Raw genomic sequence first — 51766 nt, 5'->3', positions numbered from 1 at the left:
CTGGCCATCAGACTATACCAAAAATTTTGAAAAAAAATGAATTGTCGAATTTTTCACGACTTCTAAATGCGAGCGCCCGAATCACTTTTTAAGAGCTACAAGTCAAAAGGAATTTGTTTCATTGCTCTCAAATTTTGACAGTCGCTAGTTTTACATATAAACAACAAAACGTGTCTCTGAATATTTTATTTCTAAATGCTTTTTTCTTCAAGAGCGATTTTTGTACGATCACTCCACATTTTTTAAATCCTATTTCAAAAATTTTCTGTAACTTTTCACTGAAATTGAATGTGGCAAACTACAGACACGTTTTTTTAGCGCTTGGGCCCCGGAAACGGAAGAACACATAAAATAAGCGAAAAACATCCGCCGGAAGTACAAAGTAGCGCTTTTGGGGCCCCGACAGGGAATACAATTTTTCACATTTTTCACACTAAGCCTGTTATGGACATGGTTTTATTTTACATTTACTTCTCTTTCGTTAATGATACGAATAAACGACGCTCTGAGCAACCTGCAACCTGTAAACTGGGCAGTAATTAAACGCAAAATCATCAAAAATATTGTAGCAAGTTACTCCTTTTTTTCGAGATATGAAACTTTGCTGCAATTAAAATTGACTTCATCATGAATATCATTTATGAGATTACCCTTACATGGAATCATAGACAATTTCACTCAAAAACAAAATTAGACCCAAAATAGTCGCAAGACAAATCGTAAGGTTGCCATACGCATAAACAACAGCTGAGCTCCCCTTAAAGTAAATATCTAACTTGAAACTTACTCTCGACAACATGACTGATGTTAATCCTCTTCAACTGACCATGTTCGTTCACCTCGCAACTGTAGTTTGTATTCTTTTTTGTTCAGTAACTTTGATTCGGAGTCGCACACTAGTGCTGTTTTGTACAACAGTACCATTCATTCTCCAGACAATACGAGGAGCCGGTCCACCTTCCGCTGGCCAACATAAAGATGAACAATGGTTGAGCAGGACAAACTGAGTCTTTGCGACTTCTTTTAGGCTTGTAGGAACTAAGCACAAACACAAAACTAATGAGACATCGAAATCTGTACGCCGAAAATTATATATCTTCATCTTCCTACACCGAAAATCGAGTATAAGACTCGGTGTCTAAAGTTAAGTACATCTACGCAAAATAGTTACTAGGATAACATATCTTATTCTGTACGAAGGAGAATAAGCACCCAAACATCATTTTTTATCCAGAAGCTGGATTAAAGTTTTCAAATCTGCGGAGTTAAAGACCTGCGCATAAAAAATCCTCGCAGAATTTAATCGCGCGAAATTTATTACCGCATAGAAAATCTAAAACACAGAAAAAAGTGATTTATATATAATAACAACAACATTTATACAGGATATGTATCAACAAATATACAAATTATAAACTACTCTTCCTGTAATTAATTATACAAATAAGAAAACGAATAAATTTAAACTTGAAAGTTCTTACCTGTTTCATTCCTTACTTTTCCCTCATATCTTAAGTCCCATTTAAACCAGTGTCTATACTGAGGTGAAAATCTTAACCACATGTTATGTCCACTGGATCACCGAGTAAAATAAGGAGTGTTCCTTCCACAAAATACACCCAGTAGATTGGCAGACTGATTATAACCATCACGGATCTCAAGATACTCCTCATCAGCACAAGGTGCTCCAGGCGAAAAAAAGGACTTATAGATGCTAATTCCTATTTTCACATATTGTCCGTACTCTCCTTGAAGGAGCTGAGTTCTATCAAAGTCTCGAATCGTATCTTGCCTGGTGCAAACCTCCGTGATTATTGCAACTATTTAAAAGAACATAGTTTCATTGAGTAAAAGTGATCACACTTTGTACATTGAATTAACTGATAACTGTCTTTCTCGTTTTCAAGCCTTTGTCATCGTGTACGTAAACGATAATGTAAACTCTTCATAAAAAGAGAAATTTTCCCTGTACTTTTCTAGTGCACCTGTAATATGAGAGGAATTTATTCTTCATAAATCAATGAGCAAGTGAAACTCTTACGTCAGTAACTAACAACTGTGTCTTCTGCAAGAAGCAAAGATCTGGAACGTTTAGGAACTTGGTTTGAATCAGTTTTACAGACAATTCTCCCTTCAATGGACATATAGAGGCATGTTACCCTCACACGAGCCGTCTCAGCTGTTTTTAAGGTATCCACAACAGCTTGCATCCATTCTACGAGCATTGAGTCCAAATGTAGGGGATAAGAAAGATACACTGTAAGATACAGTGTTTTCGGTTTCAAATGAAATAAACTGCGTAATCAGGTTATCGTAAATAATTGTAGCACTGCATTACACTAGCTTGCCGCGAATAATTTTCACTCGCGAGTAGCGAGTGTACTATGATTTGCAAAGTGGTGGTTCGCCTTTAAAGTCATGTTCCATAATTTCTTGTTAACGAACACGAGCAATAACTTGAAAAAAGAACACGAGCGCTTTTTTGGACAAAAAGCAATAAAAAAAGCGCTTTTTTTGACAAAAAAAAACCAACAAACAAACAAACAAAACAAACAAAACAAAACAAAAAGGCAAGTTAAATAAATAATATAGCCTTACCAGTATGAAAACAAACCATCGCCCAAAAATCGATAAATAATTAAGTTCACATGACCTCGATGCGAAATTAAAAGAAACCAAACAAACTGTTGTCACTTACAGAAACATAAACTTTACAAGTGACCCCAGGGCTCTGGAAGAATCTGAAGTGATTATTCAAGAAGCTCAAAGTTAGTAGAGGGGACTGGTTAGGAGACCCAGCGAACTTCAAAGGGGCATGTCTTTGTTAGAGTTTATTCGAGTCACGCGCTCTGATGAACGTGCATAGAATCGAAACATCTACAGAGCGTTCACTGAAAAATTCAAAGCATTGCAGAATACTTTCCAAGTTTCCATAGTTTTTAAGGCGTAAAAGTCATTTTTGAGGACAGCTTACTTCATGTGATGCCAGGGGATAACTGTGCGGTGTTTGGATGCGGTTTATCCAGACGATCGAGAGGAATCAGCATATGGAAGTTGCCTACAGCAAAGGACGAAGAGTCCAGAAAATGGCGGGATGCCTGGCCTCACGAGATAACCAAAGCGAGAGAAATGGATCAGAGCTTCAGAGCACAATCAAAGTACGACAGGGTTTATACATGCGAGAAGCATTTCAAACCCGAGGATGTGCAAATATGTAAGTATAAGCGTTATCTACCTTAATAACAGCTGAAGTAATGTTTGTTTAAAATCGAAAAGTTCAGCTCGATCGCGTCCTGCGTCTTATTCATTCATGTTCGAGTCTTTGATAATAATCTTTGCTTGTTTTACAGTTCGATCGGCGAAAGTGACAAGAAAGAAGCCTAGACTTGGTGCATTACCTGTTCTTAATATACCTCAAAGAAGTCACGAATTGTTGACACCGACACCGCGACCAGCAAGAACGATCATGAAAGACCTTGATGCACACATCAACACAAATTGCTATGAAAAATTTTCCGAATTTTGTAAGCGGGCTACATGTCTGAAATCTTTTAATGAGTGGACCTCTAAGATGTTTCCCGATAAAGCGATATTCAAGTGGAAAGTTGAGCCCTATCTTCTGCCTGAGTTCGAAGTAATTGTGGACGATAGCCTTGCTTTTACCGTGAAAGTGTTGGGATGTTACCTGGTTGAAGACCATCCACTGTACTTCAGATTTTGTCGCACCGTATCTGAAACGTAACTTTGTCAGCCCTTGTCAAAAAATTAAACGACTACACTTTCTGTAAAGGCGTTGATGCTTCTGAAATTACGATCAAACTGTACCACCATGTTATTCCTATAGATTCTACAAGGAAGACGAGGGAGGACAGCAGTTTGCACACAATTTCTCTCTGAACATCAGTTTGGATTTCGCCGCAATCGCTCGGCGGAATTAGCAGTAACTCTCTTTACAGACCTCATCCGGAAGGAAGCGGACGGAGGTAAAGCTACAGGAGCGATCTTCATTTACTTATCTAAAGCGTTTGACACCATCAGCCAATCCGTTTTGTTAGAAAAAGTGTCTCGCTATGGAATACAGGATAATGAACTGAACTGGTTTACAAACTATTTATTCCTCCGAAATCAGATCGCTCAATTTAGGGTAGTATTGTCAGAACCTAACCCTGTTTTCACAGGTGTTCCCCAAGGAAGTATTCTCGGGCCGTTATTGTTTTTAGTTCATTTTAATCATATCCACAAGCCGCTCCGTTATTGTAAGATTATCGCCTGCGCAGATGACTCAGTAATTTTCGCATCCTCGAAAGACTTGGATATTATTCAACACAACCTCAGCGAAGACATCAATAGCCTCGCCTCCTGGTTTCGAGATAACGAACTTATCATAAATCTCAGAAAAGGAAATACTTAAGTAATGCTATTCGGAACAGCAAAAAGATTAAGTGGTTTTGATGACAAAGAAGTAAACCTCTTCGTAAATGGATCTCGCATCGACACGACTACAAATTGAAAGTACCTAGGTGTCTATCTGGACCCTACATTGAATCTTGACAGGCACTTTTACAAAACATACAATAAATCTGCAGGAAGAGTGAATTTATTACGACGAATCCGTTCTAACACTGACACCTTAAGCGCTGAACGAATCTACAGAGAAATGATAATGCCCATATTCACTTATTGCGGTCAAATTACGCTTGGTTGGTCAGAGACACGAAGGTGCCAAATAAGAAACCTGGAGCAACGTAGTCACAGGATTATTCTGCAAAACTCAAAATGTCTTAACTGTGAACTCCGTCTACCCACAATTGCAAATTTTTTAAAGAAAAAGGCTTGTTTATTTGTTTTTGATTGCCTAAAAGGCAATGTTTGTAGTCCTTTCAAAGAATATTTTAAATTGTTAAACCACGATTTTAATACGAGGAACAGAGGGACCACCGTTGCTCTGCCGAAAGTGAGACTTGACTTTGCTCGGAAAAGTTTTTATTTTTTAGGAGCTTCAGCTTAAATTTTTTACCTTTAAAAATCAAGCAAATTAGCAGTAGGGTACCATTTAGGGAGTCTTAAATTCAATTTTTTGTTAGGGCATTTAGTTAGTTGCGTAGTCATTCTTATCTTATTCTTATATTTTTATCCTTATATTATGTTATGTAGACAGGACCCCATTGATAACAGTGCTTCTGCACTGAAGGGCTATCCTGTATAAATATTCGTTATTATTACTATTATTATTATTATTACAAGGGAAGTTGGAGATCCCATGGATGTTCGTTTTTAATATGTGACAAAGATGACTCTGTTTGTACTGCTTGCTCTAAATACCACACTTCAGCAAATAATTCCATGAAGGCCAAACAGAATAGACACCTGCGCATGTCAAAGCACCTGTATCCAAAACAGACCCTGAAAGAGTAAAATTGACATTGCAAAACCACAGATTAAAATGTGCACAGATGGAAAATGAGCTTAAAGAAATGAGGGAAGAACTGCTGAAATCAAACATTGAGGTTGATGACAAATTAAATGATGACTTGATTAAACTGATCATGGATTCTTCAAGAGCCAAAATTACACCTTTTATGAACTTATCGCATTCCTGAAACTTTCACCTCTCATCTTTGTAAAAACTAAAATATTTTTTAATCGTTTCCGGGATTTTCCGAGGTTAAAATATCTTTAAAACCGACGTTTCGACCAGTTTTACCAGTCTTCTTCAGGTTGTTTAAAATGTTGTCACTATGGCGGATTGTTTAGTCTTTTAGCTTGGTGACCGCACTTGATTTCTTGATCATTATACGACGTTTAAACGATGTCAAATTGCGCGGGAAATGTAGTCTGAGGTCTCTCAAGTACTTCTACTTTTGCGATAATTCACTACCTATTACAGTCTTTTCTCTTGATCAAAGAATGAGTTTAGTGGGGAGGAGCGTTGCGTGACGAGACTAAAAAGGGCTGCGAGAGAGACTACCAGTCCCCTGGCACTTTGTTAAATCGAGGTTCCACTTAAGGTGTAACTAGGCTCAAATGAAAAATTGTAGAGGAAGCATGATCATTTTTTGGTCAGGTTGACCAAGGACAAGAATAAACAGAACAATATTGTGAGAGAAAAACACAGATGATGTTGTCATTAGTAAACTTGGAAAGAAATTAGTAGAGGAACCAATTTTTTTAATTAATTCAGTGAGCTGTTGCAGCTGAAACATACATGCGAGTCAGTAGATTAGTTGTTTAACACATGTCATGGTCTTTTTAATTGTTTTCCACTGCTACATTTGAAAATCATTTCTTTCAGCTGACTTTACATGTATACGTCATCACCATTTTAGAAAGAGTTTTTCGAGGCTTGATGCTCATGACTATGTTAAGGATTTCTACAGTTTTGAAAAGAAATTAACTAAGGAAATGATCATTGTGGAAGACACAGAAGGTGTCGTAAACATAACGCCTATAAAGTAGAATGCGAGTCGAATGGTTAAAATTATTAAGCCATGTTTCCTCGTGGAAACCAAGAAAAAGATTAACTTTAGTATTGTGGATTCTGCTAACAGCTCAATTGATTTAAAACTCAAAGAAGCTTTTTATATAAATAAGATCGAACCTGAACTTAACAAACAATTACAGCATTATAAGACTTTCCTAGCGTTTTAGTTCACACCTTTGATGTTTGGTGTCACGTTGTAATTAGTACCCGCTTTTGTATTACATCATAATGTAAATATTTTATTCATCTACTTGTCTGTTATATAATTACTCGCGTTCTGTTACTCATTGATTGAAGATGGCATAAGCATGCCGAAACATGTCTTTCAAAAAAGCTGTATTTGTAAAATGTATTCGGTCGTTCCGCGTCCCAACATATTCCGCAACTCCGCTGATCCACCGTTCCCTCCTTTCTCAGTTCCTCCCTTTCATCGTTCTTTTGAAGAACTTAGCGTATCGTATTTCGCAGCTTACTCGCTTCGCAAATTTAGCAGCTCCGTTTCGGCTTAAGGTTAACGTGCACCTTCAGGGGTGTCTCGCGTGCCAGCGAAGTAGCGCGTCCGGTTCAAACTGTAGATATCTAAACCCCTATATCAAATTAAAGCTTATAGGACTGGCTATCAGACTATACCACAAAATTTGAAAAAAAATTAATTATCGAGTTTTTCACGACTTCTAAATACGAGCGTCCGAATCACCTTTTGAACGTTAAAAAAAAGCGAATTTTGTTTTTCGCTTATTTAATGTGTTCCTCTGTTACCGGAGCCAAAGCGCTAAAAAGCGTGTCTGCGATTTGCCATATTCAATTTCAGTGACAAGTTACAGAACATTTTTGAAATAGGATTAAAAAAAGTGTGGAGTGATCGTACAAAAATCGCTCTTGAAAAAAAAGTATCTAGAATTGAAAAAATTCGGAGACTCTTTTTATTGCTTATATGTAAAACTAGCTACTGTCCAAGTTTGAGAGCAATCGAACAAATTCCCTTTGACTTGTAGCTCTTAAAAGGTGGATTTAGAGGGCAGGAAGGAACGGAATGGTATACCATTGTCCATGAACAAAGTTGCCTCAATTTCGTTGTTAACCATTTAGTTAGGACCCTAGGTAATGGGTAAAATGGGCATTTTAGAAGACGAGAGAGAGCAAGTAACCAAGACCCCCTTCCCAACATAGTCACACTTATCTGAATGAGAATAATTCGTTACTGAGTACGTAAAACATGCCTAATATCTCGAAATGTGTATACATGCAATGTTACAACTGTAATCTACTTGGGAGGGAACGTTTCATCGAAAGGAAGCCCTAATTTAGTTTTCCTAAAAGTTCTCGGTGGCCAGATCTAATTGGTTTTAGGATTATACTGAAAACTTGTGCGTGATAACGGTATAAACGATGCATACAAAGCCCACCCTTAGTTTTACCACTATGGTTTTACACTCGTAAAGGTATCTATGGGCAACGCGAATAATGCAATTCTCAACTTGCATGATTAGGCTGACTGAATTATTTGTCTGTAAAGATGGGGGAAGGGACGCTAATCTGAGAGTTATGGGCATTGTCTCCTTTGAATTTGGAATTCACTCACGGTGAAGCTTAATCACACGTAAGCCTTGAATAATAGTAGTTTGTTCATACTCACAGGAATCGAATAATTAGCGCAATTTCTTTAAATTGCTCGTTGCTCACTGTGCGGATTTTTTTGAAATAAAAGCTCCTGTAAACGACGATAGAATGAAAGGGTAACTCGTTAATGACAAACATTAGAACATAAAGTTATATTGAAAAAAAGAAACAATATAAGTGATTTTGAAAGAGCACGAGTAACACCGAATGAGCACGAGTGACCACTAATGACCACGAGTGAACCCCGAATGATCATGATTGACCAGTAGTTACTATGAGTAACCACAAGTGACCGTGGTGACCACGAGTGACCACGAGTGACCACGAGTGACCACGAGTAACCACGAGTAACTCCGAGTTACTATGAGCGACCACGAATGACCACTACTTTCTATTAGTGACTCGTGTGATCAAGAGTAACTAGTAAGCAGTAACTAGAGGAAGGAAGGAGTGGTGTCATCTTCCTGCTTCCCACCACACGAACCTTTTATCCGGTTTCAATCACTCGTCACCGTGACGAAGAGAAGAGTCTTCTCTGTCAACTTTGCATCTTTGCTTTTTTTTTTCGTTTGTTTTGTTTTTATCTTTTATTTTATATTTTAACGTATTTTTTGGTATTTATCGCTCGTTTTCTTCCCATTCATTTCCCTAACTTAATTTCTTCTGTCTGCCGGGATTCTGGACGGAAACGGACTAATTGGGTAACAATTTATGACAGCGAAGTAGCTTTGGGAACTACGCTTTCAATGAAGGAAGTGATACATTGTTTGCAAATGTCAGTCTCCATGAATGGTTTATCTTCGTTGAAATCACAAGTTTTTGGATGAAGTCACCTGATGATAATAAGATTATGATGTCAGCCAAATATATAACTTCTTGCTCACCCTTGGTTGTTAGTGTTCACTCGTGGTCATTTGCTGTCAATCGTGGTCACTCGTGTGTAACTTTTGACACAACCTACTCAAATGACGGAGATGCAGAACATGCCGACGACTGCACTCTCACAAGACCCCAGTTTTGCAGTGCTTCATTAGCGTCGATTAAAAATGCTAATGAGAAACAGAGACTTGCATAAGCTGCATGTTTGTTAAGCCTTTAAAAAGTCCACGCTGTAGGTACTGAATATTGTTCTCATAAACAGCCCTTGAACGACAAAGAAGACAGATCATTATTACTTAAAGTACATAAAACTTTAGAAGCAAACTTCCATTGCAAAAAAAACTTCTAATAGCTTTATCAACTCTTCCGCGTCTTATTGTAAAAAAAATATCTTTATAAATTATGTGACACCAAAAAGGATATTGAAAATACCTCGCTGCTTGGGACTACTTAAAAAAATTAGGTAATGGCAGTTAGCGGTTGCCTCGCTGTATCCGAGTATGAGTACGCGCTGATTCATATATGGGAAAGAATTGCTACATCCTTTTAATAATTGTCTTTTTTTTTTCTGTCATGTGACATCATGCCAATGAGATCAGAGTTAGCAATTGCTATCTTGGATGTAATAGCAACTTCAAACTCGAGCAACGTCATACGTGACTCTGGTAACCTCCAAGCTTAAGGTGTCTGAATCTAAGCCAGCCAAGGCACACTAGTTTGAGTAGTTCAACGAAACCTTAAGCAGAACAAAGGTGAAGGAATAAGTCACTTTTTGTGTCACGCCACACATGTGATTCAATTTAACTTATAATTTAGAATTACTTATTCCTCAAGTATGTGTTCTTTTTTTTTTCGCAATCCCACATCCCCTAACAGAAAATTTAAATTAACCAAATAATACGACAGCCGCTAAGGAACATTGATTACAGATGATCAGATATCTCGCGTAAGGTCAAGAATTTTTACTAGTGCAGTTAGGTATAATTTCCTTCCGCCATCTCGTTCATATTTGGACAAGCCTTGGAACTGATCCGGTGGCAGGGTTACGAGGCTGTTTTTCTCCTTGTATCTGCGCCATAAATGAAATGCACGAGACGCACTGTATCACTATTTAACAGTAAAGATAATTTTAAATAATTCCTTGAGCTTAGAAACGTTCATTGTCGGGTCTGGCTAAGATCATTCATATCAATTTATTCCCCTCATATCAACGTTCTTCTTGAAATTATTCGTGCCCTGTTCTTCAGCAAACTGTTTCGCTGCTCATCAAAGCTGTCCAAAACTTCGTTAAAAGCATCCCTAGTCTGCTTTCGCCGGGACGAGAACATTTTGATCACACCACACTTGCACTGATTGTTCTGACCGCCGGTTACAATGGCTTAACGACGGTATATACTCACGGTGTACATCATTATAATTATTATTAAAAAATATTTTAAGAGGGAGCCCAGTTCGCCATAGTGGATTTCAGTGAGGCCCTCAAAATTAGCAATGTATGAGATAAGTAAATCACATAATTGATAAGTAAAAGCTCACAGTGGAAATTATGAAATATTTAAAATATGACATCAACAGAAAATAATAAAATCGATGAGCAAGAGATGACACACTAACGCCGATGTAAACTAGCTGTGCCTAGTTAAATTTAGAACAAAGCTAGCAGAGCCGCGCAATCAAATTCAATATACGTAAGCGTGCTCAAAATCCCGAGTGTGCACGCTGATACCGTCAACAAATCGCTTCGCAATAATTTTTTTTTCCGCGCGAGCGGTCATTGTTAGCGCGGGGAAAAATAATATATTTCGCGACAATAATGGATACAAACAGCTGTAACTCTTTCGAGGTTATTCCGATGTGTTTCACTTGGAAAATGCTGGCGAACTATTCAGGGACTATATCACTACGAACGGCGCGTTAAAGTAAGGAGAAAGAAAGAAAAAGTAACCGTCACGCGCTCACGTTCTCGAGAAAACCTAAAGTTTGGTTATTTCAGGTTGTTGTTTTGCCGAGAACGGCAATGAAATGTACCAAAATGTTAAACGGACATGCAGGGCGATTGTTTTTGCTCATTAAGCCTATTGTTTTCTGCCGTTCTCGTTGCCGTTGCCGTCGTCGTTGCTAAAGCTTCCTAATGATTAAAGGCTGACACCGTGGTGGCAAAAATCTCAAAATGCGAGTGAAGACAGAGCCTAACTTAACTTAATCATATGATGCACGATCCTCGCAGTAGATAGCGCTATTTAAGCAATAGCGAAAATCAGACCTGAAAAAGATCAGGCCTGTACGGGATTCGAACCACTGACCTCTGCGATACTAGTGCAGCGCTATACCAATTGAGCTAACAAGCCAACTGGGAGCAGGCCGTTAAGTTGATTCGTAATAAACCCGTGAAAGTGATAAATGAGATACAATGAAATATATGAAGTTCATATATTTTGAAATGCGGTATTGGATACATATGATGCACGATCCTCGCAGTAGATAGCGCTATTTAAGCAATAGCGAAAATAAGACCTGAAAAAGGTCAGGCCTGTACGGGACTCGAACCACTGACCTCTGCGATACTAGTGCAGCGCTCTACCAATTGAGCTAACAAGCCAACTAGGAGCAGGCCGTTAAGTTGATTCGTAATAAACCCGTGAAAGTGAAAGGTCTGCTTTTCGCTATTGCTAAATAGCGCTATCTACTGCGAGGATCGTGCATCGTATGTATCTATTACCGCAGTTCAAAATATATGAGCTTCATATATTTCATTGTATCTGATTTATCACTTTCACGGGTTTATTACGAATCAACTTAATGGCCTGCTCCCAGTTGGCTTGTTAGCTCAATTGGTAGAGCGCTGCACTAGTATCGCAAAGGTCAGTGGTTCGAATCCCGTACAGGCCTGATCTTTTTCAGGTCTGATTTTCGCTATTGCTTAAATAGCGCTATCTACTGCGAGGATCGTGCATCATATGTATCTAATACCGCATTTCAAAATACATGAACTTCAAATATTTCATTGTAACTGATTTAACTTAATCAGTTAATTTCCAGGAAGCTATTCATAATCAGAGTAAGGAAAAAATCGAGGAGCCTACAAGTATTCTACACAGAGAAAAACGTTTCCAGCCGTTACTAATATTCACCTGAATGATTCACTTAGTGAAGCACTGATCAAAGAAAAATCGATTTACGTTGGCAGTGCATACAAAATGTCCCAAAACGTTTCTTCCTATAGAAAGTTCACCCTCACCGATTGAAGACATAAGGCCACTTCTTGCCTTCTTGGTATCTATACTCAGCTTAACAAAGTAAATTTAGATAACAGCCATAATTGGTACAGAGACGGAAACGCTCAGTCAGGCCCTTGGGATATGTGAATTTCACGAAAGTTATTTAGACCCTTGCATTTATCGGAAGTTGGTTTTCCGAGCAGTCCGCAAACTTTAATCGGTGATGTCAAGAGTCATCCAAGAAAAGATGTGAGAAAAAAATGGCGTCGCGCGTGGAGGTGAGATTTATCGATGAGAGCGATTTTCTTATCCACGGGAAAGGTTTTATCTTAAAAGACGATGCCGATAATCTATATTGAGAGGTTGATTTCACGATTTCCTTGGAGTAGAATGATTCGCTCGATGAAATAGCAGACTTTGAGGAGGAACTGAGGTCTGGCGCGGAGAGCGATGCTGCTAGCGAACTTTCAACTTCAACAAGCGCCACGCACGATAACAGCGACGACAGTGATATCGGTGCAGGACCTTTGGCACCAAATAAAGGTGGAAGAAAGAAACCTAAAGCGAAAAGCCAACAGAGAGCGGGGAATATTAATCGTCGCGCAAAAAAGTCGAGGGAGCCGAAAGTCGTTCCCGGTACTACTGAAGCAAGACCAGTAATTCCAACAAAAACAAAAACACTAAAAAGTATCAAGCAAATCGCGGCGGGAATTAAAAAAAAGAAAGCAACAAAGATGCTGACAAAAAAGGAACTAGACGAAGTTATAATGAAACTAGAGGGTAAACGTCCCATGTGCTGGAATTTCTTATTGGAACAGCTTTGTAAACAACCAGTCATGAAACATTTGGAAACCCATCGAAAGCTTATCGAGGAAATACTCGAGGCTCGCTACAACGAGCTGCGAAATCTGGTGAATCACATGTTTTCGGTTTACATGGAACATGTATCTGCAGTTGCAGAGGAAGAAAAGAAAGACCGCAAACTTCATTTGACATTGCGCTGGATGAACACTCTAACAAGCTATTTGGAAGGTTCATCAAAAAATTCAGAGGTATGTGCTCCAGTGTTTACTGACTTGTCCATTAACCATTCATCCGCTACAATTCGGGCCGTGATAGGAATTGTGCACTCTCTTGTTTACGACTTCGCCCAGTCCGAATCGTACAATCTTGCTAAGCCTGTAGATCAGGTTCAGTAGAGCATTTTACCTGAGGATGATGTTACTTTGTACAGAATGTCAGGGGCAGCTCTCTGTCAAATGATTAAACTAAGAAAAGATACCCTGTCAGAAAAGAAAGGCAAGAGAAAGGTCACTTCGCAAAGCAGGATTAACAAGAAGCTTGAACTGGATATTTTGGAGAAACTTAGAGAATCTGACAAAAACAGTCTTTCTCAGGCTCTAAAACTGCTTGATGAGGGTAATTTGACTTTTGTGAAGAAGGATTTTCTTAACTTTGTTAGGGATGCTGATTTGACAATCACAGAATACGTGAATGAGAGGAAACTAAACAAGCACAAAACAATTTTTTGGAAGTAGTTCACTTTGATGCGTATAATGATGAACAATTGTTAAAATCTTTCAAATGGTCAATAGGAAAATGCGGAGCATTAACTACAACTTATCCTTTTTCTGTAATTAATAAGATATATCGTGATATACTTCACAAACTATGTAACACAAGAACAAAAGAGTTCTTCAGAGGAAAATTTGAGAAGGAGTTGGCCAAATCTGGTAAAGTTGTGGGAGCTGGTCAGTCACTGAGAGACAACCTAAAGACATTTAGTATTACTAAAAAAAGGTAGACTCTATTAATTTTCATGTAAGAAGTATGGAACTCGGAGACATTATGTGATCACACAGGTCAGGACAAAACATACTTTAAGGTTAGAGAAATTTTGAGGGCTAACGAAAACAAACTTATAATGGAAGCCTGGCCCTAATTTCTAACCCCAAAAACATTTACGCTCTTTACTTCAGTTTTTAAGGTAAGTATCTCTAGTAAAACTTAATTTTCTTTCAGTCAGTTCAGTTATGTGATGCTCCTGATCTGCATGTGTGATCTAAATTGAAAAATTCCCTTCTTTAACACCTGTCACATTCTAGCCAGCCACCAGGGGCTACAATTTGCCTGTATGAGCTGTAGCATACCTGTGAAAAAATTCTCTTTTTGCAAGCCAAGTCATACAGCAAAAATGTAATTGCTTGCAGGGCAAGCAATATGTGACCCTTAAAAACTCTTATATGTTAAGTTTAATGTACTGTTATCCCCATTCACTAAATTCAAAGAACTTGGATTAACTTTTATGGCAAAAGGCCTACATGCAATCATAAGAAACAAATGTAAGAGTGCACAAGCCTAGATTTTCATTGAAGAATTTTTGCATAACCCCTGAGTACCAATTTACAATTTCATGACAGCTACCCTGTCCATGGGGTACATAGCCTACCATGGCTCCATGCTGGCCTTGGGAATGGGAATCTACAATTGCAATGGCTTCTGACTCCCAAATTAGAACTGCCACAGTGCGGAGGCTAGAGATCATAACAGCCACTTGCTTCTGTTGCCGGCATGCCCTTCCTTGCAAAGTGGTTATCAGAGGTGAAAAATCTCCTGATTGCAAATCAAACCTAATGGCTTGATCCTAACTTGAAATATGAAAATCATCTCCACAGCTCTCCACAGCATCCTCTATGTCAAGATTTCTAGCCTCTCCATCAAACAGCAGATCATGCAGAGCATTTCCTTCAAACATTGCCTGAGGCAGTACTTCAAACCACTGACTTGGTAGGGTGCTTGCAGTTAACTCTGGCAGACCATGTTTGCCAAACTGAAAGCCAAACAGCAAGGCAATAAGGGTACATGCATTACTTCCTTGACGGCCACCAACAGTTGACTGGCTAAGGTTACCAGAAAGGGAAAACTGCTTTTAAACCAGTGATGCCAAAAGGATCGTACACCAGACGAACTGAGTAAGATGAAATAAGCTGAAATAAGGACCAATAACATGAAACTTTGACGTTTAATCTCTCCACAAAAATTGAAGGATATATAAGATTTTCTGTAGATCATAATCCCCTCCAACACTCATATACACATCATGTAGCCAAGGCAATTCCTCTGGACTCATAGCATAGCCCCTAATGGTCCCATTCATTGAATTCCAAACAATCTTTGACTGCACCTGTGTTTCAAGTAAAGTAAATGCTTCCAGGTAAAATCAACTAAATTAATTATTGCAAAATTGTTGAAGTAACTGTTAAATTGCTTGCACTAAAGATGATTGCACTAAAGCAATGACTTAATTTTTAGTTCTTTCCTGTGTTTAACTTTTGCCAATTTGGACATCCAGAAATTCATAGTTTTAATTTTTCACACTTACTTAGCTGACCTTTACAAGTGTAAAGATTTTCTACTGTATAAAATTTTTCTTTAAATAAAGCCTGATATAATAATAAGAAAGAACAAAAGAAAAAGACCCAGAAATACATGAACCAGCAGCTATATTTGTTAATATATTTATTTTTATATTAAGACTTTATTATGGTTGCTTTTACTAGCCTTTCTCTCATCAAAAACCAGGACACCAATGCCCAATGGTCTTTTCTTTCCTGTATCAACCTGTATTTTGGTGAAGTTTTCATATTCTTGCCTTTGATGAGCAATGTAGTCTTCATGGATCCAAGGCCCATCAGCATTTTTGCTAATGATACGTTGAAGATATTTGGTGCACAGTACTTGCAGGATGCCTAGGTCTCACACAGCACGAAATGCTGCTGGACTTCTGACATAGATAGCAAGAGCTATTAAATAAAAGAAGTGAAATTACACAAAATCATTTATGTACAGTACATTAAATTGTATAAAACACAAATTATATAGTCTCCTTTTCCCTTTTACATGTAAATCAAGAAATAGACCAAGAGTTTTTTTCTGTGTTTATGACACATTGTTAAGCAATTTTTTTTGGTTGTTTTTGTTCTGATATTTGGACTATTGTATACAGGGCAACCCTATATTAGTAAATTCATGCCTTTGATGCATGTTTCTGGCAAAAATTTCTCTGGAAAAGCATATGAAAATTAATTAAATAATAAACTTATCAACTCTTATCGTTGCAGACGACCAGTTATTACTTTGTCTTCCAGTTTCTAGAAGAAAGAGAAAGAAATGACTCGATGGGGACTGACATAAACAGAAAAAAAATTATTTATGCACATGGCCGACATGTAAATAACGGGATAGCGAACGAATATTATTTTCTTAAAATCGAAAAAGAACACTCTGCTTTAGACATACATTTATTTATTGCTAATCTTCATTCATCGTACATAGTCTATATAGATTTATAACATAACCAAAGTAAAGCGCGCGCTCTGATGGGTCAATTTAGCGTTCCCCATTTGCCCATGGGTGTACGCTGCTGACGTGAGCAAATGCAAAGGCTATTTTTCCGCGCGCGCTTGTTTTTTCTGGTCGCGTAAGATTTGTTAAATAAAAGGGAACTCTTTAGCTACAATGTATCAATGTTATGTTATAAAACAAATGGTAAACACCACAGCGTACACTATTGAGTTATGGATGCACTTGGGAGGTTTGCTAAGCACTCAAGAAGCTAGAGTCGCTCTCGGCTATCGCCTCGAGCGACTCTTACGCTTCTTTCGTGCTTAGCAACCTCCCGCGTGCATCCATAACTCAATAGTGTACGCTGTGGTGTTTACCATTTGTTAAATAGTTAAGGCAAAAGGTAACGCAGCGAGCTCTGATGAGCGTTTTTTAAGGTTCTGACCAATGATTTCAATTTAAAAGGGTGGCATAATGAGTATCACTTTACTTGTTAATCAACTGGTATCAAAGAGTATTTTTCACTGATTGTACATTTGTACATGTGCGTTAATTTGTCTTACAAACTACCTGCTTTACTACCACACTTTGTTTTTAAAATAGTATGAAAGAAATACGACTCTTTGAGTATCATACCGTAACTCTGGTGAAATATGGTAATGAATGATGTTTACTTTGTGTTTTTGAAAAAAGGAAACTTAAACTTCTTGACTTACCATTCTTGGCCTGGTCCTTGAAAAATGATTCCTTCTCCATCTGCCACATTTCACGGATAACTGCTCCAGTACCGGGCTGGTGATTGTCAGCCTCTTCCATTACTTTTGCTAAACCTTCTTGTCCTTCATTGCACTATTCAATAGACTGAACTAGTTTCACCAGCTCGCTTCAACAAATGGTAAACACCACAGCGTACACTATTGAGTTATGGATGCACGCGGGAGGTTGCTAAGCACGAAAGAAGCGTAAGAGTCGCTCGAGGCGATAGCCGAGAGCGACTCTAGCTTCTTGAGTGCTTAGCAAACCTCCCAAGTGCATCCATAACTCAATAGTGTACGCTGTGGTGTTTACCATTTGTTTTATAACATAACATTAACACATTGTAGCTAAAGAGTTCCCTTTTATGTAACAAATCTTACGTGACCAGAAAAAAACAAGCGCGCGTGGAAAAATAATCTTTGCATTTGCTCGCGTCAGCAGCGTACACCCATGGGCAAATGGAGGACGCTAAACTGACCAATCAGAGCGCGCGCTTTACTTTGGTTATGTTATAAATTCAGTTGTTGGTTGACTGTCACAGATGTTCTACTGATCATTCGCTCCGCAATTCTTATCAAATTCTTTCGCTCTTTTCGAACGTTCTCATGCCTCAATTTTTGGCTTCCGGGCTCAAGCAGGACAATCTAACTTTGGACGACGCCTGCTGTCTTTCAATGCGCTCTTAGCAAGCTCGTTCTTCTGTCACAAACAACAAGCATTTGTCTCCTCGCAAGTCTACACTCGCTGCATATGACACACATTTCGTCGGCCAAATCCAGCTTCCTCGGTTTGTGCAGCAACTTGCACTTTCTAGCAATTATGTGTCTCCAAGGCCAAAGCTCTTCTTTCACGTTTGATGGTTGAATGCGAATATCCGCGAAGATAGCATCGTAGTCTGAAATTCCAGGGCACATAACAAAACCAGAATGTGGTCGAAGAACCTCAATCACTCGTTCCACAGACAATCCATCGTTCAAGTCAACTTGACCCTCGTCGACAGTTTTATGGATGAATACCTGTAATTTATAATGCCCTGGTGGACAGAAAAGTAATCTTACTGGATGGTACGTGCCAAGTTTTTCACTAAAGGTCCTCTCCTTGCGAGGATAGACGCTGAGAGCTGCACTTTGGTGATGGCCGGATATCGCTTCCATTTCACAGTGCAGCGAAGCGTCAAATTGATAGACTTCTTCCTCCAGCTTTTTTAATATCTGCACTTCTTTGGAGGTCCTGAGTTCCCGAAGATACTGCTCTTGGGATAGTTCCTTGGCTTTCTTCTGTTTCTTTTCAAGAAGACCTTTCAAAGCCTTAACCGCGAGATGCGGATTTCTTCTCACAGCTTTCCCGCCGAAGGAAACAGAATTGGCGTCTTCTTCGGAAGACAAGACCTCGCTTATCTTGCGCCTACGAGTAGGACCGCTTTCTGCAACTTCTTTTTGTGGAACGCACTCACCAGGCCCTTCAATAGACTCATCCGGTATATTTCTGCCGAGATCCAGACGCCTGTAAATCGCGGTCGAATACAAGGTCATGTTGAATATTCAACAGTCGCCATTACAATGCATATTGTAAATGCAAGGGCTGACGCGCTTCAATTAAGATGTGCGGACGTCCCAGGAATTAGACTTCCGTTTCATTGTAACTCTAAAAATAACCTAAGTGAAATTCACATATCCAGGCCACGCCCTCAGATTCGCTCTCTGTTCCAATTATTGGCTCGTGATTTAGAGAAAGATAACCCTGGAGTCAAAGTAATGTTTTCGAAAACAAAACTCGGGTGATGACTGCTCCTGCATGAGGTCAATACACGCTGGGGAGGGTCAAGTTCAAAGCTGGATATGAAAGCAAGAAATATTAACACAACGAAATTAGTTGACACTTAAGTCAGGCTGAACATATAAATTCGTGCATTTGAAGACAATATTCTCGTCAAAATGAAATAATCCGGGCGATATTTGGATTAATTAAATTTTCTTTCCAATATATTTTACTAATGTCCAACCAGGAGAAGAAGTTTAGTCGTTTTCGGGCCGGGATACCTTGAGACCAGGCTTCTGTTGTAAATTGATTACAATTGTGAAGCCTTTGAGATATAAATGACTTTCAATTCTCATGCAGATAAATCCCAAAATTAGAAAGTGTGAAGTTTGAGAACTCGGAAAGAGTCTGATTATAATGCAGCTGACTGCAACAGCAACTCGCGGAGCGAGCTTACTGTGCGCCGGCAATACGTACATGGGTGTTATTTGATGCTGTCCCGACCTGAAGGGACTCACTAAACCTGCACTCGGTTTGCTAGGCCAATAAGGCTATTTGGTCTTAACTGGATTCTCGACTTCGCTGCTGAATCGATTGGAACATTATACCCGTCATCTCACTTCACCAAGAAGCAAACTGAAATCTCTGGAACGCCGATTGAATGGTGGAGAAATACAATGAACTGACTAGAAAAAGTGGGCCTTTAGTGTTTGACATGGACTATTCAAATTTTTCTGCGAAAGACTGTTGATGTAATTACGGTGGTTCTTCATGTTGCTTTGGGGACCAGCTCCTGTGAAACCACAAAGGGAACTGTTAATGTTTCGTAAGGTGGTACTGAATTGAATATTAATGTTTTTCTTTTCTTTTGGAGGAAATTGAAAGACAAATATTTTGGAAATATCAAAATACGAGAAAGTGGTAGCCTGCTTTCTCTTCTCTTTTTCGCAAAACTTTTATTGCCGGGTTGGGAAAAAAATAGGCACAAAATAAGGAGGATTTTAATCGGATGGTTAGTCTGTGGTAATGAAACGCAGGTTCAGTTACACCAAACTTTATCGCCACACTGTTTGTGTATTTTTCCCTCAATAACCCAAAAGGGAAGCTTAAATTTAATAATCTCTTATTACAGCCAAGCGATAAGTAAGGATATCTAATAAAAACTAAGGATATGTTCAAAGATATTACCTTTCTGAAGTTGTCAGAGTTCGTGAAAGATTTGTCCGGATTTGAAGCGTAAGTTTTGTTTTCAAAGCCTTGAAAACCATAAGAAGGAAAATATTCATACCGCTTAGTAATGCGTTTGAATGACTTATTGAACATTGTCTATGGTTCTGAAAAGATTAAGACTCCGGTAAGACCGGGCAATCTTTCTGTTGTCGATTAACAGTCAGAAGCGATGAAACCAAGAAAGGAAATCAACATAAACTTAAGGTCTTAAATGCTCGGAAAATATCTTTATCCTTCAATGCTCAAATGAAAGCGTAAGGAGCAATATAATTCTTATAAATTTGAACCGCAGTACAGACAAGCATCAGTGAACTGAGGCGACAAACTGCTAGCTAACTAAAGGTTATTCAACTACACACGGAAAGATAATAGGGAGATTTTTTATATCCGGGTTGATGGTTTGGTCAATTAAGTGACAGCTCGAGGATAATCTTCATCACAACACTGAATGGTATTATAAATCGAATTGTTTTGTAACACAACTCGGTGTCGTTCCAATAACTGAACTTTACACTTTCTCTTGAGACTTTAATTTTATGCCAAACGCTGATACATTAAATTAAGAGAGAAAAGTTTACATCCTTAAGCTGAATTTAATTTCATAGCGTCATTAGAGACAATATTTTCTATGGAGTCAATCATTAGCATTGTTGAGATAACGTGATTTCAACTGTGCGTTTCCGTTTGATAACCTAATTCAAGAAATCATTGTTTTAAAACTAAGGACAGGTTTCAATTACTGGGTAAAAGAATAGCACATAGAATCGTATTTTTCATAAACGCATGTGAGAAGCTGGCGAATACGATGACCTATAGTCAGTACTGTTTAGATTTCTTAAACCGGCGTTGTAGGTATTCATTCGATGTTTGCCTACTGGGCAGAATTAAGTTTTCTCTGTTGGATCGTACTCATTTACGAGCTCAAAGGAGGCTTATATTGTTGAAAAGACGTGACTGGTCCTCAGAGATATGAAAGAAACCAAAACGCTGCAAAAGAAAATTGGCAAGAGACTAGGAATGGTGTTGCAGAGGAAGAAATCATTTCGCCATGAGTCAGAGTTGGTATCTCATAATGAAAAACACCTTCTGTCCCATTCTGAACTACCAGACTCGCCTTGCGGAAATTAATTTTCATCCAGTTTCCACAGACCACCTGTGCCATGTTTTACTGCATGCTTTAAGAGTATCTATAAACTTCACAGTGAAACGGGTAATATTTGGACTCATTTGATTGGTTTTATCGTGTTTGTGTGTAATACATCGTACATGCTTGTGCGATCCGTCACTGTCGCTAATCCAATCCCTGGAGACTAGCACGAGATACTTGTCTTTAGCTGCTTCTTTGTCGGCGCAATCTTGTGTTTGGGAGTCTCCTGGATTTTTCACACTGTTTACTGCCATTCCGGCAAAGACGGTCCCCAAGATCATTTTTCGAAGGTAAGGTTCCCTGTATTTCTGTAGCTTAACATGTCATATTTTTCCACGCTGAGGAATGGCGCAGTCACTCGGAGGCTTGAACTGGGTTCATTCGTAAATTTTGTCTTAATGGAGTCTCGATTATATCCGCGCTTCTTAAATAAAAAGAATGTTAAAGGAAATGAGCGAAAAAAAAAAGCCAGCGTGCAATAAAGTTATAATTTGGATATATCAACAAAGTTGAAATGGTAAATTGGCCACCGTAATGATTACAAAAGCTGACGTTTCGTGCGTTAGCCCTTCGTCGGAGCGAAGGGCAAACGACGAAGGGCTAACGCTCGAAACGTCAGCTTTTGTAATCATTACAGTGGCCAATTTACCATTTCAACTTTTTTATATAAATTCGTTTGATCAAATGTTGATGTGCTTTGTTCCATTTGATTTTAAAGGCTCCATTACGCAGGGAGAGCAATATTCATCATGGGATCATTTCTACCTCCGTTATAATGTGGTTTCTACCATTCAAGAGTTTTGAAGAGTGTATACACGTCAATGATCTGTTCTCTTGGTGTGATCTGCATCATTGTTTCCGTATGGGACAAATTCAGCGCGCTCCATTACCGAATATTTAGAGCAGGTAAATTTGTCGTTCAAAACTCAATTAATATAGCAGTTTTCAATTGAGTGTCCAAAAACAAAAGGATAAATAATAATAATCACAGCGACCAATCAAAACAAAGGTTTACATTATCGGTGGCCAATAAGAGTTCAAAGTAAATACCCGCAAACTGCTTAAAGCGCGGGAAAACGCCGCGTTTGTTTTAGTTTTCCATCTGATTGAATGAAGATTGAATAAAGCTCTCAGGTCTTATCAATATAGACTGGTTGGCTATGCGACTGGTACCTAATGTTTCACATTGCGGCAAGCTATTTCTTTTTTTTTTTTTTTTGCAAAACATATAAACTAATGAAATTCTTTCGAAAATCACTTTTAATTGGCAAACCTTATTGTATTTATTTGAAAAGAGAGTGTCACAGCGACGGTATTATATAACAAAAGTGATGATACATTCATAAAATATTTCTGGAGGCGCATGTGCATGCGATTGAGCACAGATACAGTGCCTGAAAAACAGCGAATAGAGCCTTAGTCATGCGCACTAGGTATGTACAACAGCGAATAGAGCCTCTTCTATGTAGGACTTGATCTTTCTCTGAAAATGAAACCTGCATTGAAAATCTTTGATATACAATGTTATGGAAACTTGAACTACCAAGAAAAAGTGTCCTTTGGCTCTTTTATATTATTATTTCATACTCATTCTCACTTCAGTTTCAAATAAAACCATAATTTTGTATGTACCAGCAAGTACTCAGTTACTGTTTTCGAAGATTTTATTCCCGATTCTTATTCAGTAGCCATATCTCTTTACAATAAAATGACAATTTGCATCACTGGAGAGCTCATCTCCGAAAGAATATTCCGCCAATTTGTTAAGCTGGGTGCGCGCTAGTCATGCGCACTAGGTATGTACAATGGAAACATAATTTGATTTCGCATGAAATTTTCGTTTCAGGTATAATGCTTTGATTTGGCTACTGTGGATTTATTCCTGTAATACTTCTCATATGTTTGTATGGAGTAACTTTGGCGTACCGGCAAGCTGCGGGCGCCTGGGTCGCTCTGATGTGTCTAATCTACACTGCAAGTGCCGTTACGTATGCCACTCGAATTCCTGAGATATTTTTTCCCGGCAAGTGTGACATCTGAGTAAGCAAGCCTTTGCGGCTCTTATCATCAGTTTTGTTAAATGTTTCTTGGGCTCTTTATCTTTCGTCAGGTTTAACTCAAACCGCGCACTGGACGTTCGGTTGCTAAACATCACCAAGAAATCATATTTGTATTAGAATTATGTCTAATAATTCTTCTAAGATAGAAGTTTAGATAATTAACCGAAGTCCTGCCCTTACGGCTTTAAGTCTACATATTAATTCTTTAAATTCATTTTTATTGACTTACGCTCGAAATGTAAGCTTTGAAAACAATGACTAATTCACATAATCAGCTCAGCTGACAAAATCAAATCTTGTAATACCTCCTACTAATGCAGCGCCACAGTTTCTTTAGAAACCGTTACTCCTCTACTATATATTCAGTTTCAGAGCCGCCAGATCTTCCATTTGCTTGTCCTGGCGCAGCGTTTGTTCATTTGTAAGGAATTTGTCAAATGGCACAGTACAGATTTGAAAAGGGACCTTCATGCGAAAGTTGAACTTTGTCAGAATCATTCTTTCCATTCAGAAGTGCACATATCTTGCTATGAGAGGACACGTATGAGTACTAGAGTGCCTTGTTGTCGAGAACACGTACGAGTAGTAGGGTGCCTTGTTGTTTGAAGAGGAGGTCTGGGTCATAGTCGTAGAACGTCGCCTACAGGTCTCTCCAAACCGTCTTCACTCTCAGCGAGCGCAAATACATTTTGAGCTCATTTAAGAGCAAATCAATGGAAAAGCGTTTGAGTGAAAAGTTCCAGTAACTATTAACATCAGGGAAGACACTGCACAACTCAGTTTGAAGTGTTGCGTGCGAAAGAACAGCTTGAATAGAGAGTCGAGTTCAATTTTTGCATCTAATACCCCATTCACACCAGAAAACTTGTTTAGTTAAACCAGGTTTAACTAAATAAAAATCAGAAGCAGAGAACTGAAAAACTAAATTTTCCACGAGATTCAAACAATTGCTAAATTGTATTTTCAATGTGCCACATTTGAAGTTAACCAAGTATTGATTTGAGCAGCTTCTATGGAGCTGTTGTGTTAAACCACGTTTAACAAAACAGCTTTAAAGCATGTTTAGGCTTTGGTGTGAATGGGGTATAAGTATTATTAATATAGTGTGAAGAGGATACAAAGGCGATTTTGTATAACGCCACTATAGGGGCATTACGCTTGCCCATTTCTCATGCGCAGGATCCTGAAGAATTTCGCGCTTGTACCTATCTTCTTTCCCAATTGCTGGATTTCTCTGCTAAACTGATTTTACAATCGCCTAAGATACGTGGGGTAACATGTTGAAGTTGCTCTGGATATTTATCGAGTACTATTCATTCCTTTTTCGACGATTTGCGACAATTTCACATTGAATTCTTATTATGATAAAATAATCAAGCGAAGCTTTATTTTGAGCGAGTCTGTAGATCCTCGTGACGTTTTTGTATTTTAACTGGTCACTGTGGAAGGGGAACACATATGAAGCAGGTCTATTTCATATCAATTTTATTAAATCTGTTTACATTGCTATTTAGAACTATACTTTTTAAGGAGAAGAATGTCTTTCTTCACATTTAGTTTACTTTTTATCCACCTATACGCACACACCGGAATAAGAGAATGAAAAGTTAAGTGTAACTCACGGTAAATCAAGGACGGCGGAGCCGAAGCGATGGGGCTCCGACTGTAACCTCCCCAATAACATGCAAAAATATAGTAAATTTTCGGGAAAAATTGCCCCCATATCTCTAGGCTGCGTCCACTTGCACCTGTTCAAGACTTTCTGCAGATGAGAAATCAAAATTTTTTGTATTGTTGTCCGTGTATGTACAACGTTGTGGTACAAATGCAATGTTTTAGTGTAGTGCATTGGTTTCTTGCCCACGGACGCAAATTCTATTCGTTTTGGTACATTTTGTTCTGAACACATGTTAGGTGTGTGCGTAGTTTGGCCCTCTATGAACTACTTATCGCTTGATCTCTTTTGATAACTTCCCAAAACGTAATCGATCTGTACACGAGTTATTTAAATAATATTTTGCTTTCCTTAAAGGTGTGATCTGATTTTTAATGAACAATTAATTGCAAGATGTTTGCGAAGAGGTGTAGGGTGGAGGAAAGACCCAGAATGTTAGGGCATGACTTGGTGCCCATGGTTCTCCCATGGGTATAGGGGAATCCTTGTTTACAATATTTGCCTCATTAGCATAAGCAATTCAGTTTCTGATGGAGCTAAAAATAAATCAGTTCTGAATATCGAAAAGTCAAACTACGATTAACTCGGCCAATGAATATTATAACAACAACAAACATATGAAACATATTTATGAACTGCGGTTATGAGACGTATATGTGAACGATCCTTCGCAGTTTACTGCGAAGGATCGTTCACATATACGAATATTATAACATAACCAAAGTAAAGCGCGCGCTCTGATTGGTCAATTTAGCGTCCCCCATTTGCCCATGGGTGTACGCTGCTGACGTGAGCAAATGCAAAGACTATTTTTCCGCGCGCGCTTGTTTTTTCTGGTCACGTAAGATTTGTTAAATAAAAGGGAACTCTTTAGCTACAATGTATCAATGTTATGTTATAAAACAAATGGTAAACACCACACAGTACACTATCGAGTTATGGATGCACTTGGGAGGTTTGCTAAGCACTCAAGAAGCTAGAGTCGCTCTCGGCTATCGCCTCGAGCGACTCTTACGCTTCTTTCGTGCTTAGAAACCTCCCGCGTGCATCCATAACTCAATAGTGTACGCTGTGGTGTTTACCATTTGTTAACGAGCCTGATGCATTGAATATTTTTTGTGCAACACGGGTTTAAAAACTCAAAATTTTACATAGAATGTATGAGCTCATTAGCGCTTTTGCTACCAAGAAATTTTGCAATTTTTGTTGGACTATTTCTCCTTGAATATTACACCCAAAGAGCTAAAAATCTCACCATGTACTAAGGTTTTCTAGCTCTTTAGCTGCGTGAAGTCAATTTATATCTAACCTGCTTCCTTCTTTACGCAAAGCCGTATGCAAATGAGTAAAAATGTAGACATTGACGTCAGCATGAATCCGCTATACAGAAGTCTCGCGCAAGGTTTCTCCTCTGGCAATCATGTGGCTGTAAGGAATTTTTGCTCCGTCTTCCGTGTTCATGCATATTTCCTCGTCATCTTTTGCAAGCGCGGTAGCCCTGACTCTGATCGTTAAGTGAGGAGGTGTGCTTGTAATGTTCCGTCAAAAGAGGGAATTTTTGGGAGAAAAATGTAATCACGATATAAGGGAAATCGGCTGAATTCAAGTAAATAAACCATGCCGTAACACCTAAACCATTTAAGTTTTTCCAGACATCAAAGGAGGCAATCTGCTAGTGCTTCTGGGATCGTTTCCGCGTCAGTCAAAATGGCGCCTGATCATGAACGTACACGCTGTTATGGCCAGACATTGATAATCTCGGCTATTACAGCCCTTAAGTATCTTCTGGCACTTCACTTTTTGAAGCTGGTTTGCGTCTAAAGCAGCGAGTGGGATAGTATGTCTACGAAGTCTTACCAAAAGAACGTGAAATGTATGCGAGGGGTTACTTGGCGCTTCGCTCGCTTGTTAGGAAAAATTCAGCTTGTTTTGATGCGGGAAGCAGACAGCTTACGATCACAAGTAAGGCTCCCAACATGTATTTTAACCACACTTCAAGTAACATGCGCAGTAATGGTAAAGTGCTGATTTCTAAAGATATAATTATGCCTCTTGACATGACAGCGAAAGGTGCCAAAGATCGATCAATGCGTTACTTCTTTTGTGGACGCGCTCTATTTCCTTGATCTTTTGCATTTAAAAGAAAGCCCCATGCGATTAAAACGATTAAGTAGACGTTGCTTAAGATGAGAGATTTAATTTTACTCGCTAGGACTTCCAGAGTGCAAGTTAACTTCGTCTGAAGCAATAGTAACCCAATCAAGAAATTCAAGGGTGCGACATCTATTCATGGCGACCACCAATTAATCTTATATACGGCATGGCTTTAAAAACTTTTAATGTTTCCACCTTTTTACTCGTGTTCAATTGACCTGAATTTACAGTGAATGGTTTGAACCAGGGAATAGCAGTCAGTGGTTTAGGACATTTGAAATAAGAGTCAACTGGCTCTTCCTTTCACTCAAATCTTTAAGGGGTTGGTTGCCATCACCCATAACAGTCTATTCCAGAGCCACCGTTATTCAGATGATAACACTTCATACTTTTATTATGCAACTGTCCAAAACTGTTGTTTTTGATTTACTGTCTAGAACCTCGTCTGGCTCTTTGAGCACATTTGAGTCTCCACAAAATGACCATGGTAAGTTTTCCATGGATTAAAAATTACTAAAGAATAGGAAGTTTGGGATTAGGAGGGAAAAAACAAATAAGACACCTTTTGATCAAACTGTGATATTATTACTTTATTAAAACACAGGAATCTTTTGTAAATAATTGAATTGAAGGGAAAACATACCACAACATTTTAACTCAGTAAGAAAGAAATTTTAACTTAAAGAGAACTGGAAAAAAATTATGTACTTAAGAACTTAGGTGCTAATTTCCTTTGAAGAATTGGAAACAGTATTGAAAGATTTACAAGTAATGACTCAAAGTTTCAAATTGATGAAAAACACAGAAGTGAATTGAAGACAACTCAAACATTCCACCTTATTCCTAAATAGGAACCTTAACTCAGCCTCAAATCAATGCCTGCCTGCCTGCCTGCCCACCAAAACTCCAGCCAAACACTTACCTACCATCTCCAAACACCATAACAACCACCCATACCTCTTTACCCAAGTTTAAACCCTCACCCTAGCCCGTAACCCTCCCTGTCTCTAACCCATTATCTCATTTAATCCCCACCCATCCAAACAATTTACCTCCCCAACCTCCCATGATCCTTTTCAGTCATAGCCACATTTGTACACCCCCGCCCACAATAGTAGCCATCCCTCCGTCCCAATCTGTTTCTTAGTCCTTACCATCACCACCACTCCACCACCCATACCTTCCACCCAAAACATTTGAGTTATCTCAAACCTAGTTTGCTTTGACATCAGTCTGTTATATGGGAACAACATTCTAAATTTCCTCCTGAAGGTCCAACAACCTCTAAATTAGTGTAATATGATATGATCATATTCAAAAATACAGTTCTTTACTTAATTTATGCATTTTGGATCTAACTACATGCAGAGTTGCTGCAGAAGTCGTTTATTAGACCTTTTAAGCAAGTTTTAGAGTTCAAATAATCTATATAACATGTTGATTGAGAAATCTGAACTTTAACCTCAGCTAAGTACTTCAAGAAAATTGTAATGTGCTAAGACTTGAATCATTTTCCAAAAAAGAAAAAAAAAACCTTTGGATTTTATCCCCTGACCTGAAACACTCAGATTTCTCCTTAAGTAAATAGTGGATTAAAAGGTTAGTTGTTAGATTATAAGCTTTAAAGAATATTATGGAGAGCTCAGAATGTTCCAAGTGCAAAATGCCCAAATTTTGGAAATGTCATGTTTTCATTTCCAACACCCCTGATTTTAATTCAAGTCTAAGCTTGTTTTCTTGGACACAAAAAATTATTTTATACCAAGTTAAAGTTTTTGATATTTGTTGATTGTCATTCAGCTAGGTGAAATATGTATTACATCGTACAACATATTGAGAGCATCTAATTAGTTCTTGCAGTATCAATTTTGGATCAAAAATTTTGGCAAGGAAGCTTTTGGTTTTTATTCAAATTCTCCTGGTCAGTGCCTTTGGAAATTTCAAGAAAAAAGTATGGACAATCTGCACACTAATTTTAAGGTGTAAGAGGTGATTGCACCATGGTTGGACATGTAAACCCAAAAAAACCCCGTATGGGGAGAAAATGGGGACCAATTGTTCCCCAAACCTGTGCTATAGTGATTAAACCTTCGGGGTTTGAAGGTTGTTTAACAATGTTTTACCCTAAAATGTTTTACTACTGTAATTACACAGCCTTTATTTGTTATTGTCCTTTATAAAAATGCCTTATCTCCTTCTTAGCCACCAGTAGTTACATTTGTAGAGGCTGAAAAAAAAAAAAAAACAGCAGGTAATTTTAATAATGTTGCGAAGAAAGTAGGGTTAGTCAAGTGCTAAATTTTTGTAACCCATTTTTAATTATTTGGAATGTTAATTTTGCCAACACTCAAAATTTTCACACACAGTTATATCTTTTAAAAGTACATTTGCTGCTTGGGTTGATGTACCGTATTCAGAGCATCTGCAGATTCTTTGAATTCAAAGTGGAAGAACACACTAACACTCTGTGAAGTGTAATTGCCAATAATAACAATATCTCAAGGTACTGTGTCAAAATTCTTTCAAATGTCAAAATCACATTATCTAATTTTTTTTTCGTTAAAAATAACATAGCAGCAGTGTAAGGAATATATGATTTGTTTTGTTTGAAGACATAGATTTTTGTTAAAGGATGTTACAAGAGTTAGATTTGAAAGTTAGTCCTAAGCAATGAACCTGTATGATTGCTGGATATTTTCTCTGAAATTATTTTGTCTCATGAATAGTGATTGTCTCTTCCTTATTCTTGAAGTGTAACTTACATCCTAAGAACTCACAGAGAAAGGACCAACCTTTAAGTTTTTGTTTCCAGCCTGGGGCTTTCTAGCTGCTAAGGACTGTTCAGCGCACATTCAGAATACTCATGACTGGTCTGATAGCCTGTCAAATGGGTATAACCAGAACAAGAGTTATATGCCATTTTGGGATTCATGCAGTCTCTATATATTTCAAGAGTGTTATAAGTTTTTTTTAAGTTCCTTTGCCTATTAACAACTTCTATCTGACAAGTTTGGGTGCTCTCATTACCTGTTTGCTGGATATTGTAGTGATATTATTCGGGAGAGTTATATGTTAATAATTTCCTTGAGGTAAAGGGTTCAATGCTGACCTGGATAGGATCTATGAATTCCTTCTGGTTTATTTTGGTGCTTTCAAATGATCAGATTTCCTGCAAACTAATTAAAGCCTTCAGGCTGTTCTGCATACTGTATTTGTGACAGTTAAGCTTACTTACCTTTTGAAAAGGCTGAGAATGAGTGTCTGAGCTGGAAAAATAATAAGAATTTGTTTGTTTGTTTGTCTGTAGTCTGAATTCCTTTTCCTGTTATTAATCTAGTTGTTTGCCCTGGAAATAAGACTTCAAGCTCCCAATATAAAAATGTTACCATGACTAACCTTGTTTTGATGAGAAATAGACAGAAATAAGAGGCACAAGTAGCCCTCACCTTTTTTACTGTTAATAAAATGTTTGAGAACATACTGGTTAGCAGTATGATGAGTTATAGAATATATAAGAGGTATTATTGATACTCACCTTTTTTGCTGTTAAAAAAAATGTTTGAGAACATACTGATTAGGAACATGATGGGTTATAGACTGATATAAGAAGTATTATTGATACTCACCTTTTTTGCTGTTTAATAAAATGTTTGAGAACATACTGATTGGGAACATGATGGGTTATGAAGACTGATATGAGAAGTATTATTGATACTCACCTTTTTTGCTGTTTAAAAGAATGTTTGAGAACATACTGATTAGGAACATGATGGGTTATAGACTGATATAAGAAGTATTATTGATACTCACCTTTTTTACTGTTAAAAAGTGTTTGAGAACATACTGGTTAGGAACATGATGGGTTATAGACTGATATAAGAAGTATTATTGATACTCACCTTTTTTGCTGTTTAATAAAATGTTTGAGAACATACTGATTAGGAACATGATGGGTTATAGACTGATATAAGAAGTATTATTGATACTCACCTTTTTTACTGTTAAAAAATGTTTGAGAACATACTGGTTAGGAACATGATGGGTTATAGACTGATATAAGAAGTATTATTGATACTCACCTTTTTTGCTGTTTAAAAAAATGTTTGACAACATACTGGTTTGGAACATGATGGGTTATAGACTGATATAAGAAGTATTATTACACGACTCGGGCAGTCAGAGGGCCAATAACTAAAATCAACCAATCAAAATGTTCTATTGCCAGTCAATAATCTCTAAGTATTGGACCGGGCACAGTCTCGAAAGGTCCCGAATGATACCGCACTTGTGTTCCTTTGAACTTCAGTCTTATAATAAATCTCCTACTGTATTAACCAAGCTTGCTCAGGACTATACTGGAAGAATATCGGCCCTTGGTCTTTTTTGTACGGACCTCGCTGCACTCGGTCTGTACTGTCAAGATCTCAGGCTGATATTCTCCCAGTATGGCCCTCGTACTTGGTTAATAAGATAATTATATTTATTGATACTCACCTTATTTGCTGTTTAAAAAGATGTTTGAGAACATACTGATTAGGAACATGATGGGTTATTAAGACTGATGTAAGAAGTATTATTACATATGACTCGGGCAGTCAGAGGGCCAATAACTAAAATCAACCAATCAAAATGCTCTATTGCTGGTCAATATTCTCTAAGTATTGGACTGGGCACTGTTCCGAATGGTCCCGAATGATAAGTACTGCACTTGTCTCCCTTTGAACTTCAGTTGTATAATAAATCTGTTATTAACCAAGCTTGTTCGGGACCGTACTGGAAGAATATCGGCCCTTGGTCTTTCTTGTACGGACCTCGCTGCGCTCGGTCCATACTGTCAAGACCTCCGGCTGATATTCTCCCAGTATGGCACTCGCTCTTGGTTAATAAGATATATTTATTGATAATCACCTTTTTTGGTGTTTAAAAAAATGTTTGAGAACATACTGATTAGGAACATGATGGGTTATAGACTGATATGAGAAGTATTATTGATCCTCACCTTTTTCGCTGTTTAAAAAAATGTTTGAGAACATACTGATTAGGAACGTGATGGGTTATAGACTGATATAAGAAGTATTGTTAATACTCACCTTTAATGCTATTAAAAAAAATGTTTGAGAACATACTGATTAAGAACATGATGGGTTATTAAGACTGATATAAGAATTATTATTGATACTCACCTTTTTTGCTGTTAAAAAAAATGTTTGAGAACATACTGATTAAGAACATGATGGGTTATAGACTGATATAAGAAGTATTATTGATACTCACCTTTAATGCTATTAAAAACAATGTTTGAGAACATACTGATTAATAACTTGATGATTATCCACTGATATCTGCATGTACATGTAGGAAGCATTAGTAGCACTCACCTTTTTTGCTGTTTGAAGAAATGTTTGTTAACATAGTGATAAATAACAAGTAAAATGATGTATGTATTTGTAAGAGAATGATGGTGCAACCAAAATAGGCTAGTACACTTATCTTGTCCTGAAAAAAAAAATGCAATAAATTAAGTGTCAGCCCCAAATAATGGCACTTACCTTGTTTCTGAAAAAAGTTAGTTGTTAGTAACTATGACTTTCTAAGAAAGTGACACACAGAGAGACAGTCTTTTTTTAATAATTTTTTATATGAACATCATTCTTAAGTTTTCAATGAATTTGCATGTGTATATTTTGGTGACACATTAATTTTTTGTTATGTTATGGAACCAACAATCTTCAGGTTTGCTCCAAAAAATGGGCCCGGAGCTGCTAGAATTAAATCCCTGAAAAGTAAATAAATTAGTAATATTGTAGTTAAAGTCTGAAGGTACGTTTCTGAAGAAGAATGACAGACACACAACATTTTGAAGACAGCTTGGAAGCTGAGTTTTTAAGACAATTGCTTTAATGTATGAACCAAAAGCAAATATTTTAACTGGGCCATTTCTTAAGACTAATATGAGGTTTCCTCTCCATTGTGACTCCTCATCTGCTCCATAATGTTAGTTGATGTGTTCTATTTTTGCCCAGAATTTGAACTGACAGCTGTTATGCTATCAAACAATTATACAAGTAGTTTATTGTCTGTCACCTAAGCTGGCGTGTGCAGTTCCCTATTTCCCACTAAATGAAGTTTTGTGTGCAAGTCTTGTTATTCTGCATTGGAGCTGAAGTAGAGGTCTAACATTTGCAGTTCTTGCCTTGTAGCTTTGAGTGTTTTTGTCTTCCATAGAAGCTGTAAGGAGGGAATTAAAGGTTCCAGTTCCCCTCCTAGTCTTAAGTCTGGTTGGTCTTCTAAAGGGGAGACGGAAGGACTTATTATACTAGTTCTTGCCTCTTGGGCTTAATTTTTTTGCCTTCCACAGGGGTTGAAGTGAAGGACTAGGTGGTGCTTGATGGACTTCGTATAGTTGCAGTTGATCCAGAGAAGGGACATGGTGTTTTAAGGGCTGTAGGCTGGTTTATTCTGGGTAGTAAGCAGCTGTATTGTTGTATTTCAAGTTAACCATTTTCTCCCTAGTTGCAAAGGGCCTAGTAAGATTAAAACTATGCAAAGGTTTAATAAGAGATTTCCTTCTACAGCATGCGAAGTGTACTTGAACTTTTTACACGTGATTGACTAGTTGGATAATTTGTTTTTTTTTAAGCTAACTGTTGATAACTTAGTCACTGAATTTTCTCTAGTGTCTTAATGCCCCCTAAAAAGCTTGAATCATTTTTTAAAATGAGACCAATACTCCGTAAATTTATTCTGAAAAACTGCCTTTAAATGCTTTGTTAATTAACTTGTTGCATAATTTACCCCTTAAAGGTATTCAACTGTTTGAAATCTGAATTTTCTATTAGCAGGTAAAATGGTAACAAATATCCTTGTGCTTTTGTTATATTTTACCTGATTTTCCATAGCCTTCTGTTGATGATCTCACTAAAAAGACGACCTGAAAAAACCAAAGCATGCATGCTGTTATGTACAGACACAAAGCTACAGTCAACTGCAACTTACCATCTGCAGAAAGAGCTTGAGATGAATAGAGTTCTCTTCTTCATATCTATCTTAACACACACACTTTACACACACTTTATTTTTCTTTTTCTTACAAAATGATTTAGATTATGTTGACCCGCAGATAGCAAATTTGCTATTCGAGGCGGGTCAATCATCAACAAACATTATTTACAATATATAAAGAAAATTAAAAACTAAATAATTAGATATTGTTAAATTATAAAAAGAAGCATAGCTGGCAAATACATCAATAGTTGTTCAATAAAGTATAGAAGCAAATACATTAGTACTGAAAGCAATCGGATCAATTTGTTTTAATTATGCAGTCCTTAAGTTTAGAGGAGATCTTTTTAACAGGTCCATGAGATCAGCTACAGCATCATCTTTCCTGGAATTAGTAACGGTTAGTAGTATCATCTTTTATCGAAGTGGAAATGTTAGCTCCCGAAAATGAGCTAGTCTCTGAAAGTGCACTTAAAGTGGTTTCTCAAACAGAGCGAGGGTCATTCAACTGCCAAAAAGCACATTTGCCCCCGAAAATGAGCTTCTTCATGCTGCCCTAGAAGAAAAGTTGAGTGCAATTTTGCCTCCAAATGGGCCCAGAAATCCTGAAATAAAAGATGTTAGTAGCACTTACCTTCTTTCTGGAAAAAAAAATGTGGTATTAGTCAATGTTATGTTAATTGTACTTTGTAGCCAATTTATTTCAGAGTAAGACACAGAAACAGAGTTTTGCGATTTGTTATTTTTGAAAATGTTACATGAATCGTTTTATTAGTTAATCGTCTAGGGTAGGATGCGCTTTCCTATATGAATAATTTAGCATCTGTGGAAACCTCAAGTGTTCTTGTGTCAGTAAATGTTGACATCCCGATTAGAACATTAATGGTGTCCCAGATGGTAGCTAGCTAACGATTCAAGGTCGTTACCAAGCCTATATACGGTAAATTGGATGCCAATAGGTGTTGAAATCGAAGGCCGGAGTGATAGCCGAAGTGAATTTGAAACTGAAAGCCGAACTCGGAAGAAAATAAAACCCACTCACCTGGTGACATCTGGCAGACCTTGCCCTACCTCTCTGTGGGTTGGTTGCTGTGCACATGAGGCTGGGATGTTGAGTGAGGAGTTGATTTTGCAAAATTTGGTGACAGCGTGTAAGCTGACTCGTCAATCAATTGGCTTAATGTATGATTGAAAAGCAAATATTAATACTGGGCCATTTCTTAAAACTATATTATGTTGTCTCCTCTCCAGTGTGATTCCTTTTCTGCTGCATGATGTTGGTTGATGTGTTGTATTTTCGACATTAATTGGCCCGCAATTTGGACTGACAGCTATTATGTTGTCAAAATACAGCATACACTTAGCCTAGTTTATTTTCTCTGTGACCTAAGCTGGTGTGTGCAGTTCCCTATTTCCCACTAAATGAAGCCTTGACAAGCGGCTTCAACTGGAGTTAAACCACTAAACATGATACAAGTGGCAAATGAGCACACTTCCCAGTTGAATGGCCTAATTTATCCAGTTAAATATATAGTAACTAAATCGATGTCTGGTTGAACCTTTGGCCAAAATGGGTTGCCGCAATAACTTTTACAATATAATTTGGTTGAAAATGCTTCACTAGATTGCAGTCTATGGAATTGCTGCTATCGGGTGAAACATTATAAAATTGGTATTTGAGGCGCTACTAAGCAGGGAGTTCCAGCGCGGAAGAGTGGATGTTGATGTCCATGGTTGAAGAGCCATTGTAGTCCTGGAGGGTATGTGCACAGTTGATGCAGTCGTGATGTAGAATCAAGGCCGAAATTGTCTAAAGAATCTTAAGCCGAAACCTAACCTAAGCCGAAAGTACCTGAAAAGGAACCCTATTAAAATTAAGGGAAGAAAAAAGGGAGGCCCAGCCAACCCCAGGGGACCCAACTAACTTAGCTAACTACATTAAATTAAGCCGAATGAGAAGTCCCCAGACTTCTGTCTGAGATTTAAAATGAGGTTCAACCAGTGCTTTATATTATAGTCCCTCTCGTCCAACCCACAAGGAATTCTCTGACCTGTTTTGTTTGTCTTCCATCAGTGTCTTCTTACTGACTCATTCCCAGATGATCATCAGAGTAAATGCATGTAACAAGATGTAGCAGACATTGGAAAGAAGTGAAGAGAAACTCGATTTGTGGTCTCATCTTCCCAAACAGTCCAATTCCCCACATCTTCAGTATTTTCTCCATCAGAATCAATCTGGAAGGAGTCAGCCTTGACTTGTTATGTGTTAGCTGGGAAGCAGTGGAGTGGACTGGAGTGGACTGTTGGAACTTGAAGTGGACCAATTTCTGAGGATCTAGTCAGGAACTGGAAGTTATGGCCAGTAGTCAATGGGAGCTGAAAATTGATTAATGAATACATAGAGTTAGCGATGTAAACTGTAGTACTGTTGTATTTTGATTGCAAGAAATTGTTAGAACATTGGCAATGGGAGGGATAGCTTTAGAGATAGTTTCATGATAAGGGTAGTCTCTAAGGTTCTTTACACATTAAAAAGAGCATGTCAGTTTGACACACAGGATAAGCAAGGACTGGTGTTTTTATGAGTAAAAGTCACTCTGAAAACTACAAGAATGTTGTGAATATGAAAACTTAAAGTTGTTAAGAATTTCTTAGGATTACTTTGATGTCCACTAGATCGCGCGATACCAGAATTTTTTCTTCCACAAAATCTGCCAAGGAGATTGGCCGACACGTTGTATCCATCACGAAACTCGAGGTACATATCATCACTGCAGGGCTTTCTATCGGAAATCTTCAAGGTGAAATTCAGCTCCACATAATGCCCTTTTGGAGCTTGCAAAAGTTGGCTTAAGGGAAACTGTGGCACAACTCTGTGAAGGCATACTTCCGCCATTAGCCCAGCTGCTTATGAAATCAAGAGAAAAAGATAGGACAGTCAGTAAGGTTCCTAACTGAGATCGTAAAATATGTCAATGTCGCCAAAGCTATGAAAAAATAGCATCTCGACTAGAAGCTCTTTTCAAAGTCGTTTCAGGGAACGCTCAATATGACGTTTTGATGAACCCTAATTTTCCCCCCTACACTGTCACCCCCCTGAATCAAACATGGAGGTCACGAGAATAAAAGAAATGAACACCAGCCATTCGGAGACCATTACATTAAACGATTGAGAAATCGGCCAACGTAACTGAGACGGATTACTCACTGAAACCTAACTGGTAAATATTCAGATAAATTTAGATGTCTTTAACCACCTGATTTTGAAATTAAGCACCCAAAACATATTGCAGATTCTTTCTGAGTGCAAAAAAAAAAAATTAAATTAAAAGCGAGAAGACATCGTAGCCGGCACCCGAAGCTCTTGTCTATTTTTATTACGATAATTCAATTCGTAAGATACACACTCTTTTTCTTTTGTTGTTTCAGGTTGCTATCAAAATTTGATGAGTGGAATTTTTAATTAAGCGCCTTTTGGGCAGACTGTTCTCGTATAAAATGTAAATGACATGACTACGCGAGCGCGCGTTTGATGCCAAACAACAAAAGTGAAAAGTTAAAGATTCTGAGCGCAGTGAATGGGGCCCTTTTTCTTTTTTGTACAATTTTGGAAATCATCGTTTTTCAGTATAATGTAGGCAAAAATTGAAACAGTAAAACCGCTAATGCATTTTTTTTGTTGACTTCAGGCGCCGCATAAATTACGACACAAACATGGTCGTGATCTGCTGCGAATAAAACCAACCAGACTCGAGAGAGAAGCAGAAATCAACTTGAGTGCTGTGTTTTCTCGTAATTTCCCAAGGAGCAGTAACTCTATTTTCTTAATGCCCTCCAGCCGGGGTTATCCACAGTGTGTCTCCCGTGCGCATATCATTTACTTTCTCGCGAGTTATTTAATGCACGCCTGGATATTTAAGGAATTAACATGCGGGCTATTTTCATGAGAACAAAAACCGAGTTTCTAAAATTAACTAATTCCAATCCTATTGAATAGGTTTAAATAACACATTTAGTCTCTTAACTTGATACTCCATTAGATAAAGAGAACAGTGCTTACAGAAAGCAATAATGAAAGCCCAAAAGGTCCTTTTGGACAACATCTTCCTGTTTTCTGCGGATGGCCTGAGGGGAAGTTTGAAGATCGATTAGAGTTTCAGAATATACTCAAATAAATATATCTTATCAGAAGTTTTGTTGTGTGGTATTGCTGATTGTGTTTACGAATTGTGCCGTATTTTGACGAGCCCGTAGGGCGAGAGATTTATTATCCAACACGCCAAATTATTATTTCAGTGCGGGCGAATTTCGCGGATATATCTGGAGTACAAATATCGCGTGATCTTTGTACTCGTCTCGCGCATTATTTGTACTATATGAAGCACATTTGGATAATAAATATATCTTATTAGACGTTTTGTTGTGTGGTATCGCTGAGTATTTTTACGAGTTGTACCGTATCTTGACGAGCCCGTAGGGCGAGTCAAAATACAAATAACGAGTTTCAGCGCGGGCGAATTTCGCGGATATTTATTTACGGGGAGTGCGTGACAGAAGTATGCGAAGCGGAACGGAATTGGCGCGTTGTTGTGTTGCTGTTTCTATTTTCTTCATTAAATGAAGAAGTTTTCTGGTCGTCAAGCTGTTTTTCTTCGTTCGATTCAACTAATGCACTTGGATCTATATTTGCCAGCCATTCTGACTCTTCGTCGTCGGAAATATGATTCAAATTGTCCGCCATTTCTTTCTTATTTCGTAACTACAATGCAATCCTTCGCTTGCGCGATGCAAGGAAACCTGGTTAACCGGTACTCTACAATAGACGAGTACAAATACCGCGTGATATTTGTACTCGTCTATGGCGCTATTTGTACTCGTCTAGGTGTAGTTGGATAATAAATACATTTTATTAGACGTTTTGTTGTGTGGTATTGCTGAGTATTTTAACGAGTTGTGCCGTATTTTAACGAGCCTGTAGGGCGAGTCAGAATACAAACAACGAGTAAAAATACTCCGGCGATACTACACAACAAACGTTTGATAAGAGATTTACTATCCAACACGCCAAATTGTCATTTCAGTGCGAGCGAATTTCGTGGGTATTTCTGGAGTACAAATATCGCGTGATATTTGTACTTGTCTCGCGTGTTATTTGTGCTCACGAAGAGCATTTGGATAATAAAGTAAAGTAATGGATAATGCGTTTTTATCCAGGTGAAGCGCACTGTATTTTCGTGGAATCTTGTGATACACGACAGATCTCAGATTCCGCGTCTGTCTTCCTCACAAAGAAGTTAAAAAGGATAAAATGAAGCCATATCATAATCGTCATGTATTATATAAATTTTTGAAGACACTGCTGTACAGAACTGAAGCTTTAACGGGGACTTCTCTGAACCATATTTTAGCACATTTGACTACTGAATAAAAACGATTTATGTTGTCACAATATTATGAAATTGTCCCTAAACTGGAAAAGAAGGTTGGTAAAGAAATTCTTGAAAAAAGTTATTTCTCCCCTATCTTACGATTACATTTTCTCCAGTGATGTAATGTTCAAAGTTGTCTTATTCTTCTACGGTATTTCTGCTTTATTCGAGCGCCAGAAAGAACGTGTCGCGGTAAACAATTCACTGTATAAAAAATGTGGACATGTTGTTATTATCCCTGCGAACAAATCATAAATAACTACTAAAAACGTAGTATGGGAAACAGCGTTAATCAGTTTTAAAATTTCTGAACTTCGATTTCATTTCTGAGGATTGGGCGAAGATTTTGAGGACAGGCCTGAGTAACTACGATTTCTCTATAAGCCCTTTAAACGAAAAAAATGGAGAGGTAGTCTGAATAAATAATTGCCATGTTTAAATTCCATGGACGCAAAAAATGTTTTTTTTCCCCTGTGGAATTGAAATATCATCCTTTACTTGGTTCTTTGGATGTCATAATTTACTGTCATTTAGTCTTGTCTTTTTTGTACATTTTAAATATCAAAAAGGAATAAATTAAATACCTGAAATATATTTTCGCTGCTCCCTCGCTTCGATTCAGATCGAGTGCCTTAAAACAGCAATGAAGTCATACGCAAAAAAGCAGGCTGCATACGGCTTTTCCAGATCATTATCTTAAAAAGACATTCTAATGAGGGAGTTTTCCATTCATTTCAAGTCACAATGGACGACATCCTCAAACATATGTGCTATAACGTCAGGAATTGTGCCTTCCGCTAGTTTTGCATTTCTATAGATATAAAAGGTTTTGTCAGTTTTACATGGCGTGAGTCACCAGCTTATTACTGTTTGACAACGAAAAAAAAACCAATAACATTTTATCCAAAGGAGGCTTCTTAACGGGTTTTTCAGTAATTTAGAAAACATATATCAATAGAGACAATACAGAAAAACCAGCAAACTTGGAAAATTGAATTGATCATTTTGAGGTATGCTGTCGCCATAGAGATAGATGTTACGTCTTTTATTTTAAATTATACTCAAGAAGTTAGCCGAGTTTATGAACTAGACCCAGTTTCTTGCCTTACTCCAAACATATTCAACAAAGATTTTGAAATCACATGTATGATTTTGGACCAATTTACTCTCCACTTCAATGACTTAACTAGTTTACACTTAAAAGTCTTTGAAATCACACTTGGACAACAGATGTTATGCCTCGATCAATTCAGAGCTTCAACATCGCCTCTTGTGGGCCAAAATATGTACTGATACCCGACCCAACTGACGGATATCATAGTCATTTTTCCTTTTTTATTCGCCGGGGGGGGGGGGGATGAGGGGGAGGGGGATAAAAGTTAAGATCAGTGACACCAACCCAATCCTCCCTCATTTTTATACTCCTCTGCTACTGTCGCACAGTTTAATAGCACGTTTTCTTTTACTAACTGAACACCTTAAACCGGCCATCTTTTTTATATGAGGCTTTCTAACATAAATGAACACAGTACGCATCTTCTGATTGGTCAGTTCAGTTTCCAAGCGGATGCTTTATTATAGGGCCCGCATTTGATCGGTGACAACTAGTTATGTCATAAGAGCAATGAAAGGCGTTTTTCCGGGCTCCAAAACACAATCAAATAACTGGGGACGTAGAGAAGATACGAAGGCGAGTGATTTTTAAACTTCTTCTTTGAAGTTTTTTTATTTAGGTTCCAGTACAGCTTCTTTTGAAAGCCTCTCTTTTTCAGAGCATTCTTTTCCGTTGAAACCAGCTTATCACATCTTTGAGAACTGAGATATCTCAGCGCTACATCGCTTATCACTGATTTATGTAGTTACAAAACACTTTTCGAAACTTATTCTTGTTTTTCTCGTTGCCATGTTCCCACCAATAACGTAGCTCCATTTTCTGCCTTTAAAAGCACACACAACCCACAATTCCTCTATTCGCTCCGACGAAGGGCTAACGCTCGAAACGTCAGCTTTTGTAATCGTTACGGTGGCCAATTTACCATTTCAACTTTGTTGATGTATCCAAATTACTTCTCGAAACCGACTTTGAAATCAGGGCTCTACAGGACAACATCGGATTGAACTTAACAAATAACTTACACTATCTTTGAAGCTTTTCCTGGTACTGAAAAAGAGTTATCACATAAAATAACTAGTGTGGACAACTCTAAATCACCAAGAGATTCTTCATCTAACCACTCAGAAACTTCCTCTTTTGATAAAAATTTTTTCCTTCCATCATCAACGCAATAATTCTCAAGTAATACCCCACCACACATATATTTTCCACTCATCCTGGCTTCTGTTTCATCCTGACAAATCGCATAATTTGGTGAGAGGTCCATTCCAGCCGTTTTATTTAATTTGGTTTAGTTGCTCCCCTGTCTGATAACTTCCATATTTGGTTTGTATAATTCTCATTATCCTGACAAGATTGTCACGAATGCTTGTTGTGATCCCTAAGGCTTCTTGTATGTGAAACTGCACCCTTGCTACCACAACTGTGGTGTGGAATCTGAAGCTCAAGCATTAATGCATCGTCCAAGTCATTACCGAAGTCACAATCACCAACTTTACGTTGCGTAACACAACCACTATTGTCAAATTACGTTACATCTTGTTTATTTCTTGGGACACCATCTTCGTTTAAGTTGTTCTCGTTTGTATTAAGCATCTCTACCATTTCATCATTCCTAGAATCATTTAGTTTCTGCTCGCATTCAGATAACAACTTACAAAGCTCTGGATCATCAAAATCATTAGTTGAAAACTCGTCAAACTGAAAAATGAAAATACACGGTTTTGAAAGATTTTTAAATGAAGTAACAAAAGAGCTCATGATGAGATTAATAAACCACACTCCATGAATCGTATTCAAATCATTTACACAGGGGAATGATTATTCAATTACCTCACAACTTGACAACGGATAGATTTCCTGTGGCTTTTCTGAAAGTAACCAAACGATACAGGGTTTGCAATTGCTTTTTTTGAACATACGACAGTAGGCTATGACTAGTTTATATGGTAAAAAGTCTTTTATCCCCTCAATGCTTCCACAAATAGCGCAACCGATAAAGCTTTCCCAATGTTTGGGTAATAAATAGATGAGTCTGAAATTTAGTTAAGCACTTCTCGCCGTTAGGAAAATACTCCAGACTTCTCCCCGTTTATTTTTTAAGGCTTCAGCTTTATTTTCTTACTTTTGCAAAGCCTGGAAAATTCTTCGCAAAAATCCATACCTTTCTTATAATTTTAAGAGTGAGCATCTCTTGACTATCTTGACTATCTTGTTGAAGGATTGTGAAAAGCTAGAGTAGTGCTGGTAAAGATCTGAATTAGGCGGTAGGTAGATAGAACTGAAGGTTACCTCTCCAGTTCCTGGAAAAAACCCTGCCATACTTTGCATTTCAACTGGAACCTGTGCGAGAACTCTCCCTGAATCGTTCTTCTGCATTTTAAGTCTGCTGCCCGACAAATCCTAAAAAATGTTGTGTTTTCGGCAGCCAGACCATACCAGGGGAACGATGGTCAATCCCTCTACAGTCGGGGTCGTGGCATTTCTGGTAGTAAACACCAAGTCTCAAGTCTGCCACAATCCTAGTATAAAAAAATTAACTGCGTGTTGGTGTATTTTCCACAATCATTGATTCACCTTTCTTATAATTCATGGATGATATTTTGTTTATTAACCTCATTTTCTTTAAAGGGAGTTTGGATAGCCTCCATCATTCACCACTTGCAACGAAATGTGGGTTTAAGTTGACTACTGTAAATCATGTCAACAACATAAGTGCCAAGCAGTAGAATCATCGTGATGCAAACCGAAAGTAAACACATTGCAAGGCAAAGAAAATACATGCATTTTATATGATAAGCTGAATAACACGTGCAGTCTGATTGGTTCTTACTTATGATCTATTAGAGGAGAGACGCATAGATGACGTCACCATTTACACTATTTGCTTTATAACAATATAAATTAAATAGATTTCAAGTTGCAGTTATAGATCACAGAAGACATTCAAATGTGGAAAGACTTATCACATTTTGACGTTACCTGTGACCTACTACAGAACAGATGAACGGAAACATGGTATCTGCTTGTTCTTCATTGCTAAAAGAGTGGCTTTTTGGCTTACACCACGTTGTTACTCTTGTAAAAAATTTCCTGTTACAATCAACATCAGATATATTTTCCAGGTGGTGACAAACATACTGAAAAAGAGAAAAAATATTCATATTTATTCCATGATATGTGGTCACGTCAACATTCCAGAATTGTCATAGGAAGAAAAACTAGGTTATAAAGGACAAATAACTATAATTGAAGAATGTGCCAAAACATTAGATACTTTTGGAAATGGAAAGACTCTTGGTAATGACGGCAACCTGCCAAATTTTACAAAACTTTTTGGAGCTCTGTAGGTGAGCTCACGACAGATATGCTTTTACCGTATTTACCCCTGTATAATGCGCGCCTATGTATGATGCGCACCCTTGTTTTTAACCTAATTTATCAGAAAAAAAGTTTTTCACGACAAAAAAAGACAAGTTAAATACTCGTACAAGTATTTATTAAGACAACAAGAATGTGAAATTTACTATATCGTGAATATCAATATCTTTAATTTGCTACTTAGTTATTTATGACATTATTGTTTTCAAACTTAAGAACTTCAAGCGAGGCCTAGCTAATTTGACGATTCCATGGCCCGGTAAATATTATGAGTGTGCAACAATATGATTTTGTGTCATACCATCGTATCTTTAGAATTTTCAAATTTTCTGGCCGTAAAATCAAGTAAACAACACTATAACCACGATGAATTCCACTGCGTGCCCTTAGTACATATAAGAAATTTGCGTCTTTTCGCCTATAACAGCAAATCAAGAACTGCTTTAAATAAAGCTTTTGTCCTGAAATATTTCTAGCTCGCTTTCTTCTTGCCTCTCATCAAAAAATTCCATGTAACATGAGATCTCCTCAGAAGCGGCCAAATTTGCATATGCACTCTGAAATCTGATACATCCTTCCATACATACATACATACATACATACATACATACATACATACATAAGCTTTATTTATCCTCGGATTTCAGTGTAGCTTACAAGCTAGTATCTCCGATCCTAAGTACTAATTTTAAAAGTTACAGCAAGAACAAGGCTAAAAAGATAAAATATAATTCATAACATAATAATATAATAATATGATAACTATTAATATAATAATATAATGTAATATTAATGTAATATTAACAGAAACCGTGCACTAACAGTTTGCGCTTAAATTCACTATAATCTACAGTCTTTCTAAAGTGGTCAGGGAGGGAGTTCCAGTACTTAACAGATGAATAGCTAAAAGAATTTAGACCCTATGTGGTTGGAAACGGCTTAGGAAGTGATAAAATATTGGTGCCCCTTAGGGAGTAAGCAGTAGATCTTAGCTTGATCAGTTGTTTCAGATAGCACGGATATTTATCAAGATGGAGACAGTTGAATATACAAATCATTATATTTTGTATCCTCCTGTTGGCCAAACCACACACACCTGCCTTGTCTAAAGGATCATCATAGTTCGAGTCCCAGTCCTTTAAAACAAATCTTAAAATAGTCTTAAAATAGTCAAAAATAGTGGGAACTTGATGTGTTGTAGGGTATAGGCACTGCCAATTTTTACTAGCTTTTCTAGACATTTGGTACAAAGTGTGCACAGGTGTTTGTGAATAGAATTCATCTGAATAGAGGAACAAAAAATTAATGTTTTTCAAGAGTGAAGTTCAAGAAAAAAGTGTGGGCTTGTAATATTATCTTTAAGTCTTTTCTCAAATAAAATGTTAAGTTTGAAAATTTATGAACATGAGAAAGATCACCAGTACTCCTCAGTGTTAGTTGGGGCACTCTCAGTCATGTGATGTATTTAGACCAGCAGAATTTGAGTGAAGCTACTTTATGGATTATAATGAATAATGAGTAATTTCCACTTAGATACTTACACAAGGAAGAAGAGAAGGAAAGTAGGTTATGAGAAAAATGAGACTAAAATAGTTTTGCATAGGTAAATTGAATTAATTTCAATACATTTGTATCAGAATTAAATTTAAAACTGACAACCGGAACAAAATTGGAACATAACAAAAAAGAAGTTCAGACTTTCTCCTTGAAGCTCATCTTTTCTCTTAATTATGAAAAATTTAATGTCTTATTCACAGCAGTGGTGCTTCCAACTTTATTTTTATCTAAACAAGAAAAGCTGAAGAAGGGCTTTAATATCCAGTGGGTCAGTGGGATTGTAATAATCAGATTTATGTATTTTCTTGTTCACACGTAGATGGGCCAATAACCGGGGGCCAGGGTTAAACATGTGTATGTGAGTAGTTGTTTTGTGGCGGGTTCGTGGCCATTTTCGATGAATTATCGTGAATATACGTTAATTTAGCACTTTTCGAGGCCTGATTCTGCCATTCACGTTAAATTATCGTGAATATACATTAAATTTAGCACTTTCTGTGCTAAATTTCCTGTGCTACGCGCTACGCATGCGTAGCGCGTAGCACAGGATGTGATACACATGTGATACCCATATGATTACGTTTCTCTTCAAAAAAATTATCTTGATCACTAACAAATATTCATCATGGATGTAGCTAGCTTCTCAAGAGACTTGGACCTCAAACTCGAAAACGATCGCATGCGTAGCAAGATTTTTCAAACCATACAAGACTACAAAGATACACAGCAAGGTCTTGCTCTTCAACGCGAGAAAGAATTTAAGCCGATCACAGACGAAGTGTCTAAGGTCAAACAAACAATAGACGAGCAACAAAACAAAATCATTCAGAAATTGGATGAAAATCAAAAAGCTCTTACTCAAGATCTATCTTTTCTCAAAGAGTTAGACGCTATTGAATCGCCACCAGATTCTCCAACTGCTCTTGAACCACCACCTAAACCGAAAACAAAAGTCCCTGACCCAGACATTGGTTTCAACCAAGACGAACTTGAATATATTCAAAATATCGGCTTTCCAACACCTAAAGATGCATTCAAACGAATACTTGACGAGGAATTTGATCACGATAGACTCCAGATAGATTTAATTGATAAAATCAAGAGAGCAAACCATGTAAAGGCCGGACTCTCCAAGAATAAGGAGAAAAATAAGGATAAGATCGATAATATCGTGCGACAGATCGACACGTTGAAAAAATATGCAGAGCGCATTAATTTACTCTCGGGTGGAGAGAAAATACTTGTCACGCAAGGTCAAGGCCTTAAGGGTCACAAGCGTAAATATACACAGGCAAAACGAAACGCTTACAAAGTTGATAACAACGGGCAATACGGTGGACTACTCATCAACCCAACTCGCTTAATAAACGAAATGATAGTTGAAGCGATCGATCCTTCAACCGGTTCTACTGTCTTTGAGAGACAAGGCGATAAAAGCACCGTTAATCTCTTAACAAAGCGATTTAATCCCAAGACAAACTACTCGCAAAAATCGAAGGAAATATTCAAATCTCTCACAAAACTCGCTAACCTCCCGATGCATAAATCGTCTGGTAAGGCGAAAATGACTGGAGGAGTTATATTTACCGATTTCCATGATTTGAAAGAGAGATTAATTAAATTGACAGGCACTATAGACGCGGGTAACTCGTCTATTCAACTTCGCAATGAGGTAATCGAGATTCTCGATCACTTCCTCAAGAAGAATGAAATTTCGAGGGAAAATTATTCAGCATATGTTCAAAAATATCTAAGCTGAACGTAATGGGTGAGCTTGCAGAATTAATCGCGCTGAACAAGGAATTGTTGGAATTGTCGGCACTTCTTTTGTCATATCATAAACCTCCGACTCCCATCGATCTCAGCTCTCTGAGTTCTTCGAGTGGAGTAAGTCACGATTTTACAACCACGTTCAATCCTGTGATGAGGTTGGACCCAAACACTACATACTATGTTGCCCTCGATGAGATCGCAATGAGCTACTCGTGGTACAACGTGAGTAGCAGCTACAACAACAACAAACTGAAATATAGCCACGATTCTGGCAATACGTGGCATGAAATCGAATTTCCAGACGGAAATTTTTCCTATTCCCAATTAAACGCTTATATCCAGAGAGAGCTCGAAGCCTCGAAGCATAGCAAGACGGGTATAGAACTCAAATTTGTCCCGGCACTTTTCAAATGTCTAATCGGTCTCGAGAGTGGATATCAAGTTGACCTTCAAACCGGAGACTTTGGTGATCTCATCGGTTTTACAAAGAAGATTGTCACAGCTACGTCCTACGGTGACAAGCTGCCGGATATCACTCGCTCGGTGGATGATATTTATATCCGAACGAATATTCTCTCAGAGAGCGTAGTCGGTGGCAAACAATCGGATGTTCTCTACCGATTCAGCGTAGACAATTTGCCACTCTCATACCCCTTCCATCTTGAGCCGAGGCAGAAAAAGTTCAGCAAGATAAACACAGGCGCTATCAGAGATTTGCGAATCTACATAACTGATTCCCTGGGGAGGCCGCTCGATCTTAACGGCACGGCCGTTTCACTAACACTTTTGCTGAAGTGAATAACATAAAAAATAGTAATTTATTTCATTTCCCTTGAAATAAAGAAAGCATAGCTATGGTTCGAAAACATATGCGAAGGTCTGCCGATGGCAAACTCATATTACATAATATTGATGATGATTACTCACCTCAAGAAGGTGAAGGGATTTTCGACGTCCTCAAGAGTGTGGGTTCAAAAGTAGCTGCAAAGGTTACAGGTAAAGCCGCGAAAGAGCTTGCAACGAAAGCGGCGACGAAAGCGCTTGAGAAGGGTGCCGAGCAAATCGGCGAGAAGACGGGCCGGCTGCTTGGAGAGAAAATCTATGATAAATTCACAACACGAAGCGCTGAACACGAAGTGTCTCCACAAGTGTCTCCGCAAGTCACGCCGCAAGTTACACCACACGAAGTGTCTTCGCTAGTCACACAACACGAACACGAAGTGAAGAGAAACAAAGGAGATCAGCTTGTAAAGCTACTCCAAAAAGATAAGAAACCGTGGTCATCATCACCCTCAGCAAGCACGCCACGACCTACCACGCCTAGTACTAAAAGTACTAAAAGTACTAAAAAAGAACCCTCAGGGGTGTTTAGCGCGCTGAACTTTTTTTGTGAAAAAAACAATCTCAATCTCTAACAAAATCAAACAACTACGTTATGTCTTCTATGCGAACCTCAAAACACGCCAAGGCGTATGAATTTTACTCATACGAACTTGATACACCGCTGCAATCAGCGCCAGCCAACAATAATTATCAGAAGAAGGATGGTTACAAGTTCACTGTAGACACCTCTTCCGCTGCTGAATCAGTGCCTGACTGGTACAACGCCTACTTCGAAATGGATGTGAAGCTCACCAAGATGGATAACACCACGTACGGTGCCGCTGATGCGGCAGCTATTATCAACGGAGGTTTCAGTCTAATCGAGGACATCAAAATCTCTTTTGACGGTACACGTGTACTGGATCTCCCCGCAGCCAATCATGCTGTTAACGTGAAAAATCTTACTGAGATGACTGATGAACACGCGAGGAAGGTAGGCCCCCCGGCAGTTCTTTTACAAAGATACAGCCACCGGAGCTGGGATCCAGAAGTATGCAACACTCGCTCTTGATGGGAATGCTCAAAACATTGCGCCAACTGACAACGCGAATTACAACGAAGGCTTTGCTAAACGAAAGACTCTTCTCGCCGCAGGTGCTGAGAATAATATCCACCTACCGCTCAACAGGTTTGGGTTTTTCGACTCGATGGAGAAACAATTAGCCCCCAACGGAAGAGTTTCAATCGAGGTCAGGCTCGAAAGTGATGCTAACGTCTTGTTCAGATCAAATGCTGCTGCGGCGGGGCGTTACATCGTGACTAAGTTCAAATTATGGGTGCCTATCATCAAATTTAACACCCAAGGACTCAAGGTATTTATGAGTGATTATCTTAAACCGCACTCGTGGAGCTATCTCAAGGAAGAGGTGATTGTATCTGACCCACTTCGACAAGCAAACGGAACCTTCCGAATATCAAACGCCGTGAAACAGCCAAGGCATGTGTTCATTTGGTTTGTTAACGCCTCCAAGTTTTCAGACCAGGAGCAAAATCCCTTAATCTTCAACACCTTTAACATCGCAAATGCGCGGTACTTGACCAAAGCTCAACTCCGCGTTCAGAATGGGGAGCGTTATCCGGATCAGCAGCTAGATCCAAACAGTGAACTCACACGCGCATGGTTAGCTCTGCAAGAGTACACAAAGTTCGCAAGCAGCGGTCTCCTCTTCGGGCCCACTATTGATTTGAAGCAGTTTCAGGACCTATACGGCATTCTGTACTTCGATCTCACAAAACAGACGCCTGAGCTCCTAACAAGAACCACTGGCTTGGATTTCGAGTATTCTCTGAACAACAACACCAACGCGGACTATCACATCTATGCGCTTATCTTGAACGAAGAGGATGTTAGTATTGATTCTATGTCTGGAAAGGCGGTGATCAAGACTTAGGTTGACTTTTCGTCGTTTTTCTAGAATTTTATTATCTGTTTCAGATAATAAAGCAATATGACAACGTATTACCCTTATGGAGTAAGCCTTTCAGAGGGGCAGCGAAAGAAGCTTGCTAAAGCATACAACGAGAAATCGGCTATCACTCTTCGCCTCTCACACAATGAGTTGAGTGGTCCCGACGAGATGATGTTGACAAAGACACAAATAAATAGAATACAAAAAGCCGCGAGCAATGGCAAGGGAGTAGACATCAATATCAGCAAAACACAGATCCGAAAGGTCGCGCAGAAAGGCGGCAGCCTATTCTCATCACTTTTAGCGCTCGGTTCGAAAGTGCTGCCCAAAGTATTGCCGACCGCTACGAAAGCTATTACAAAAGCTCTACCAGGATTGGCGACAGGAGCGCTCACAAGCATAGGCAATTTCGCCACAGACAAAATTCTCGGCGCGGGTCAAGGCACAAGTCAAGGCGGCTTTCTCATACCAAACTCGAAAATTCAACAGCTCATAGCTCATAAGAATCTTCTCACCGATAAACAGAAGAAAGACATCCTCGCCGCACTTCAATCTGGCGGTGATTTGGAAATAAAGCCAACTAAGAAGCAAGGTGTGATCCAAGGCGGTTTTCTCGGCACACTTCTCGCTAGTATCGGTGTACCGATTCTTCTCAAGGCGTTGACCGGAAGCGGTGCAAGAAAAGGAAGGGGTCTACAAAACAGACGAGCGCCAGGCACCGGGGGTACCACCGGAGGTGCTTTGCAAAACAGACCGTATTTGGAGGGAGGACCACCGCCTCCTCTGTGGTTTCCGCCACAGTTTGATGGACCTGTGACAACCATAGGACGAGGCCGAAAAAAACAGAAAGGCAAGGGAATCCTATTGGGGAAAAACTCCCCCTTCAACGGAGTACCAATCTTAGGAGCCATTCTTTGAAACCCTCCTTCAAAAATGCCCCGATAACAAACATCGATATCGAGAAGTGGGTCAGTTATCTCAAGATCTCAAACTTTGGTGGTGTGATCTCTCGAGATTAAGTGAAAGATTGTAAACCAAAGCGGTGTTATGTGATTAATCTTAACGAGTCACACGAAAGCGGCTCACACTGGGTAGCGATGTTTTTCGGCTCTGATCTCATCTTATATTTTGACTCGTTCGGACTTCACCCGCCCGAAGAGGTCGTAACGCTTTCTAACGTTGAAGGCATCAACTATGCATACAACAACGTACAATATCAAGCTTTGTTGAGTGTGTTGTGCGGGTATTATTGCCTATACTTTTTGAATGAGGTGAACCGAAGGTTGAAAGAGCATGCTCATCAGTACAGAGTACTGTACTCTGTCCTTGATGAAGTGGTAAAACCTCTATCACACAGTGACACCTTGTCAAACGAGCGCTTCATCATAAATTACTT

At 38.4% G+C, this 51766-nt stretch overlaps 4 long non-coding RNA genes and 2 pseudogenes across 6 annotated transcripts; 3 read left to right on the top strand and 3 right to left on the bottom strand.

Annotated features, from left to right (window-relative positions):
- Nucleotides 1–14313: 14313 nt before the first annotated feature.
- On the bottom strand, nt 14314–15896 carry LOC148743103 (uncharacterized; annotated as a pseudogene).
- Nucleotides 15897–21255: 5359 nt separating this feature from the next.
- LOC148743102 (adiponectin receptor protein 2-like) lies at nt 21256–23975 on the top strand (annotated as a pseudogene).
- Nucleotides 23976–26568: 2593 nt separating this feature from the next.
- Nucleotides 26569–34172, top strand: LOC148743100 (uncharacterized). Its single transcript, XR_016002231.1, has 3 exons — nt 26569–27130; nt 27760–27809; nt 33681–34172. It is a non-coding gene; the product is annotated as an uncharacterized LOC148743100 (long non-coding RNA).
- LOC148743101 (uncharacterized) lies at nt 27886–33683 on the bottom strand. The gene is made up of 3 exons (XR_016002230.1): nt 30558–33683; nt 30115–30202; nt 27886–29549 (listed from the first exon to the last, which is right to left on the bottom strand). It is a non-coding gene; the product is annotated as an uncharacterized LOC148743101 (long non-coding RNA).
- Nucleotides 34173–34678: 506 nt separating the features above from the next.
- On the top strand, nt 34679–36891 carry LOC148743099 (uncharacterized). The gene is made up of 2 exons (XR_016002232.1): nt 34679–34724; nt 36399–36891. It is a non-coding gene; the product is annotated as an uncharacterized LOC148743099 (long non-coding RNA).
- A 4557-nt stretch (nt 36892–41448) lies between these two features.
- LOC148743098 (uncharacterized) lies at nt 41449–48728 on the bottom strand. 3 transcript variants are annotated; one of them, XR_016002227.1, is made up of 5 exons: nt 48506–48728; nt 43850–44007; nt 43160–43389; nt 42701–42738; nt 41449–42568 (listed from the first exon to the last, which is right to left on the bottom strand). It is a non-coding gene; the product is annotated as an uncharacterized LOC148743098 (long non-coding RNA). The 3 variants fall into 3 exon arrangements; XR_016002220.1 differs by having other exon boundaries at nt 42701–43389; XR_016002224.1 differs by lacking the exon at nt 48506–48728 and adding an exon at nt 46664–46921 and having other exon boundaries at nt 42701–43389.
- Nucleotides 48729–51766: the final 3038 nt, after the last annotated feature.

The sequence above is a fragment of the Stylophora pistillata genome, chromosome 1 (assembly GCF_964205215.1).
Source record: "Stylophora pistillata chromosome 1, jaStyPist1.2, whole genome shotgun sequence".
Classification (NCBI taxonomy): Eukaryota; Metazoa; Cnidaria; class Anthozoa; order Scleractinia; family Pocilloporidae; genus Stylophora; species Stylophora pistillata.
The sequence above is the reverse complement of the archived record's forward strand: the minus strand, read 5'-3'. Positions and strand labels throughout refer to the sequence as shown.